The sequence below is a fragment of the Leiobunum rupestre genome, chromosome 9, assembly GCF_980474605.1.
Source record: "Leiobunum rupestre chromosome 9, qqLeiRupe1.1.hap1, whole genome shotgun sequence".
NCBI classification, from domain to species: Eukaryota; Metazoa; Arthropoda; class Arachnida; order Opiliones; family Sclerosomatidae; genus Leiobunum; species Leiobunum rupestre.
Window position 1 is genome coordinate 57,657,502 of NC_143392.1, and position 72,089 is coordinate 57,729,590.

Sequence of the window (72,089 nt, forward strand, 5' to 3'; positions counted from 1 at the left end):
ATATTGCCCGTCTTCGAGTTGACATTGTTTTAATAATGAAGCATTTCTTATGCGAACTTTATTTCAATTTCCTTATTTATACGTAATTAAGTATTTTTAAGTACAAATTATCATTATCGTAATTAATTTAATTAATTTGTAGGAAAATTAGCCCGTAAAACCCGTGCATTTATTCTAGGTTAAAACACGTATTAAGTATTACCAGAAAGCATTTTGTGGATAGTGAAATTTAGTCTAAATTTAATTTTGTTTTTTCATCTGATTTTAAAGAGTGTAAAAATATTAATTATTTAATTTTGGTTAGGTGTATTCATCTAACATGGTATAAATACTTTTGGGAATTTAATTACAGTAATAAAGTATGGTAAATATTTGAATAATTTTCATATCAATAAACGTTTAGGTGATTCAAACTTAATCCTCTATGTAAAGATGTCTTATTTATTCAAAAGCTCAAAGGGTGAGTAGACTGAAATTATTGTTTTATCAGGATTAGTAGTTTACGAGCTATACAGTTGTAAGGTAGTTCAGCCAGAACAGGTCTGGAGACCCGTCATTTAAGTACTATTGATAAATGTGTTTACTTATATAAAGTAAGTTTTAAATTTATTTAGATTTGAAATAGAATATATATTCAAATTAGTTGAGTTATTTGCTATTTTCATTAACAGTGTCTGTGTTCTGTACCCTGTTCTATTTATATTGCCTTGTTTCTATAATTTACACGTTGTCTTGGTGAATTTAAATTTCACTTTGCCTTTCTGGCTATATATTACACGTTGCCTTTGAGGATTAGAATTATAGGTTGCCTTGATGGCTATAAAATACACGCTACCTTGGTAAATTTAAATTACACGTGGTTGGTTTTTGATTTAAAAAGCTTAGCAGAGTGGAAAAACTCTTGATACATGATTAAGATAAAAGTAAACGATTAAAAGCTCTTTACAAATCATGATATGCTACCCGTAAAGCCTATCTTTGAATCAAGGAAAAACATAGAAGCATAATACACCATCTCATAAAAGTCTGTTTTTGATAGAAAGTTTTACGAAAATTACCATATATTTCACTTGCTCACAAAAACTAGTAATACACCCATATCTAGTTATCTAAATTCTAATGGAAAATTAAAACTAAATTTGATATAAGTTAATCATTTCGGAATGTAAAGTAAAATATTTAAAATAATATTCTATATATTAAATTACATTCAATAATATTAAAATGTCTGTTCAAAATATATTTAAAAATAAAGCCTATTTATTTTCTAGCAAAGAAAAGGGACATCTATTAAAAAAATGCTTTAATCAAAGCAGTTGAAATTTTGATTTAAGGGGGAGTAGTTGGGATCTATGAAAGCACAGATGTTGGAAATGTTTTAGAATTAAAGAGTTATTTTTTGGAATTTCTTTAAAAAACCAAATATATTTCAAAAAATAATTTACATCGATTTCCTTACCTTTAATATATTTTAAAACTCTTTCCTTAAATTTGAGAATGAAACTGTAACAGTAAACTGATAAAATTTTAAATTGTTACGGATAAAGTGTAAATTTACAGCATTTAAATTGCTGAAACTCATTATAGATACTAAACTAGTAAAAACCATAAATAAAAAGATTTGCATTAAATTAACTCAAGAATGTTATTAAAGTTAACACAAAATTTGGGTGCAGCTATAGCCTCTATTTTCATAATAAACGATGGTATTCTCTACCAATAGAGAGAGCCTACAAGTGCAAGTGTGTTTTGTCCTTCGGCTTAGAAAAAATAAAACCTTCATTTTCTTTTATTAAAGAGACTTTCATGAGACCCTCTAGTCAATTTAAGATACTTAATTCAGTTGCCGTTCATTGGGAAGCCAAAGTAACGATTAAATGACTTATTTTAATTCGACTGGGCTTTTCTAGAAAGACCCTTTAATAATTCAAACAGGCTACTCCACACATTATATCAGGCCTTTCTAGAAAGAAATGTGCCAATTTTAATGTAACTCTTATGTCACCATTTTTTAATACCAGCGCGGACTTGCCTAGTCAGGAGCTTCTGTTTTTCATTATGTACGCCAAATTTAAAAACTGAGGTAAAATTATACTTTAAACGATAAGTTTAAAAATAATAAGTGCTGACTAGGATAGATAGAATTTGGTACATGTCTATTTTATAAAGTCATTAAATTTATTACGAGAATTGGCTTACACTGAGCGTTGGAAACTCCTTTAACTGTTTACTTTCTTATGTATTTATAAATAATTTTAATTTAACATATAAAACAGCATATTAATTAAGGTTAGAGCTTCTTGGTAGTAGTAGTTTGAAATACAAAACTGCAGGATCTATTAACGACAGCATAGGAGACGTCTATATAGGGCCTTAACATTTGATATCTAAACTTTTCCTCTTGTAATAATTTCATTTAATGAAAAATCCCGTTTTACGCGTATTTGAAATTGAAATTCCTTTTTTTCCTCGCTCCTAATACTAATTTATAAAGATATTGAGCTTAACTCTGAAAATGAATACACATGTGAATATTTTGCAAAAACATTTAATCAAAGTCGCATATGGATATTTAGATCGTGACTTTCATTGCTATCAATATTACCTGAATTTTAGGAACGTATTAAAATATTTTTAAATATGTGACTCAATATAAAATTTCTGTAAACCATACCTGAAAAGCTTGAAATTCCCCTTCTTCTCCTGCGAAGAACACTTTTCCCTCATTTTCCCTCGCTTTTCCCGTTTGTCTTCTTAAATTGCATTATTCCCATTTAACGTTTTTGTAGGTTGAAAAATTACAGGAAAAGGAAAATACCCCGCATGTGGAAGCACTGCGTCAATATCATTAAAAATCAATGCCAGGTATAAGATTTTCAATAATAGCTCATTCTATGAAATATGAGATGTCTCGTGATTACGTTAGATTCAGATAAAGTTACACATCGCGCGCATATTTTTGTTTTTGTTGAGCTCTCGCCAAAACGCAAGGGACCCTCTACACGGAAATAGTATGAAGCGCGCTCGAAAAAATAACACTTTTTAGACATGTATGAGTATTCATTATTTTATAGAAAGAGCCATTGAAAAATATAGTGCCTTATAAGGCAAAAAAAAACTCAGCTCGTAGAATGTGTCTTTTACTTTCATTTTTTTTACTCCCACAGCCCTATTTAATATCCATTATAATATTCATAATTCAGAACTAAACACGCGTACTCCTTTACAATTTAAATTTTTTTCAGTTTACTGGTACATTTTGAAGGCTCAAATTTAAGGAAAGGGTATTAAAAAATATTAAAGGTGAGGAAAATCAATGGATATTATTTTAGAAATAAATTTTGTTTTTTAACATTATTCCAAAAATTAGCTCTTTAATTTTAAAACATTTTCAATATATGTGCGTTCCCCCTTCAATCAACCTTTCAACTGCTTTGATAAAAGCAAATATTATTTAATATTTATAATATTAAATTGGTAATTTTTCTGGTCTGCTTTAAATTCCATACTTGTTTAGTTCTTAAGAAGGTCCTAAATTAATTAAAGTTTGGTTTATGCAGAAATAGTATGACATTTTGTACCACGTGCCAAAGAGAGGAAATTGACGTTCCGTTGATTTGGACTGGTTACATTTAGATAATTTTTTTTCAAAGTATACGAAGTTAACTTTATCACATGCTAATTTCTTATTCAAAAGGGGATATACTTTTACTTTACTGCTTAAGATAAGTGATGAATTTGATTCATGCTTTTAGGTTTTCTATGTCTCGATTGCATTTCTACCACATACCTGATTAAATCGGGTTTTTTAATGTTTATTCGGGAAAATCGATAGTTGGGTGCCAATTACCAAATAAATATTTTCTAATAAACGGGAAAATAACCATTGCCAACCATTGTATGAAAATAGCGACATTAGCAATGACCCAAACTCGGAAAAAAGAGAATAAATCGTCCGTTGATATTGGATTCCACAAAAGCCTATTGGGTTTTTTCTTGGTTTTCTCAACACATATTAATCCAGCTTTGTAACGGTATTTTCTTTCCAAGTATTGAAACATTCCAGTTGCCAAAAAATCTGAAGACCTGTTTACAAAATAATATTTTATATCATAAGCACTAAACTTTTGGTTATTAGACAGCGATGCGATACTTCTAATTTCGATAACATTTAAAGCACCTGTTTAATGGTTCATCCATATATGAGTTGCGAATTGTTAAATTGCTGTTCATCTAAAACTTTTAGAGAACCTAAGTTAGGGCTGGTTATTAATCTGCCGTTTTACAGGGTGTATCGAATAACAATGTTCGTATCTTATATTCGTTTTTAAGATGCTAATTAATAAAAAATACAAGTAAAATTGAGTCCTCAAAAGTTTATTTTCAAAGATATTAATTTTTAATATACCCTTAATGCAGACACTAAGCTTTCAAACTAACGAACGCATTCTCTCTTTGAACCAAGTTGTTTGTGTTATATCACGTGAATAATGTTTCAGCTCTTAATCAAGCTCCTTCTATCAGGTATTATGATATTAGTCCGTGCCTTATTTTCGAGTGTTAATTAAAATTATAAACATTTGAAGCTGAGATCACAACCTCGATCTTTCATAAAATGAAAATTTGATTTCTACGTTTGAATTAACTCTAGAAAAATATTTCAACCGAAAAACAGGTTAAACATCTTATTGTTAATAAATTAATCATGCAAATCTTCCGTATTCCAATTTAGTTTGATCGTTAATATATTTTTGGTAAATATTTTAGATTAGCTCATTTGTTCTGTCATTAAGACTTTGGATTTCAAGGGAACTCGGAACTACTTTTCAGGAAATAAAACTTAAAATAATAGCATTAATTTCAATTTTTATTTTTTATAGGTTGGAGAAAATAGATTTTTACTGAATCCTTTTATGGTAATTACTTTTACTATTGAACATCCATGGGAACTAGAAATGAGTATTACACAGAAAAAGTGTGTTTGGGTTTTGAACACATTTAAATGTTTTATACATAAACACGACTAGAATTTGAACGCTTGAAAATGTTTCGAAGACTAAAATGTGTTCTATTGTGAACACATAGAAATTCTCCTAGTGTTATTCCCTTCGAAATAGATGAAAAGTTTTATTCTAAAAACAAAACCTGAACACTTTTTCTGTTAACATGTTAATTCGAGAACATGATCTTTGGTTTCGTGTTCTATAGCGATAAAATCTACATTCGGCTTTACCGTGATTTCCGGCCTCTTATCTAGAAACTTTCAGAATTCGCGGCAAAAATTCGCGCCTTTGTCGTAAAGTTTGGTAAGCTTTAGTTTATTTACTGAGTTGTTTAAACTTACAAATAGTTTTAGAAACTATTGTACTAAATTTATGCAGAATAAATGTTTAAATTATTACTATTTCCCGCCAAGGCCAAATTTTCACTTACAAGTGTTAGTGACTACTTTATCAAAGTGTAGAAAACACTGATCTAATAGTTTAAGCTATGTTAATTGAAAAAAACAGTTTTCTGGTTTTCAGACCATCCAAGAGCTACGTTTTGTAACTAGTCTTTTAATACTTTTTAAATACTCAATTTAAAGGGTTTTTACAACAGTATAAAGGTCCGCAGATTTTCAATATGTTCACAAGCTGAACATTTCCAGTAACTCATGTACAAAACCTGAACACATTACATTTAGAACACTTTTTAACCATGAACACATGACATAATTGTTGAAGATAAAAAGCGTTATCGGCTTTTCTCGTTTAGTTTTTTTAATAGGTTAAAAAATGTTTATTGTAAATAAGATATATTTTTAATCACTAATCTTATCTTACTATTTTTTAACCTTAAGTGTATATATATTCGCTTACAGCGTTTATTATTGCGGTCACTCCTAGTATGTCGTTCATCTTGTAAAGTACTCATTCTTAATAAACGTTTGTTTTTTTTTAATCACTACGTTATGATTTCTCACTAGTTTCATTAGTTAGTTAGTGTAGTGTAGCTTTGCTGATTAACATTGGATTTAAAACTCCAATAGGTTATGGGCCCAGCACGCTCCCACTGCGCCACTACTATGCTGATGATCTAGTATGCTGTATCCCGGTTTCAGTTACCATCACCGTAATCCGTATCCTGTCAACAGTTCCCGTTAGTAACCATGGATAGTCTTTTTCGTCAAGACGTCGAGAAACTATCAGGTCCGGAGAATTGGAGGAGTTAGAAAAAACAAATCGTCGACATTCTAACCGTACGAGACGTATACGAGATCCTTACTGGCGAATGGCTTGAACCAACGGAACCATTAACAGTAGCAGAGAGATCTGAATACACTTCAAACAAGAAAAAATACCGAGTGGCATTCAGTACAGTCCGGGGTATCATCTGGTCAACCTTATCCAAAAAGGTCCAAAACATGATCACAAATTGCGAGACACCAAAGGACATGTGGGACAAGCTGCTCGAAATCTTCGAGCAGAAGTCTTCAAATCGTCTCCGAAAGCTTCTGGCGCAGCTCATGCGATCTACGAAGTCACCAGACGTCGACATGGCCACCCACATTGCCCAGATGTGTTCTCTCTGGACAGATATCTTGTCAACGGCACAGACAGAGAAGAACGTAACATTCGACGACTGCATACTGATTGCCTGCATCTTCGAGTCTCTACCTCAGGATGAGTATCGAGAATTCGGTATGCTCTGGGACACGCTGCCAACCGAAAAACAGACGGTTGCGGAGTTGGAACGTTTATTGATTGGCCGTGCAACTCGAGAAGGTGACTCTTTCAGAGATTCATCTGGTCTGATGGCGAAACGCAATGCCGGAGGTCATCGCAGTCACTCATCAAACGAGACGAAAGGCATGGGACGTAAGCCAAAATGCACCAATTGCCGAAAGTTTGGTCACATAGCAGAAGACTGCCGAGGACAAAGGAAAACTCCTAGAAGGACGAGTGTTGACGAAAGTAATCGCACCAGCATTGGGGGTCTGATCGCAGCAAACGGTCTCGTTGCTTGCTCATCGTCTGAAGCAGCATGGTACTTTGACTCGGGTGCTACACAGCATATCACGAACGACGCCACAAAGTTCCTTAACTTCCGCAAGTTCGCTACTCCAGCGACTCTTCAGATTGGAAACAAGACGCAGATGACAGCGGATGGTGAAGGAGACATAAGGATTCAGTTCCGGATCGGAAAGAAACTCTATCAAGAGGTAGTCCACAATGTCTGGCACATCCATGACTTTGCCTGCAATGTTTTCTCGCTGAAGAGCGCAATGAAGAGAAACAAGAATCTGGAGTTCAAGGTCACAGCAAATTCTTGCGGTCTCTATGAAGTTGTCGGAGGCAAAAGGAACCTTTGTGTACCTGGCAAGGTCGAGATTCTGTATCGTCTGGATATCAAAGTCATGCAGCCATCATGCTCCGCTCACATCGCAGCAGATCCGAGAAATGACCGGAAAGCAGATCTCCAAGTCTGGCATGAACGCATGGGTCATCAGGATAAACGGCATGTAGCAGCGACGTTACGGACACTCGGATACGAAGTTCTAAATCAGACGTCTGACAAGCTCTGTGAAGGGTGCATCTACGGCAAGATGACTAGGCATAGTTTCGGCACTCGTTTGGAGAAGGCTACGAAACCAGGTGAAAGGATCCATTCAGATCTCTTGGGACCATCACCAACACCGTCCATGAAAGGGAAGAAATACTACCTCCTATTAAAGACGAGTATTCCAGTGTTCGAGCCGTATATTTCCTAACGAAGAAATCCGAAGTAGTCAATTGTTTCAAAGATTTCCTTGCCTTTTGCCGAACCCGCAATCACACAGTACAAGAGCTGGTCACGGATAATGGGACTGAATATGTCAACGAAGAGTTCCGTCAATGGACGTCTCAAGAAGGGTTACATCACCGCAAGTCCATGCCATACACGCCGGAACAGAACGGGGTCGCTGAACGAGAAAATCGTACGATTATGGAGTCTGTAAGGGCCATGTTGCATTCCAGATCGGACTTACCACCGAAACTCTGGGCTGAAGCGGTGAACACGGCCGTCTATATCCTGAACCGAACAGCACCTACATGCATGCTGGGAAGACGCCGTTTGAGTTATGGACGGGGAAGACAAACCCATCGATCCAGCATTTGCGTGTCTTTGGCACTGAGTGCTTTGTCCACATACCCAAAGAGAAGCGAAGGAAGCTGTCTCGGAAGGCGTATAAAGGTTTCCTGGTTGGCTATGAAGACAATGCAGACGGATATCGAGTTTATGTTCCAGAGCTGGACGACGTACTAAGATCTCGAGATGTCAAATTCAATCCCGAGACGTGCGTTCCTGATTCCTGGATTCCTGTCTCTGGGGAGTCCTCCAGCCAGGGCGAGCAATTGACCGACGATTTCGTTTGCGAAAACCAGCCAACCAGAGCCACCAACTCATCAAAAGACGGACCAACCAGAACCACTAATGTAACATCGGGCATGCCAACCAGAGCTGCCGACTACTCAAACGACGAGACAACCAAATCCGTCGAAGCGTCGGAAGACGTGGCTACCGGACATAATGAGGCAACAGTGTCTCTTTCTGACAATGTCCGGGACAATCAACCTGAGAAGAGCGGTCCAGTCCTTAGAGATCGTTCAACACTAAGGAAAGTCCAACCATGTCAGAGCTGCCAGCTAGCAAATAAAGCATTCCTCATCTGCGACATGTTACCACAAACGGCACGAGAAGCACGTTCAAGCAACGAATCCGCCGAGTGGGAGAAAGCGATGGTAGATGAACTTTCGGCAATGAAAAGACACGACGTCTACGAAATTGTTGATCCTCCACCTGGTCGCAAGATAATCGGAAATCGTTAGGTCTTTCGTACAAAGAATGATGAAGATGGGACGATCGTCAAGCTTGTCGCAAAAGGCTTTACGCAACGAGAGGGAATCGACTTCAATGAGAATTTCGCTCCAGTTGCCCGATTCGAGACACTACGAATCTTTCTCAACCTAGTTGCCCAGAAAAATCTCAACCTCAGGCAATTCGACGTAAAGACCGCATTCCTTCATGGGAAGCTATCCGAAGAAATTTATCTGCGTCAACCTGAAGGTTTCGACAATAGTAGTGGACAAGTCTGGAAGTTAAAGAAAAGTCTCTACGGTCTTAAACAGTCTCCACGATGTTGAAATGAACGAATTGACAAATCGCTTCAGAACCATGGCTTCAAGAGTGCTGATGGAGATCACTGTCTATATATTTACTCAACCAATGACGTTATGTATGTCCCGAGTGAAGAACAGCTGGCCGACATTTTCACTAAGCCACTACCTAAAGAAATATTCACCCGCCACCGTCAGAATCTCAGTTTACGGCAGTACGAGAAAGTCGTCAACGAGGGCGAGTGTTGAAGATAAAAAGCGTTATCGGCTTTTCTCGTTTAGTTTTTTTAATAGGTTAAAAAATGTTTATTGTAAATAAGATATATTTTTAATCACTAATCTTATCTTACTATTTTTTAACCTTAAGTGTATATATATTCGCTTACAGCGTTTATTATTGCGGTCACTCCTAATATGTCGTTCATCTTGTAAAGTACTCATTCTTAATAAACGTTTGTTTTTTTTTAAATCACTACGTTATGATTTCTCACTAGTTTCATTAGTTAGTTAGTGTAGTGTAGCTTTGCTGATTAACATTGGATTTAAAACTCCAATAATAATAAACACGTTCAAAATCCGAACATATATCCACTTGAACACGTTCAAAACTGATCATATTTCAAATTGACCACGTTCTAGATTTTGAACATGAGCAGAAAAGTGATGCATGATTATAAAACAGATTTAATGTTTCCGGTGGAAGCTGTTTATTAGCGGCAAATCCAGCAAATCTTGTGCTTAAGACATGGCCCTTGTGCAATTTCAAACTTGGAATTATTTTCCAACAATGTATGCCAAACACAGTATCATGAAGGAACCAAACGGATGGAAACTTGTTAAACACACCAACGAACCCCAACCTTCTCCTTGCGATGTAAACTTGGAACCGTGTTAAAAAATTTCTGTAGTAGGTGGGACGTGTCTGAAATATCATTTTGTTATTTTCTTTGCTAAGAAAACAATTAACACATTTTGAATTGGTTACTTTTTTAATAAAGCGTATTACACTTATTATTTAGGTTCACGGATTGTGTTTACGCAATAGAGCAATAAATATAGTTCGGTTGTAGCAAATAACCAAACAATTATCTAAATTTATATTTAAAAACTAATGGAGATATCGTTAAAATTCCAATATTTTCATTGATATAAAAATTAATTCCTTCACTGGTAAACAAAAGGTTTTATTTCAATAAATTTAACAAATGATGGAAACACATTTTATGTAATATTAGATTGTTTCTTAAATACCGGTAACAAAATGTTTAAAAAAAACTTTTTACTTTTAGATTTAAATGATTTATTCACTTTTTACGTTAACTAGTAAGCCAGCGATGAAATAATAATTTATAAATAAAATTTACCTTATTTATAATATTTATAAGATTTGTCAAAAAAGTGTAGTAAATGTTTTGTAATGTTATTCGTGTTAGTCAGCAGGCTGATTCCCTTCAGTGCTAAAACACCTCTCCTCCATATTTAAGTATTTAACGCCGATCATAAGTTGGTTATATAAAATAAAGAAGTGTAATTTACTAAAAATGTATTATCTTTAAACAAAAAGTATTGTTATTAGAGTATTTACTTATTTAAAAAAAGATGCTATAGAATAAAAATAAAACGATTGCAGTATAAAATGATCATTCTTATTTAAAATCATCTTGCAATAATTTTGTTTTATGAAACATCTAACAGAACTAAAATCCAATTTGTTTCGATGAAAAGTGAATTCTTACCATCATTAAGTTGTGAATTTCAGACTTGTTATCGGCAATGGGTATAACGTGTGCATAGCGTATGGCGTCATCGAGAGTGTCTATATTGCAATGTTCCGTCAGGACAAACGAAGTGCTAAGATTAGCCTTGTAAATTTCCACCACCAAAAACGGTAGAAATGAACAAAAAATGGCAAAGAATTTAAAATCTATGGCTGCAATGAACTTCCAACCCAATCCTACAAACGAAGAAAATAAAATTTAATGCTAAAATTGAATACTTTTGTTGAATTAAACAAATTTTATAAAGTTGGACTGTGAATGGTTTGCCAATTCGCTTCGTAGCAAAAGTCAAAGGCCGTTGCTACTTACCCCCAATTTTTGGTGGTAAATAGATACAGGCTATTAACCACCGAAAATCTGAGTTAATAGTTTCAGTCGCGTGAAAGTCGGGGCTAGGTAATTTCGGTGGCAAAAAGCAACCGCCGCGCGGCCAAAGCTATTTCCCACCGACACGAACCGGGCCCCGACTTTCGGTGGCAAATAGTTTCACCAATGACAACGGCTATTTTCCACCCTAAATCTTTAGTTTTTTCGTTTCGGTGGTAAAAGGTCTTCGCCGCGCGTACCGTGCTATTTGCCACCGAAAGTCGGGCTTACTTTTTAATAATAAATACAGAAATCAACCTCCATTAAAAGATTATTATTAATTTCAGTTTATTATATACATATGGGTTTTTCATTTTGTGGCTTCTAGGAGCGTCGGGTTATATGGAAATTAACGTAGGGGTCGTCTCCAAAGAAAAACATGCTTCATACTATTTTTAAATATAAACAAACAGGGACTTTGTTTCTATAATACGCGAGATTTTTTAATGTTTATCATTCGAAATTGTCCATAATTCGGGGGCTGTTCATATAGACCAAAAGGTTACAATATATTTTTGATTAAATTATCTATATCAGCTTAATTTATTTTGAAATAAATGTTTTGAAGGTGGAACTTCTCCATTTTCTTATGTAGTCAAGTTGGGGTAATCTTTAAAGATTTAGTTGTCGCTGTTGGTAGTATCTGTTATCCTTTAGAAAGGATTTGATCGAAATCTTACCAATTAATGGTCAAAAATTAACCGATCACTTCTTGATTAAAATTCGATGAACTTTGGTTAATATTATAATCTGTTCATCACGGTTTGGCCCGTCGAATTAAAAAAAAACACACATTTTGCGTACGAGTATTTATCTAGAAATGTAGGGGTTGTAGATATGTATTATTTTTAGTCAATTATAAATAAATTAACATTATGCATTTTAGCTTATTCAATTGTATCTTGAGTTACCAGATTTGGGCGCTTAACTCGGTGATCAATTAGGGATCGTCTATAAAGATTTCTTACTGTGTACTTGTATTCGTAATATTAACTTTCCGAGCTTACGTAAGTGAGTAGTTAACCCCCCTATTCCTGGATACGCGAGGGGGGCGCAGCGTGCTTTCCCCCACGCGTCCCCAGCTGCGTGACGGGGGGGAATGAAGCGGGGAATTGCGATTCCGCCCCCCCTCGGGCGCGTGTCATGCGTGCACTCGTGCGTAACGAGCACAGGTGTTAATTAATTAGCCTAGTTAGTCGACCTGTTCAAGGTCAATTAAAAAAGGGTGAATATTAATGAGCGTGGTATTGTTTTACCGTTAGGGGTCATTGACCTGTTAGATAGTAACATGTGTTTAGGATCATCAAGTAGTTATATGTTTGAATATTAATTTTTGGCGGGAAAGTGTAAGCGTCGATCAACAAGTGGTTAAACTCTTTAGGTTTATTAATGTACACTTATGTTTGACATGATTTTGGCGGGGAAACGGGTAAAGTTTGTACCTTTAAAATAAACCGTTAGGGTATTTGACCTGGTAGCTATATGGTTGAATTGTTAAAGTTTTGGCGGGGAAACGGGTAAAGTTTGTACCTTTAAAATAAACCGTTAGGGTATTTGACCTGGTAGCTATATGGTTGAACTGTTAAAGTTTTGGCGGGGATTTAACATGCGTTTATGATGATGTAAGCGCGAAAATGAACAAGTGGAGGGGAGTAAAGTTTGTATTTACTAGTATAAACGTTTGCATGGTTTAATTACCTGACAACGGTTAGGAAGCGTCTTTGGGATTATGGACCCGAACAAGTGATCTCTTTTAGTGGATGTTATATGGTTGAGCTTTTAGCATTTTGGCGAGAAAATTATTTAACATGTTCTGAAGACGGTTAGGAAGCGTCTTAAGTAATCTTAAGAAGTAAATATTAACGAGTTTTATAAGCTGTGTTTTAACGTTAGGAAGCGCGGTAAAAATGATTCACTTTTAATGACTGAACATAACGGGATAAAGCTTGTATCGTGTTATAACCTGTCATTCGTGGTCATCTTTATAGTGTCCCACCAGGGGTGTCTCATTGGGTAACAAGTTGTCCCTATATGGTTCGTTAATGATTATAGCCGCGTCACGTGATCATTTTATATACGGTAATTGAAATGGGTCTTCCATAAAGATTGCTGGTGAAAGTTTAACATTTGTCAATGCTTCACCACTAGACTGGTATCTTTGGATTCGGGTAGAAGTTTCAAATATAAGTCACCCCTAATACGGGCCCCTTTTTAACGGTTTTTAGGTTATTAATCTTTATGCACATAAAAAGTATAGACTCTTAAACGCGCCTTCCCGAAGCGCGGTAAAAATGATTCATATTTACAACACATAACGGGGTAAAGCTTTTAGGCTGGTTTTAGCGGTTGTTATATGCACTCTTAGTAATTTTGGTTGGAAATTCATGTGTTTTGGCCGCCATCTTTAATTATTCATATTCAAACGGGTTCTGTGTATTGAAAAGTGTGGCTATCTTTGTTATTTTTTACGAAATTTGCCATATTTACTTTAGATCAAGCTTGTTTTTAAACAAGTTGTCCCTAAACGATTTTTATATATATTAACCTAAAACGTCGAATTTAAAGTCGCTAGGCCTAAGGTAGTGCCTTGGGTGTAAGCTGATAAATATTATGACAATGCATCATGTATTAATTTTATATTACCGTTAATGAGGACGCGCGAGAAACATTGTGCATTACGTGGTAAAGTTTTATTGTTAAGCCTGGCCATCGTAAATAATAAGCCTAAAATTTATGAAATGTAAACTGTGTATTCAAGGTTATATTGGGGTGAAGAAATGAGGGAGTTTTTTATTGGATATTTCAAGTTTTTAACATAGTCAATACGTTAATGACAGTAAAGATAGTATATCCTGTCGTCCGTTAGGAAGGGTCTTTGGGGTCATCTCACGTAAACATGTGTTGAAAAGGGTAAATTACATAATGCCAAAAGACATTTCAAGAACAAGTTTCCCTATATGGTTCGATCAAAAAGCCGCGTCACGTGATCATCTGATTTATGGTTAATGAAAAGGGGTCTTCCATAAATAAAATCATTATAATCATGCAATGCATTTTTTAGGTATAAACGTCGCTATCTATGGATATTTTCATTCGGATACATGATTACCTGATATGAAAACTGTACAAGTTTCAATTTTGGTTTAGTTGTCCCAAACAGGGGAAACCATTTTCATGTAAAGTTAATCTAACAATGCCTCACGTACATAAATCGTTTACGTATACATTGTTTTATATTACGGTACCACCGGTCTGGTCTAATAAGAAATCGAACATGTTTTGTTCGCGAAAGATAAGGAGAATGAGATTAAGAAACTATCATTTTTAATATTACCACTTCTATAATGAACTAAGGTAGTGCTTTGGGGTCCATACCGTTACTTAAACAAGTCGCTCCTATATGAACTTTTAAACGGTTATTCGTGTTAAACGTGTACATTGCATAAAACATTTACGACAACATATAACCAGTCGAACATGTCTGCGATTATTTATAATTTTGCGTTAGTTTATCAATAATATCGTGTATATAAATTATAGTAATAAGAACTATACTTGTATTGAGCCGTTATAAATGTCGTAAAAATCTTTAATATTTAAATCTATCGTTAACTAGCTGTATATTATTCCGTGTTTACCAAGCGGCACGAGGAATATTTACGTAGCGGTTTAATAGACTTTAACATGTACGGTCCGTTAATTTTCGTAAGTGGTAGCGAAATTATGGAAGGGGCCACTACGTGAAAGAACGCTCATTCAATTTGTGAACCTTTAAAATGAGTTTAAAGGTAAAATAGTGGTAGCAGATATGGGCTTATAGTAATATTTACAGATTCTATTTAGATTTTAGAGTGGCATTGCCATTTCTCACCACCAGGGGTAAATTGAACTCTTATAAACGTTCGTTGTTTATTAAAGGACATTATAGTATTGCCATTTCTCACCACTAGGGGTAAATTGAACTCTTATAAACGTAACAAATAACGAACGTTACTTAATTCGTTGACCGAGGGTATTAAAGAGCATTATAGTTTCAACACCAGGGGTAAATTAAGAACTTAGTGGCAGCACACACTACCCTGATTGTAACGACTGCATTATTAATGTAAGCAATGTTTAAATACTTGACCAACGAATGTTCCTGTATGTTAGTTTAATGTTGATATTTCGGTTAATATTGCAGTAAAAAGCTAAGCCTAACAAATACGTTGTCGTCAAAACTCGGACCAAAGCTATAACTTGTTTTTCTGTTATAATCTCCCGCGTATTAACTTGGTAATAATAATGGTTAAACGTATTTTATAGCGTCATATGAAATAACTTACTAGCAGGTGTTTTTGGTAACGAGTTTAGGGTGAACCCTACGAAACAAGAATTACATATTTCATTTTACGGAACAAAATTGGACGACAGTTGGATAATGAGTGATAAGGAAAATAACGAACCGTGTACGGAACTATTAAAAAGTATAAATATATTGAAACAACAGAGACGAAAACTTCAAGCGGAATATATAGCAGCGAGAATAGAACTTGAAAGTGTCCTTCCTACGATACGAAAGGAGCATTCGTACGAGTCTTTAAAAATGTTTTCGGAACAAGAAAGATTATTAAGTTTTAAAAACTGGGTTAAATATGGAACCGAAGAGTTGGCCGCCTGGGGATTTTACTCGCTCAAGAACGACTCGAGTGTTAAATGCCCTTTTTGTGGAATGGTGGTTGAGGAATGGAAAGATGAAGACATACCGTTAATAGTTCATTGTCGTTCAATTCCTTTGTGTCCATTTATTCGAGGATGCCAAGTTGGAAATGTAACAATATTACAAAAGTCGTAAACATATTTTAATTTCAAAGTGTAACGAAAAATATTATAATAAAGTATCAATGTAAAAAAATATGTATCCTAGTTTTTTATTACCGCCTTTACATTAAATTTTAAGTGTTAAACTGTAAGTGTTCTAAAAAATCATAGTTAGTTTACTTTAATTAAAAAGTATTTTATACGGTCCCCTTAAAATGTTATTAAAAAATAACAATGAATTCAATAGAAAGAACGTTTATTCACAATTTCTTTACAACGGTTTTAATATTAGGAATTTGATTAGTTTTACAATATTCTTGGAAATAAATCAAAGCATCCATTTGCTTTTCAGTCGGCAATTTGAATTCGGCTGGCAGGTTAGATGTAGTTGACTCGGTTGATTCCATTGTGGCACCGCGCTTTTTACATGCCACAATAAGTTCGTTAAGATAATCGATAATTTTATTATCTGACATTTCCTCTTGCTCGGTATAATGGAGAGATTCACTCTCATCACAATCACACGCCAGATCCGATTCTTCTTTTATTTTATTACAAGATAAATGAGTCATTAAATGATGTTTGAAACCTCTCACGGACTGGTATCGTTCCTCACATATCCAGCATTTCTTTGGTACTCTAAGCAGAGACATCTTTCTCTTTCCCATAGCGGCTGGCTTATGAAAACCACAACGCATCTATGAAAATTATTTCACGACTTGTTTATATCACGTGATCTGTTGAAAAAAAGTTGAAAGCTGAAGGAAGCCTACAGAATTGAAAAAACTGAAACTAAATCTCCAAATGGTTTTCCAATGGAGTCACGAAATGCTTTTGGAAATACTGGGTACTTAAAGGCGACGAATTAGGTACATTCATAGCGACGGCGATAGTAAAATATCCAAGTGTGATCCCGAGTTTGGTAATTGCTAGGATGCTTGGATAACGCCGCCATCTTTAGTTACGTTAGCTTAATAAAATTTACCACCTGCACATTAAAACCGTTACGAAAATTAAACCAAAATGGTTTGCAACGAAATAGAAACAGCTGCTAGAGTTTCCAACGCGTCCCGCTAGGGGTTATAAAATGTCAGAGTAGTTACATTTACACTTTCAGTTACGTTAGCTTAATAAAATTAACCACCTGCACATTATTCTTAAAACCAACGCGTCCCCCTAGGGGGTTTTAGGTAGTATATATATCCTTAAGTCGCCCGAATCTCGGAATCCTGACCCTAGTGAGCCTTCCCGGAGTAACAAAAATGTAAGTTTCTATAGGTGTTTTTTTTATTGTTACAAATACTTAGTTTTTTCTTCTAGGGAATCGTTTGTAGCCGTACACATTCTTTTTGCCATGATTTGGCCTAAAAATAAATATACGTCATCAAAACGATTTTTAGTAAAAGAGGTAATTTTTTTAAGTTTTATATAGTAATTAGTATAGTATTTATTGTAATAGTTAGTGTAGGGAGCTAAATTAATGGCTTCAAAAGTCGTTTGATGACTTCGGCCTATGGTGGTGCCTTGGGTAATAGCCTAGTTGATTATTATTATTATTATATTTAAAGTTCCATATAAATCTTACAGATTGGATACAAAACTTCGGATGGTCGCGAAGACCTCATTGTTTTTCGAACACCGGCTGCTCAAAATTATTCGGGGGATACAAACCGCAAAATGAACGCGATTAGCAATCATGTCAATAAGCTTCCCAGGGCTCAGGGACAATACGATATTGAGGCCATCGATCGCCATGTTTTAAATATAACGCGACTGGCCGAATACGTTATTGTCAAAGAAAGGCAAACGAAAGAGTACCTGGGAAACTTTATCGACTTAGATCGAATAATTGTGGCCACGAGATTCGAGTGTCCTAATTTCCCCGAATTAGAGCTAGAGCCGGGAGAATTTCACCACCATTTTAACAACGACCATACGAGGTATAAATCAATGACCACCATCTTTTGTCGGGGAAAATATATAGTATTTCTTATTTTACAGAAATGTGTGCGCCTATGAAAAGGCGAGGCAAGTGGCCGCATATGTAAAAAGTATAGAGGGTAATCCCCTAGAAATATATCCCGAGAAACAGGACGACCCGACCGAATCGCCACCAGCCACATCTCCGAAAAACCCGGAACCCTAATACGGGCCCCTTTTTAACGGTTTTTAGGTTATTAATCTTTATGCACATAAAAAGTATAGACTCTTAAACGCGCCTTCCCGAAGCGCGGTAAAAATGATTCATATTTACAACACATAACGGGGTAAAGCTTTTAGGCTGGTTTTAGCGGTTGTTATATGCACTCTTAGTAATTTTGGTTGGAAATTCATGTGTTTTGGCCGCCATCTTTAATTATTCATATTCAAACGGGTTCTGTGTATTGAAAAGTGTGGCTATCTTTGTTATTTTTTACGAAATTTGCCATATTTACTTTAGATCAAGCTTGTTTTTAAACAAGTTGTCCCTAAACGATTTTTATATATATTAACCTAAAACGTCGAATTTAAAGTCGCTAGGCCTAAGGTAGTGCCTTGGGTGTAAGCTGATAAATATTATGACAATGCATCATGTATTAATTTTATATTACCGTTAATGAGGACGCGCGAGAAACATTGTGCATTACGTGGTAAAGTTTTATTGTTAAGCCTGGCCATCGTAAATAATAAGCCTAAAATTTATGAAATGTAAACTGTGTATTCAAGGTTATATTGGGGTGAAGAAATGAGGGAGTTTTTTATTGGATATTTCAAGTTTTTAACATAGTCAATACGTTAATGACAGTAAAGATAGTATATCCTGTCGTCCGTTAGGAAGGGTCTTTGGGGTCATCTCACGTAAACATGTGTTGAAAAGGGTAAATTACATAATGCCAAAAGACATTTCAAGAACAAGTTTCCCTATATGGTTCGATCAAAAAGCCGCGTCACGTGATCATCTGATTTATGGTTAATGAAAAGGGGTCTTCCATAAATAAAATCATTATAATCATGCAATGCATTTATTAGGTATAAACGTCGCTATCTATGGATATTTTCATTCGGATACATGATTACCTGATATGAAAACTGTACAAGTTTCAATTTTGGTTTAGTTGTCCCAAACAGGGGAAACCATTTTCATGTAAAGTTAATCTAACAATGCCTCACGTACATAAATCGTTTACGTATACATTGTTTTATATTACGGTACCACCGGTCTGGTCTAATAAGAAATCGAACATGTTTTGTTCGCGAAAGATAAGGAGAATGAGATTAAGAAACTATCATTTTTAATATTACCACTTCTATAATGAACTAAGGTAGTGCTTTGGGGTCCATACCGTTACTTAAACAAGTCGCTCCTATATGAACTTTTAAACGGTTATTCGTGTTAAACGTGTACATTGCATAAAACATTTACGACAACATATAACCAGTCGAACATGTCTGCGATTATTTATAATTTTGCGTTAGTTTATCAATAATATCGTGTATATAAATTATAGTAATAAGAACTATACTTGTATTGAGCCGTTATAAATGTCGTAAAAATCTTTAATATTTAAATCTATCGTTAACTAGCTGTATATTATTCCGTGTTTACCAAGCGGCACGAGGAATATTTACGTAGCGGTTTAATAGACTTTAACATGTACGGTCCGTTAATTTTCGTAAGTGGTAGCGAAATTATGGAAGGGGCCACTACGTGAAAGAACGCTCATTCAATTTGTGAACCTTTAAAATGAGTTTAAAGGTAAAATAGTGGTAGCAGATATGGGCTTATAGTAATATTTACAGATTCTATTTAGATTTTAGAGTGGCATTGCCATTTCTCACCACCAGGGGTAAATTGAACTCTTATAAACGTTCGTTGTTTATTAAAGGACATTATAGTATTGCCATTTCTCACCACTAGGGGTAAATTGAACTCTTATAAACGTAACAAATAACGAACGTTACTTAATTCGTTGACCGAGGGTATTAAAGAGCATTATAGTTTCAACACCAGGGGTAAATTAAGAACTTAGTGGCAGCACACACTACCCTGATTGTAACGACTGCATTATTAATGTAAGCAATGTTTAAATACTTGACCAACGAATGTTCCTGTATGTTAGTTTAATGTTGATATTTCGGTTAATATTGCAGTAAAAAGCTAAGCCTAACAAATACGTTGTCGTCAAAACTCGGACCAAAGCTATAACTTGTTTTTCTGTTATAATCTCCCGCGTATTAACTTGGTAATAATAATGGTTAAACGTATTTTATAGCGTCATATGAAATAACTTACTAGCAGGTGTTTTTGGTAACGAGTTTAGGGTGAACCCTACGAAACAAGAATTACATATTTCATTTTACGGAACAAAATTGGACGACAGTTGGATAATGAGTGATAAGGAAAATAACGAACCGTGTACGGAACTATTAAAAAGTATAAATATATTGAAACAACAGAGACGAAAACTTCAAGCGGAATATATAGCAGCGAGAATAGAACTTGAAAGTGTCCTTCCTACGATACGAAAGGAGCATTCGTACGAGTCTTTAAAAATGTTTTCGGAACAAGAAAGATTATTAAGTTTTAAAAACTGGGTTAAATATGGAACCGAAGAGTTGGCCGCCTGGGGATTTTACTCGCTCAAGAACGACTCGAGTGTTAAATGCCCTTTTTGTGGAATGGTGGTTGAGGAATGGAAAGATGAAGACATACCGTTAATAGTTCATTGTCGTTCAATTCCTTTGTGTCCATTTATTCGAGGATGCCAAGTTGGAAATGTAACAATATTACAAAAGTCGTAAACATATTTTAATTTCAAAGTGTAACGAAAAATATTATAATAAAGTATCAATGTAAAAAAATATGTATCCTAGTTTTTTATTACCGCCTTTACATTAAATTTTAAGTGTTAAACTGTAAGTGTTCTAAAAAATCATAGTTAGTTTACTTTAATTAAAAAGTATTTTATACGGTCCCCTTAAAATGTTATTAAAAAATAACAATGAATTCAATAGAAAGAACGTTTATTCACAATTTCTTTACAACGGTTTTAATATTAGGAATTTGATTAGTTTTACAATATTCTTGGAAATAAATCAAAGCATCCATTTGCTTTTCAGTCGGCAATTTGAATTCGGCTGGCAGGTTAGATGTAGTTGACTCGGTTGATTCCATTGTGGCACCGCGCTTTTTACATGCCACAATAAGTTCGTTAAGATAATCGATAATTTTATTATCTGACATTTCCTCTTGCTCGGTATAATGGAGAGATTCACTCTCATCACAATCACACGCCAGATCCGATTCTTCTTTTATTTTATTACAAGATAAATGAGTCATTAAATGATGTTTGAAACCTCTCACGGACTGGTATCGTTCCTCACATATCCAGCATTTCTTTGGTACTCTAAGCAGAGACATCTTTCTCTTTCCCATAGCGGCTGGCTTATGAAAACCACAACGCATCTATGAAAATTATTTCACGACTTGTTTATATCACGTGATCTGTTGAAAAAAAGTTGAAAGCTGAAGGAAGCCTACAGAATTGAAAAAACTGAAACTAAATCTCCAAATGGTTTTCCAATGGAGTCACGAAATGCTTTTGGAAATACTGGGTACTTAAAGGCGACGAATTAGGTACATTCATAGCGACGGCGATAGTAAAATATCCAAGTGTGATCCCGAGTTTGGTAATTGCTAGGATGCTTGGATAACGCCGCCATCTTTAGTTACGTTAGCTTAATAAAATTTACCACCTGCACATTAAAACCGTTACGAAAATTAAACCAAAATGGTTTGCAACGAAATAGAAACAGCTGCTAGAGTTTCCAACGCGTCCCGCTAGGGGTTATAAAATGTCAGAGTAGTTACATTTACACTTTCAGTTACGTTAGCTTAATAAAATTAACCACCTGCACATTATTCTTAAAACCAACGCGTCCCCCTAGGGGGTTTTAGGTAGTATATATATCCTTAAGTCGCCCGAATCTCGGAATCCTGACCCTAGTGAGCCTTCCCGGAGTAACAAAAATGTAAGTTTCTATAGGTGTTTTTTTTATTGTTACAAATACTTAGTTTTTTCTTCTAGGGAATCGTTTGTAGCCGTACACATTCTTTTTGCCATGATTTGGCCTAAAAATAAATATACGTCATCAAAACGATTTTTAGTAAAAGAGGTAATTTTTTTAAGTTTTATATAGTAATTAGTATAGTATTTATTGTAATAGTTAGTGTAGGGAGCTAAATTAATGGCTTCAAAAGTCGTTTGATGACTTCGGCCTATGGTGGTGCCTTGGGTAATAGCCTAGTTGATTATTATTATTATTATATTTAAAGTTCCATATAAATCTTACAGATTGGATACAAAACTTCGGATGGTCGCGAAGACCTCATTGTTTTTCGAACACCGGCTGCTCAAAATTATTCGGGGGATACAAACCGCAAAATGAACGCGATTAGCAATCATGTCAATAAGCTTCCCAGGGCTCAGGGACAATACGATATTGAGGCCATCGATCGCCATGTTTTAAATATAACGCGACTGGCCGAATACGTTATTGTCAAAGAAAGGCAAACGAAAGAGTACCTGGGAAACTTTATCGACTTAGATCGAATAATTGTGGCCACGAGATTCGAGTGTCCTAATTTCCCCGAATTAGAGCTAGAGCCGGGAGAATTTCACCACCATTTTAACAACGACCATACGAGGTATAAATCAATGACCACCATCTTTTGTCGGGGGAAATATATAGTATTTCTTATTTTACAGAAATGTGTGCGCCTATGAAAAGGCGAGGCAAGTGGCCGCATATGTAAAAAGTATAGAGGGTAATCCCCTAGAAATATATCCCGAGAAACAGGACGACCCGACCGAATCGCCACCAGCCACATCTCCGAAAAACCCGGAACCCTAATACGGGCCCCTTTTTAACGGTTTTTAGGTTATTAATCTTTATGCACATAAAAAGTATAGACTCTTAAACGCGCCTTCCCGAAGCGCGGTAAAAATGATTCATATTTACAACACATAACGGGGTAAAGCTTTTAGGCTGGTTTTAGCGGTTGTTATATGCACTCTTAGTAATTTTGGTTGGAAATTCATGTGTTTTGGCCGCCATCTTTAATTATTCATATTCAAACGGGTTCTGTGTATTGAAAAGTGTGGCTATCTTTGTTATTTTTTACGAAATTTGCCATATTTACTTTAGATCAAGCTTGTTTTTAAACAAGTTGTCCCTAAACGATTTTTATATATATTAACCTAAAACGTCGAATTTAAAGTCGCTAGGCCTAAGGTAGTGCCTTGGGTGTAAGCTGATAAATATTATGACAATGCATCATGTATTAATTTTATATTACCGTTAATGAGGACGCGCGAGAAACATTGTGCATTACGTGGTAAAGTTTTATTGTTAAGCCTGGCCATCGTAAATAATAAGCCTAAAATTTATGAAATGTAAACTGTGTATTCAAGGTTATATTGGGGTGAAGAAATGAGGGAGTTTTTTATTGGATATTTCAAGTTTTTAACATAGTCAATACGTTAATGACAGTAAAGATAGTATATCCTGTCGTCCGTTAGGAAGGGTCTTTGGGGTCATCTCACTTAAACATGTGTTGAAAAGGGTAAATTACATAATGCCAAAAGACATTTCAAGAACAAGTTTCCCTATATGGTTCGATCAAAAAGCCGCGTCACGTGATCATCTGATTTATGGTTAATGAAAAGGGGTCTTCCATAAATAAAATCATTATAATCATGCAATGCATTTATTAGGTATAAACGTCGCTATCTATGGATATTTTCATTCGGATACATGATTACCTGATATGAAAACTGTACAAGTTTCAATTTTGGTTTAGTTGTCCCAAACAGGGGAAACCATTTTCATGTAAAGTTAATCTAACAATGCCTCACGTACATAAATCGTTTACGTATACATTGTTTTATATAACGGTACCACCGGTCTGGTCTAATAAGAAATCGAACATGTTTTGTTCGCGAAAGATAAGGAGAATGAGATTAAGAAACTATCATTTTTAATATTACCACTTCTATAATGAACTAAGGTAGTGCTTTGGGGTCCATACCGTTACTTAAACAAGTCGCTCCTATATGAACTTTTAAACGGTTATTCGTGTTAAACGTGTACATTGCATAAAACATTTACGACAACATATGACCAGTCGAACATGTCTGCGATTATTTATAATTTTGCGTTAGTTTATCAATAATATCGTGAATATAAATTATAGTAATAAGAACTATACTTGTATTGAGCCGTTATAAATGTCGTAAAAATCTTTAATATTTAAATCTATCGTTAACTAGCTGTATATTATTCCGTGTTTACCAAGCGGCACGAGGAATATTTACGTAGCGGTTTAATAGACTTTAACATGTACGGTCCGTTAATTTTCGTAAGTGGTAGCGAAATTATGGAAGGGGCCACTACGTGAAAGAACGCTCATTCAATTTGTGAACCTTTAAAATGAGTTTAAAGGTAAAATAGTGGTAGCAGATATGGGCTTATAGTAATATTTACAGATTCTATTTAGATTTTAGAGTGGCATTGCCATTTCTCACCACCAGGGGTAAATTGAACTCTTATAAACGTTCGTTGTTTATTAAAGGACATTATAGTATTGCCATTTCTCACCACTAGGGGTAAATTGAACTCTTATAAACGTAACAAATAACGAACGTTACTTAATTCGTTGACCGAGGGTATTAAAGAGCATTATAGTTTCAACACCAGGGGTAAATTAAGAACTTAGTGGCAGCACACACTACCCTGATTGTAACGACTGCATTATTAATGTAAGCAATGTTTAAATACTTGACCAACGAATGTTCCTGTATGTTAGTTTAATGTTGATATTTCGGTTAATATTGCAGTAAAAAGCTAAGCCTAACAAATACGTTGTCGTCAAAACTCGGACCAAAGCTATAACTTGTTTTTCTGTTATAATCTCCCGCGTATTAACTTGGTAATAATAATGGTTAAACGTATTTTATAGCGTCATATGAAATAACTTACTAGCAGGTGTTTTTGGTAACGAGTTTAGGGTGAACCCTACGAAACAAGAATTACATATTTCATTTTACGGAACAAAATTGGACGACAGTTGGATAATGAGTGATAAGGAAAATAACGAACCGTGTACGGAACTATTAAAAAGTATAAATATATTGAAACAACAGAGACGAAAACTTCAAGCGGAATATATAGCAGCGAGAATAGAACTTGAAAGTGTCCTTCCTACGATACGAAAGGAGCATTCGTACGAGTCTTTAAAAATGTTTTCGGAACAAGAAAGATTATTAAGTTTTAAAAACTGGGTTAAATATGGAACCGAAGAGTTGGCCGCCTGGGGATTTTACTCGCTCAAGAACGACTCGAGTGTTAAATGCCCTTTTTGTGGAATGGTGGTTGAGGAATGGAAAGATGAAGACATACCGTTAATAGTTCATTGTCGTTCAATTCCTTTGTGTCCATTTATTCGAGGATGCCAAGTTGGAAATGTAACAATATTACAAAAGTCGTAAACATATTTTAATTTCAAAGTGTAACGAAAAATATTATAATAAAGTATCAATGTAAAAAAATATGTATCCTAGTTTTTTATTACCGCCTTTACATTAAATTTTAAGTGTTAAACTGTAAGTGTTCTAAAAAATCATAGTTAGTTTACTTTAATTAAAAAGTATTTTATACGGTCCCCTTAAAATGTTATTAAAAAATAACAATGAATTCAATAGAAAGAACGTTTATTCACAATTTCTTTACAACGGTTTTAATATTAGGAATTTGATTAGTTTTACAATATTCTTGGAAATAAATCAAAGCATCCATTTGCTTTTCAGTCGGCAATTTGAATTCGGCTGGCAGGTTAGATGTAGTTGACTCGGTTGATTCCATTGTGGCACCGCGCTTTTTACATGCCACAATAAGTTCGTTAAGATAATCGATAATTTTATTATCTGACATTTCCTCTTGCTCGGTATAATGGAGAGATTCACTCTCATCACAATCACACGCCAGATCCGATTCTTCTTTTATTTTATTACAAGATAAATGAGTCATTAAATGATGTTTGAAACCTCTCACGGACTGGTATCGTTCCTCACATATCCAGCATTTCTTTGGTACTCTAAGCAGAGACATCTTTCTCTTTCCCATAGCGGCTGGCTTATGAAAACCACAACGCATCTATGAAAATTATTTCACGACTTGTTTATATCACGTGATCTGTTGAAAAAAAGTTGAAAGCTGAAGGAAGCCTACAGAATTGAAAAAACTGAAACTAAATCTCCAAATGGTTTTCCAATGGAGTCACGAAATGCTTTTGGAAATACTGGGTACTTAAAGGCGACGAATTAGGTACATTCATAGCGACGGCGATAGTAAAATATCCAAGTGTGATCCCGAGTTTGGTAATTGCTAGGATGCTTGGATAACGCCGCCATCTTTAGTTACGTTAGCTTAATAAAATTTACCACCTGCACATTAAAACCGTTACGAAAATTAAACCAAAATGGTTTGCAACGAAATAGAAACAGCTGCTAGAGTTTCCAACGCGTCCCGCTAGGGGTTATAAAATGTCAGAGTAGTTACATTTACACTTTCAGTTACGTTAGCTTAATAAAATTAACCACCTGCACATTATTCTTAAAACCAACGCGTCCCCCTAGGGGGTTTTAGGTAGTATATATATCCTTAAGTCGCCCGAATCTCGGAATCCTGACCCTAGTGAGCCTTCCCGGAGTAACAAAAATGTAAGTTTCTATAGGTGTTTTTTTTATTGTTACAAATACTTAGTTTTTTCTTCTAGGGAATCGTTTGTAGCCGTACACATTCTTTTTGCCATGATTTGGCCTAAAAATAAATATACGTCATCAAAACGATTTTTAGTAAAAGAGGTAATTTTTTTAAGTTTTATATAGTAATTAGTATAGTATTTATTGTAATAGTTAGTGTAGGGAGCTAAATTAATGGCTTCAAAAGTCGTTTGATGACTTCGGCCTATGGTGGTGCCTTGGGTAATAGCCTAGTTGATTATTATTATTATTATATTTAAAGTTCCATATAAATCTTACAGATTGGATACAAAACTTCGGATGGTCGCGAAGACCTCATTGTTTTTCGAACACCGGCTGCTCAAAATTATTCGGGGGATACAAACCGCAAAATGAACGCGATTAGCAATCATGTCAATAAGCTTCCCAGGGCTCAGGGACAATACGATATTGAGGCCATCGATCGCCATGTTTTAAATATAACGCGACTGGCCGAATACGTTATTGTCAAAGAAAGGCAAACGAAAGAGTACCTGGGAAACTTTATCGACTTAGATCGAATAATTGTGGCCACGAGATTCGAGTGTCCTAATTTCCCCGAATTAGAGCTAGAGCCGGGAGAATTTCACCACCATTTTAACAACGACCATACGAGGTATAAATCAATGACCACCATCTTTTGTCGGGGAAAATATATAGTATTTCTTATTTTACAGAAATGTGTGCGCCTATGAAAAGGCGAGGCAAGTGGCCGCATATGTAAAAAGTATAGAGGGTAATCCCCTAGAAATATATCCCGAGAAACAGGACGACCCGACCGAATCGCCACCAGCCACATCTCCGAAAAACCCGGAACCCTAATACGGGCCCCTTTTTAACGGTTTTTAGGTTATTAATCTTTATGCACATAAAAAGTATAGACTCTTAAACGCGCCTTCCCGAAGCGCGGTAAAAATGATTCATATTTACAACACATAACGGGGTAAAGCTTTTAGGCTGGTTTTAGCGGTTGTTATATGCACTCTTAGTAATTTTGGTTGGAAATTCATGTGTTTTGGCCGCCATCTTTAATTATTCATATTCAAACGGGTTCTGTGTATTGAAAAGTGTGGCTATCTTTGTTATTTTTTACGAAATTTGCCATATTTACTTTAGATCAAGCTTGTTTTTAAACAAGTTGTCCCTAAACGATTTTTATATATATTAACCTAAAACGTCGAATTTAAAGTCGCTAGGCCTAAGGTAGTGCCTTGGGTGTAAGCTGATAAATATTATGACAATGCATCATGTATTAATTTTATATTACCGTTAATGAGGACGCGCGAGAAACATTGTGCATTACGTGGTAAAGTTTTATTGTTAAGCCTGGCCATCGTAAATAATAAGCCTAAAATTTATGAAATGTAAACTGTGTATTCAAGGTTATATTGGGGTGAAGAAATGAGGGAGTTTTTTATTGGATATTTCAAGTTTTTAACATAGTCAATACGTTAATGACAGTAAAGATAGTATATCCTGTCGTCCGTTAGGAAGGGTCTTTGGGGTCATCTCACGTAAACATGTGTTGAAAAGGGTAAATTACATAATGCCAAAAGACATTTCAAGAACAAGTTTCCCTATATGGTTCGATCAAAAAGCCGCGTCACGTGATCATCTGATTTATGGTTAATGAAAAGGGGTCTTCCATAAATAAAATCATTATAATCATGCAATGCATTTATTAGGTATAAACGTCGCTATCTATGGATATTTTCATTCGGATACATGATTACCTGATATGAAAACTGTACAAGTTTCAATTTTGGTTTAGTTGTCCCAAACAGGGGAAACCATTTTCATGTAAAGTTAATCTAACAATGCCTCACGTACATAAATCGTTTACGTATACATTGTTTTATATTACGGTACCACCGGTCTGGTCTAATAAGAAATCGAACATGTTTTGTTCGCGAAGAGAGAGAGAGAGAGAGAGAGAGAGAGAGAGAGAGAGAGAGAGAGAGAGAGAGAGAGAGAGAGAGAGAGAGAGAGAGAGAGAGAGAGAGAGAGAGAGAGAGAGAGAGAGAGAGAGAGAGAGAGAGAGAGAGAGAGAGAGAGAGAGAGAGAGAGAGAGAGAGAGAGAGAGAGAGAGAGAGAGAGAGAGAGAGAGAGAGTCGAAGTATGAGAGAGAAAGTTTTTTTTTGCCGAGGAAGCTAAACCGCGAGCTATTAAAACATTCCTGCACGTTTTATACAAGGACTAAATGTTACAGTTGAATTGATTCGATTATTCATACAATGTCCTTTAAAAAGGGTACGTTAAAGCTTTTTTTAAACTTTAATTTTATTTAACACGTATTTTATTTTAGTTTCTCTGACGTTATCTTCACCCACTCAATTGGTAGTGACCGTATCAATATTTAACAAAGAGCCAGGTATTTATATTTCTAATGGAGCCCAAAGTACGGACATTTCCTTAGAAACATGGGACGCCCTTACAAAAGAATGGTCTTCAGTCATTGAAAATCTAAACTCAACAACAATAAAAAAGATTTATCTGCCAATTCCGACCGTCGAACCTTATTCCGATTGTACTTTTGAACACAATTCCGAAGTTTCTTGTTCGGGAGGAAGATTTTCATGGAATTTAATGCCGTTTACTCAAAAATATTTGGAATACGAAATAAACTTATCAGCCAGTCTATCACTTAGTAGAGCGCAAGTTCTGGCTTTAAATGATATTAAAGTGTTTATAGATGAACAGTTGAGTCTGTTAAAACAAAGCGCACCGGTTATAGACCTAATGTTTAGTGTTTTGGTCGACAATTTTTCAAAATTTCAAGCGGTTTATAAACCATTACAGAAGCGACAAATTCCCTGTGTCTTTATAGAAATTTACGCCGCCTTTCGTATTTCTCAGGACACACCAAGTGGAAAAAGATTTTTTGGAACAATTTATAGGTTATTGTCCATTTGACGTAAGGGATTTGATTGATCATTGTTTAAATGATGTAATATATTTGAAAAACATTTTATAAATAAATTTTTTATTAGTAAATGTGTTCTTTGTTATTATACCATACGAAAAATTAGTTTACACTAGCAAATTATATACACGAGGAACCATGATAATAATAGTTTCAGTATATTTTCAAAAAAGCCTCCTCAGGACAGGCGCTACTAGCGACGATGCGTAACGTACGAAAATAGCTTATTTTAATTGTACATCATTTAAAATTTCCTTACCAACGCGTTCAGAATAGTCTTTTCGTATATCAGTTTTAATATGATGAAAACGAGGGGAAAGACACTCGCTCACAAAGTTTTATTGATTTAACGTCTACATTTTAATACTCATTGTTTCTGGTTGAAAATTATAAAATGCTACAAAGTGGTCTAGATTTTTTCCGATCTAGAGTTTCAATGACATGATTAATTAAGCTATAGACCAGAGCCTTCTCGTTAGTGCTTGAATAGGGCGCTTGATTTGAATCATACTCGTATGGTATATTACCGCAGTTCTGGTTTAAAACGAATTTACATCTCGGGTAATATTTAGCGTGCTCTTCCATCGGAATATCGTTCTTGTCCCAAACCAATAGCTCTCCAGAACAACAGAAGCATTTGACACAATCTTTGTTGTACGTGTAGAAGAGACCTGCTTGTGCTAAATCTCTCACGTCTATGTAATCAATCGGGAAATCCTTAAACGACTGTAATCTTAGAAATTCAGATCGCATAGGTCCTAAATTCCAAAAATCGTTCGTTTCGCGTAGCACGGGAATGTTATCCGTAGTTTCATCCTGAACAAATTTGCAATTCGGGAACCGTTGGATGTGAATTAGTAAAGGTACATTCCCCTCTTTCCAATCGTTAACCAAACCATCACAACAGAAACACATGACAATATTTTTATTCCCAACGTAAAAAAAGCCGGCGTTTGCCAACTCGTTTACATTTAAAAAGGTTGCCGAAAAATTTGAGTTGAAACTCTCTATTCTTTTTCTTTCAAAGTGCATTTTTACGTATTTAAAGCTGGTTAAAAATTTAGCTCGCGTAAAATGTAACCGGCGTCACGTAGCGGCCACTGTCGTCACCTAGCGGTAAAATGTAACCGGCGTCACCTAGCGGTAACTTAAAAACCGCTATCTAGTGGTTATGGTTTTCAAAACACCTGGCACAAGAAAAAAAAACAAATATATAGTTAAACAGACGAGCGTTATTAAAGGGTACTCTTCGAAGAAAGGCATTTCTTCCAATATGTTAAACTTTATTTAAACTTATCATGTATAGTTCAATAATACCGCCTCTCAAACGGTACCAAATAGTCCAAAATTGCCCTTTCAGCCGCCACACTCAATACCGAAAACACCTGCTAGTAAGTTATTTCATATGACGCTATAAAATACGTTTAACCATTATTATTACCAAGTTAATACGCGGGAGATTATAACAGAAAAACAAGTTATAGCTTTGGTCCGAGTTTTGACGACAACGTATTTGTTAGGCTTAGCTTTTTACTGCAATATTAACCGAAATATCAACATTAAACTAACATACAGGAACATTCGTTGGTCAAGTATTTAAACATTGCTTACATTAATAATGCAGTCGTTACAATCAGGGTAGTGTGTGCTGCCACTAAGTTCTTAATTTACCCCTGGTGGTGAAACTATAATGCTCTTTAATACCCTCGGTCAACGAATTAAGTAACGTTCGTTATTTGTTACGTTTATAAGAGTTCAATTTACCCCTAGTGGTGAGAAATGGCAATACTATAATGTCCTTTAATAAACAACGAACGTTTATAAGAGTTCAATTTACCCCTGGTGGTGAGAAATGGCAATGCCACTCTAAAATCTAAATAGAATCTGTAAATATTACTATAAGCCCATATCTGCTACCACTATTTTACCTTTAAACTCATTTTAAAGGTTCACAAATTGAATGAGCGTTCTTTCACGTAGTGGCCCCTTCCATAATTTCGCTACCACTTACGAAAATTAACGGACCGTACATGTTAAAGTCTATTAAACCGCTACGTAAATATTCCTCGTGCCGCTTGGTAAACACGGAATAATATACAGCTAGTTAACGATAGATTTAAATATTAAAGATTTTTACGACATTTATAACGGCTCAATACAAGTATAGTTCTTATTACTATAATTTATATACACGATATTATTGATAAACTAACGCAAAATTATAAATAATCGCAGACATGTTCGACTGGTTATATGTTGTCGTAAATGTTTTATGCAATGTACACGTTTAACACGAATAACCGTTTAAAAGTTCATATAGGAGCGACTTGTTTAAGTAACGGTATGGACCCCAAAGCACTACCTTAGTTCATTATAGAAGTGGTAATATTAAAAATGATAGTTTCTTAATCTCATTCTCCTTATCTTTCGCGAACAAAACATGTTCGATTTCTTATTAGACCAGACCGGTGGTACCGTAATATAAAACAATGTATACGTAAACGATTTATGTACGTGAGGCATTGTTAGATTAACTTTACATGAAAATGGTTTCCCCTGTTTGGGACAACTAAACCAAAATTGAAACTTGTACAGTTTTCATATCAGGTAATCATGTATCCGAATGAAAATATCCATAGATAGCGACGTTTATACCTAAAAAATGCATTGCATGATTATAATGATTTTATTTATGGAAGACCCCTTTTCATTAACCATAAATCAGATGATCACGTGACGCGGCTTTTTGATCGAACCATATAGGGAAACTTGTTCTTGAAATGTCTTTTGGCATTATGTAATTTACCCTTTTCAACACATGTTTACGTGAGATGACCCCAAAGACCCTTCCTAACGGACGACAGGATATACTATCTTTACTGTCATTAACGTATTGACTATGTTAAAAACTTGAAATATCCAATAAAAAACTCCCTCATTTCTTCACCCCAATATAACCTTGAATACACAGTTTACATTTCATAAATTTTAGGCTTATTATTTACGATGGCCAGGCTTAACAATAAAACTTTACCACGTAATGCACAATGTTTCTCGCGCGTCCTCATTAACGGTAATATAAAATTAATACATGATGCATTGTCATAATATTTATCAGCTTACACCCAAGGCACTACCTTAGGCCTAGCGACTTTAAATTCGACGTTTTAGGTTAATATATATAAAAATCGTTTAGGGACAACTTGTTTAAAAACAAGCTTGATCTAAAGTAAATATGGCAAATTTCGTAAAAAATAACAAAGATAGCCACACTTTTCAATACACAGAACCCGTTTGAATATGAATAATTAAAGATGGCGGCCAAAACACATGAATTTCCAACCAAAATTACTAAGAGTGCATATAACAACCGCTAAAACCAGCCTAAAAGCTTTACCCCGTTATGTGTTGTAAATATGAATCATTTTTACCGCGCTTCGGGAAGGCGCGTTTAAGAGTCTATACTTTTTATGTGCATAAAGATTAATAACCTAAAAACCGTTAAAAAGGGGCCCGTATTAGGGGTGACTTATATTTGAAACTTCTACCCGAATCCAAAGATACCAGTCTAGTGGTGAAGCATTGACAAATGTTAAACTTTCACCAGCAATCTTTATGGAAGACCCATTTCAATTACCGTATATAAAATGATCACGTGACGCGGCTATAATCATTAACGAACCATATAGGGACAACTTGTTACCCAATGAGACACCCCTGGTGGGACACTATAAAGATGACCACGAATGACAGGTTATAACACGATACAAGCTTTATCCCGTTATGTTCAGTCATTAAAAGTGAATCATTTTTACCGCGCTTCCTAACGTTAAAACACAGCTTATAAAACTCGTTAATATTTACTTCTTAAGATTACTTAAGACGCTTCCTAACCGTCTTCAGAACATGTTAAATAATTTTCTCGCCAAAATGCTAAAAGCTCAACCATATAACATCCACTAAAAGAGATCACTTGTTCGGGTCCATAATCCCAAAGACGCTTCCTAACCGTTGTCAGGTAATTAAACCATGCAAACGTTTATACTAGTAAATACAAACTTTACTCCCCTCCACTTGTTCATTTTCGCGCTTACATCATCATAAACGCATGCTAAATCCCCGCCAAAACTTTAACAGTTCAACCATATAGCTACCAGGTCAAATACCCTAACGGTTTATTTTAAAGGTACAAACTTTACCCGTTTCCCCGCCAAAACTTTAACAGTTCAACCATATAGCTACCAGGTCAAATACCCTAACGGTTTATTTTAAAGGTACAAACTTTACCCGTTTCCCCGCCAAAATCATGTCAAACATAAGTGTACATTAATAAACCTAAAGAGTTTAACCACTTGTTGATCGACGCTTACACTTTCCCGCCAAAAATTAATATTCAAACATATAACTACTTGATGATCCTAAACACATGTTACTATCTAACAGGTCAATGACCCCTAACGGTAAAACAATACCACGCTCATTAATATTCACCCTTTTTTAATTGACCTTGAACAGGTCGACTAACTAGGCTAATTAATTAACACCTGTGCTCGTTACGCACGAGTGCACGCGTGACACGCGCCCGAGGGGGGGCGGAATCGCGATACCCCGCTTCATTCCCCCCCGTCACGCAGCTGGGGACGCGTGGGGGAAAGCACGCTGCGCCCCCCTCGCGTATCCAGGAATAGGGGGGTTAACTACTTAAGTGTTTATTAGGATTTTTTGGGGTTGCGGTCTGTTTTTACGATACACAGGGGTTTCCATACAAACCGAAGAGGTAAAAAGTACCGATTTTAACATTATTTTATTTAATATTAGGCCTGTTGGTTATTTTAGGTAAAATTTTCATCATGTCTTCATCAGTCGACTTAAATAAATTTTTGCTTACGGGTATTTATCTCAGTGGCGGATTTACCATAAGGCTGAAAAGGCTGGAGCCTAGGGCGGCAAATTTCGGGACCGAATTTTTTTAGCCGTTTTACAGAAATCTTTTTGATTTCTGTAAGACAGTTTTCTGATATCTAAATAAGTCTACAAGACATTTTCAGTTGACTTTTCCCTCTTTAATTTCATTGTACATTCAACGTACCGCAAACTTCTATAAGTTCTATGGTTAAACACCCAGTTCCTTGCCCCCAACCATTAATCGGCCTCTGCGTCTCTGCCCATACTTTGTATGAGTGAGAAGAGAGCAAAATTGCGGCAAATATATTTTAACTCTTTCCACTACCGGGACTTCCCCGCACTTATACAAGTCCGACTACTAGTGAGGGGTGGCGAAATAGGGTACGCAGGGTACGCAACTGTGTCCGGGCTCGAGGGTTTTTGGGGGCGCAAAAATTTATAGGACTATTAGGTAAGCAATTTTTTTTAGTTGGCGCAGTGGCGGCGTTTGGAAGTTGCCTTAATTTTATTTAAAAAATATAAAAATTTATCTGATGCACGTTAAAAAATTAAGTTACGGAGTAAAATATAAATAATAAATAAATTAAATAATAAATATAAATGCATCTGTATTAGTATTATCCAAGATTCCAAATACGAATTTTGTTTCCTGAGTCCGGCGGCAACTCAAGTAGTAATGACCGTGCTACTCACTGACGTTTAAATTTGTAAGTTTTTTATTTTCTGTATTTTTTATTACTGCATTAATTTTTTGATACATATGGGTTCACCAAGTTTATTCAATATTCAGCCTGAATTAACCTTCGAAATCGAAAATTTTACATAATCGAAACGCCCGAAAGTAAAACAAAACCTTTTTGTTTCCCTCAAACTTCCATATTTTCTATGATGTAGTAGTGTGCACGACCACGCAAGAAGACATAAAAATTTGATTAGGTAATTCTAATGTACCGTTATATATTATATTTTAATTCCACTAATTCGAAGTTGTCACCTCGCAGCAAGAGGAGCCGGGTTCGATCCCAGCTTGTGGCACTGCCTGAAAATCCGGAACCACTCCTTCTGCGTAGAGTTTAAAAGTTCTCTCCCCACTGGTTAAAGGGGTTTTACGCCGAAATCTTCGGCTTCCCCTTTCCATCAAAACTTGCGGATTAACGGGAATATTAAGTGTAAGGCAATAAAAAATATACATATACAGGGTCTTTTTTTTGCTCGGAAAAGTGTTTTTTTTCAAAAACTATTTATAGTACCGATTTCAAATTTGGAAGGTCAATTCTCTATACCGGGGGACATCAGTTTGAGAAATTTGAGCGTTTTCGGTAATGTTTTTCACCAATTTTGAAAAATTATTTTTCGACCACTAGGTGCGAGATAAAAAATTTCTAATATAAAGTTGTAGGCCGTCATCGAAAACCCTTAAAAATTGTTCACTCGACGAAAAACAATTTATTTATCAGTGAAAATTCGAGCTTGAAAAATTTACAAGTTGGTGAAGCCAAATTACGATTGTTTGAAACGATAATTGAAACCGAATTACCTAATCCAGTTGAAACTTTGGTTAAAAAAACGACCGGATTTAAAAAACACGAGGCTATAGGTCAATCCTAAACATGCATTGGGTATTTAAAGGAAAACTTTGGGAGATTATTATCAGTGTTTGATAATATTTCGAACAATGCCTCGTTATTCAGTAGCTGAGCGTACCGAGATAGTTGCCATTTACTATGGAGAAGCAGCGCAAAACCTTAGAAGAGTGACTGAAATCTTCGCAGAAAGACATCCAAATGGAGCACCATCTGTAAATACAGTAAGACGAGCAATTCACGATTTCAATCAATTTGGTCACTTGCAACCTAGGTTTCGCGGATTGGGTCAACCGGATTTAGACTTCGAGAACAATGTACTCGCGTACTTTGTGGCATATCCTCGTCACAGTTGCGCTAACGCCGCTGCTGATTTGGGTTGTACTGCAAATCGTGTGTGGAAAATTCTTCGTAAGAATCGCTATCACCCATACAGAGCTACGCTCCACCAAGGACTAATTGACGGAGACCATCAAAGACGTTATGAATTTAGCAACTGGTTACTAAATGCTGTCCAAGAAGATAGACAATTTTTGCGCCATGTTTTGTTCTCCGACGAAGCGTCATTTTCTAGAGATGGGCCCTTTAATCATCAAAACAGCCATCTTTGGTCTGACATCAACCCACATTGGGGTTTTGAATATCATCACCAGGTTCAATTTGAACGGGTCAATGTTTGGGTTGGACTTGTTGGAAACCGTTTGATTGGTCCCTTTTTCCTGCCGACGAACCTCAACGGCCAAAGGTATTTACATTTTCTACAGAACGAACTGAGTGACGCAATCGACGACCTTCCATTGGCTGAAAGACGTCAGTTGTGGTTTCAGCAAGATGGCGCCCCTCCGCATTTTTCCCGGCAAGTAACTGAGCACCTCAACAACGAGTTTCCTGAAAGGTGGATAGGGAGAAATGGTCCAGTGCATTGGCCAGCAAGGTCACCTGACCTAACACCGCTGGATTATTTTCTCTGGGGATTCGTTAAAGCAAAGGTATACGCCACGCCCATTGAAACTAGGGAGGAACTCATTAGACGAATAATCAGTGCTTGCCGAGACGTCACACCAGAAATGGTAGAGAAAGCGTTTGAGAACTTAATTGTCCGCGCACAAACCTGTGTTGCAGCCAATGGTGATATTATTGAAAATGTTTTGCAAAAATTTATGTGAATAAAATATCTGCATTTAAAAACCAAACGTGTACATTTTTTCAAGTGTGAAAACTCTACTACGTTTGTATTAGACTTGTTCCCTTTTCAATTATCGTTTCAAACAATCGTAATTTGGCTTCACCAACTTGTAAATGTTTCAAGCTCGAATTTTCACTGATAAATAAGTTGTTTTTCGTCGAGTGAACAATTTTTAAGGGTTTTCGATGACGGCCTACAACTTTATAATAGAAATTTTTTATCTCGCACCTAGTGGTCGAAAAATAATTTTTCAAAATTGGTGAAAAACATTACCGAAAACGCTCAAATTTCTCAAACTGATGTCCCCCGGTATAGAGAATTGACCTTCCAAATTTGAAATCGGTACTATAAATAGTTTTTGAAAAAAAACACTTTTCCGAGCAAAAAAAAGACCCTGTATATATTGTAAAAAAATAATATAGGAACTGACAATTGTAAAGTTAAGGGCGGCAAAATGTGAACAGCCTACTCTTGGGAAATGTGTAAATCCACCACTGATTTATCTAGAAATGTAGGGGTTGTTCATATATAACAAAATGTTATACATATATATTTCAAATAATTTTGAATTAATAAACGTTACTTATTTTAGCTTACTCAAATTTTTGTTAACATAATGATCAATTAGGGGTCGCCTATAAATATTTCTTACTTTGTATTTGTATCACCTTTCAAATGTTATATTTACGAGCTGACGTAAGCATTTATTTGGTTTTGGCGCATGGTCGTTTTATTTAACGATTCATACACTGGTCATGCATACAGACAGAAAAAGATAATGTACTTATTTTAATATTATTTTCTTTTACGGTTTGCCTGTTGGCAAAAGTGGGCCAATCGTACTTCGCTTTCTTCTCTTAGTTTTGTACTTCAAATAACTCCAAATTTTAAATACAAATCATTAAACTAAGCTTACGATTGACTAACATAACATGAATTAGTATATATTAAACAAGCTTAAAAACTTGCGAAGAGTCAGAAGTTTGAGCAGAATATTAGAGAGGTTAAGCAAAGCTCTCTAGAAGTTTCAACGTCGGAGCTACCTAGACGTTCAAGAAGAAAGATTATACAAAATCCGTTATGCTCGCCTTCATTTCGAGGAATAACAAAAAAGAACACATTTCCGATACAATTTTAACACAGTAAAGCACGACGAAAACTGAAAGGTGTTTGAACAGGATTAAAATAGAGACGCGAAATGACAAGAGTAAATGTAGCTCGAGTAGCCGACGAAAAATTACAGGCACTTTTTTATTACACGTCTTTTCTACCTTTTCCCCATTTTTGGGGACCTAGTTTAGTAAGCCTCTGCGCCCCTTAAATATTGTTCATGACGGGTCCCAGCCCACCCGGCATTACCCGGGCACACGCCTATGGACTAAAATGTGCTTAACAGTATTTCAGTATTGTATAAATACAAAATGTTTGTTTCGTTGTTTCAGTGCCGTAACTAGGCATTGGCGTGATTACTCATGATTTCAAAAATATGTTAATCGATTTCAGTAAATGGATACAACTGATTACTCGAGTAACTACCACCTGGGGCTTGCGCCCTTGTAGCTAAAAGTATAGGATATAGTTGCTGGCAAAGTTCACTGCCATAGTGGCCCCCTTAAGCCATTTTTGGCGTGTTATATCTGGGCCGCTGAATTTGAGCTTTCACGCTGGACAGCCCTGTGTTACATTTATAACTTTTTCATTAAATACCTAAAATGCACAGTGTTCCAAAAGCCCAATTTTTTGTCCAAAATTCCAGAGAGTGCATATAATAAATATTTTTTTTACATATTTCGTTTATTAAGAATACCCGGATTTGTCATATCTAAATATATTTTCCTGTGACCCCTAGCGGCCAAGTTAGCTTCCTATTGCATCTAGGACCATTTTGACTTATACATTGGATAGATTAAGCTATTCATATCACGCAGAATTTTTTGGATGGCGATGTCCCGCATATTAATAAAGATCAGAACGAAATCCATCGCAAAATGCGCAAAATCAGCCACCTTGGACTGGATTTTTCTCCAAAGCATGCTAGCTAATTGCGTAGATCTTTTCACTGTGGGTTGACAAGAAGTCATATTACGTAAGTTTGGAAACCATTGATCTATGATAAAACAATTTCTTTAATAAAGCAAAAATCTAGCAGATTTGGGTGGTTTTTGGGCTAGATAAATAAAATGTTTAGACAAATTTCGAAAGTTAAATTTTGTCAAAATAGTATTTACAGGAAATGTGAAACATTTCCAAGTCTTCGATGCAAATTTTTAAATAACGTATCGAAGACCAGCAAATCTAAAAAATATTCGGTTTTTAATCTCAAATGTAAGATGCGCAAGGTTTTACTTTCAACACTTCTAAGCCTAAAAATGCCAATTTTCAAATGCGTTTTTCACGTTTTTTTTATTCAATGTTGCGTTATGAAATTTTATTAGGAAACCTCAGATTCGGATTCAGCACCCCAAAAACATATATAATTTTCCGGGTAAAAACACAATATGGGTGGACTATTTCTAGACGGAAGGAAATATTTAAGGTATAGGTTTTTTCCTTTTATTGATGGAGCCGCTACTTGTGTTATGAAATGCCCCTCACTTATACACGTGATTTGCCACCGAGGACGGAGTGCCGGCCCTATAGTCATGGAACATCTGAGCCTCACTGACCCCGACTCGCTCTTAAACTAATATTTTTCGCGACCCCGTAGGATTTATCCAACTCACCCCATGGCCTTCCGCACCTGATTCTTACCCTTTTATAAAAGACTAATCTTTTTTACCAGCTTTCACCCGTCGAGAGTTTCGCGTAATGGAAACATGTCGGTACTGACTCCTTTTGGGGCCCTTGGCTAGTGAATGAAGAAGGGGCCCCTTAAGGGTCGTTAAAAATAACAAACGATTTAGATTTAAAAAACTTACCTACATTATATCTAAAAAACCTCACTATCACATCACTTCACATCTCAAACCTATCATCACCTCGCAATATCACTTTCACACCTATCATCTGTACCTCACCTATATATAATGGTTGGGTGGCGGAGTGGTTAGCACTTTCGCCTTGCAGCAAGAGGAGCCGGGTTCGATCCCAGTTTGTGGCACTGAGTGAAAACCAGGAACAACTCCTTCTGCGTTGAGTTTGCAAGTTCTCTCCCCACTGGTTTAAGGGGCTTTTCCCCGAGCTCTTCGGTCCCCCTTCCATTAAAACTTGTTGAGGTTAACGGTAATAGTTAGTGTAGGGAGCTGTTGGCTCGATCACGTGGCATTCAGGGCTTACCACCACCCTCCTTCGCATTGTAACCCGGCCCTCTTAATTAAAGGCTTCAAATGTCGCTTGATGACTTAGGCCTTTAGTATTAGCCTAGCTGATTATTATATTACCTATCACTTATTACCTCACCTCATTTCACCTCACTGTCTCACACGTATAACCTATAACCTGATACTTATTACATCACACCTCACCTCTCAATCAATATAACCTATTACCTCAAACCTATCCCATCACACCACCCCTATCACCCCACACTTTACCTCACCTCTCGCACATCACCTAACCTCACACCTATCACCTTACCTCACCTATTACCTTACCTTACCTACCAGAACCTTACCTCACACCTATCACATTGTCTCACACATCACCTTACCTCACCTATTACCTTACCTCACCTATCCCCTTACTTCACATATTACCTTACCTATCACCTATCACCTATCACTTACTAATCTGTCACCTTACCTCATATAACACTTCACCTTACCTATAACCTCACACCTATCACCTATCACATATCTCACACCAATTACCTTACACCTCTTAGATATCACTTCAACTATCATATCAAACCTATCACTTCACCAGACTTAATAGGAAGAGTGGACTTTTCTATCTTTGGCTAGTGCAAAACGCCCATTGACACCTGTAAAACCGGTTTCAAAATGAAAATTTAAAATAAGAAAGTAGTTCTACTTTATTTTTAACTCTATCTTTCTTGCTTTAAACATCCAATGAAACGTTATTTGATATTGATAATCCCTGAATGAACAAATTGGAAAATAAGACGCCTCTCAAAAGCTAGAAGATGGCCGCTTCCCATACTTACTTTTGCTATTACCTGTACCTCATTTATTACCTTTAACCAATCACCGTACCTATCATCTATCACCTATCACCTTACCTAACCTAAGCAATACTTTAGTAGCAAGGAAGTCACTTGGGGGCACAGAAGGAGACAGCAAGGTCATAAGAGTGACGTTGAGTTAGGAAAAAAAGTCAAGAACGTGGTGAAAATATCAGCATGCTACCTAGCAGCGTTAAAAAGTTTTTAAAGGGACAGACATACATACATAAATACATACCGGACAAACTGAGAAATATATTATAGATATTGTTACTTGATTATCAAAATTGAGCAACAGGCAGATTTTTAAAGAAAATAATGATCAAATAGGTTCATTTTACCTTTTCTGTTTGTATGGAAAACCCCTGTGTGTATCGTGAAATAAGACGGCAATCCGAACAAAGCCAAGTAAACGCTTAAGAAAGCTCGGAAAAATAATGATTCGGATACAAGTACAAAGTAAGAAATCTTTATAGACGATCCCTAATTGATCACCGAGTTAAGCGCCCAAATCTGATAGTTCAAGATACACTCGAATAAGCTAAAATGAATAATGTTAATTAATTGAGAATTGATCAAAAAATACATATAGGAACATTTCTAGATTAATCGGTTGAATTTTTGATTATCAATTGGACAGATTTAGATCAAACCGTTTCTTGTGGATAACAGATACTAACAACAGCGACAACCAAATCTTTACGGCAGCTAGTATTGCGGTAACTATTTTGAAGCCGGTTTCTAGAGCTTTTTCCCCATTGTCATCTCCTCGGTGGTGTACGTTTCGTTGCGGACTTCTCCCGGTTGTTTTATCTCTATTTCCTCCATACTCATTGCTAGTAGCCACAAAATGAAAAACCCATACATATATAATAAACTGAAATTAATAATAATCGTTTTATGGAAGCCGATTTCTATATTTATTATTAAAAAGTAAGCCCGACTTTCGGTGGCAAATAGCACGGTACGCGCGGCGAAGACCTTTTACTACCGAAACGAAATAACTTGAGATTTAGGGTGGAAAATAGCCGTTGTCATTGGTGAGACTATTTGCCACCGAAAGTCGTGGCTCGTTTCGTGTTGGTGGGAAATAGCTTTGGCCGCGCGGCTACGCTATTTGCCACCGAAAATCAGACACCCCCGTGGGTATACAGAGATGGGCAAAAGTAGGTTCGCTCTCCGCTCTCGGGCTCTCTCTCTAGTGCGAGAGTGCCAGATTGAAGTGTGACATTTTCGTTCCCCTCTTGCACTTACGATTGTAAGCTCTGTGCGAAGAGCGTATCAGTCCCTCTCTCGTCGAACCGCACTTCTAAAAGTGCGATGCTCTCGTCCCTTTCGTTTCCGCTCTTTTCATTTCCGTGGCGCGCTTCGAATGGGCGAGAATTTTCACCCTTTAATGACTGAGAAATCAGAAATTCTATTTATTAAAAACGTCGAAAAATTAATAATTGGGAAATTTTTTAAAAGCAGTTAACTCTTGTGTTATTAATTGTACGAGCTTCATGATATGAAATATAGTCAACGAAGTCATACTTAACAACATACGCTTCGTATTGTGGTGTGCCCAATTTGTGTTTTATTTTAAGCTTATTTATTTTTATTGTAAGATAACTTCCTTATCTATATAATGTAAGATTTTTTAAATATAAGCTTATTTCAGAGTTAGCAAGTAAGCCTATTTCAATGTTTTCCTCCGAGATATTTTAATACTACGATAAATATTTAAATTCATTATAACACTTAAGTGGCTATTTTAGAAATTGTGGTTTTTCGACGCATTTTACTGGTCTCTCAATAATTAATATATCTACTTTCCTGCCACACACACAATTACCCTGGTGGTAGGCCAACGTGTTCTGCGGTTGGCCTACCTCGAGGGTATTTGTGTGGCAAAGTAAGTTTGAAAGTAAATTTAAAACCCGGGCCTTTAAGTTAATGAGCTTCATTGTATCGGTTATTTATTTCCGTAAAAGTAATACACTTATTATCCGTTATCACTTTTATCTATCAATGATATTTGTTCATAACTACTCTGGTAAAAGTGGTAAAAGTGACAAAAGTAAGTAAAGGCGTCAGTTTCATGACATTTAACGCCAAGAGCGTATTGAAAGGGGGGGGGGTTGGCTTGGGGTTTCAAAAAAATTATCAGAACCGTCGCCAGTGTTTTACAAATGAGAAAGGGGGAACTCGGCCTTTGGGATGAGTTTTTCTTTATCCCGATATTTGCGGAATCTTTAGTATTGACGCCCATATATTTCATAAGTTTATTTAAATGTTTATCGTCCTTAGTTTTAAACGTAAACTTATTTAAACTCATAAGGTTTCCTAGTAATAATTATCTTACGTAAGCTTACGTAAGATTATTTAAAATTTCCTTGTCCTAAGTTTTAAATGTAAGCTGATTGAAATGTCGCTTGCAAGTTTTAAACGTAAGCTTATTTAAATGTTCCTCGTCCTAAGTTCTATACGTAAGCTGATTTAAATGTCTCTTGCAAGTTTTAAACGTAAGCCTATTTAAATGTTCCTCGTCCTAAGATTTAAACGTAAGAATATTTAATTTTTTCTTACAAGTTTTAAATGTAACCTTATTTAAATGTTTCTCTTTCTAAGTGTATCTATCAAAAAACCGAATTATAAAGCAGTCCCTTGGAAAGTTTTCAGGGTCAGATAATCGTTCGTTATCTCTAGGGTCCGCCGTGACGTAAAACGACGAATAACCAGGGTATTTTGTTTTTACCTCTCCGAGGGGACAAAGTCCCTTAGGAGGGGTTATACAACCACCGTGTCTGTCTGTGGGTCTGTGGGTCTGTGGGTCTGTCAGGCCTGCGAACGCGTTCGCATTTTCGGTGCAAAGGGTAATCACTGCGTACGCAGTTTCTCGAAGGGTTGGCAAAACTACCGTGTAACGGTGAGCGTTAGCGGATTCATTTGCGTTTTGGTTTGGATGGTGTTTTTTCGCTCACCGTCGTGACGGTTTGGTGTTTTACGTTTTTGGAGTGTTTATACGTAGGTTGTGAGTGTTGAATTTGTTGTATTTGTGCTCTGATGGTTGTGCATGTTGAGTCTGTTGTGTTTATATGGGAGTTTTCTCTCCAACTTCTTCTTAATGACTTTGGGACGGACCGAGTGCTGAGTGTAATGCTACCTCTCAACATCCAATGGCAGGGTTTCCACCAGTTGTACACGGTATTCGTCTTAGTATCAATTTGCGATCGCATCGGGCGGGATTTGAACCCGAGACCTCCTGCTTGACAGGCGGACGTTCTACCACAGAACCACCGACACTTGTTACGCCTTATTGAAAATTAGACCTTCAGCTTTATCGGAAGCGTATTTAATAGAGTACGAAATTTTGGTTTAATTGAAATAGAATTGAAATTGAAATTATTGCATCGAAGAAATTCTAATTTAGCGTTTCTCTATTGATTAAAAACAAATGCGCCACCCAGGTTTCGAACCCAGACCATTCGGCTTGGCAGTCGAGCGCTCTACCACAGAAACACCGATAGCTAATTAGGTTCACTGAAATTACGACACGCATCGTAAGCATAATAGGTAATAAAGTCTTTTTTATTAATGAATTTATGAAGGCCTAATCTGGTTTTTTTAAAGGTTAAATCTTGTTTTAGCGCAGTCAGCCGAGATAAGAGGGTTAAAGGGTAGACCCTGTGGGTGGTCCACTTTGTTAGTTTTTTTGTTATTTATTTACGGGTATTTTTAACGACCTATATATAGTTGTGTTAATTCAAAGGAGATAATTTAACGTTAATTGCTTTAAGAGCTGGCGGTTAGTCAAGTGGCTCTCTGTGCTTTGTTGATGGTAAGGTTTTTGCTTCTTGTAAATATATTTGGTGTTGATATTTGGATATCTACGATTTCTAACGCAGTCAATGATTTCCTGGGCGTGCGAGTCATTATATGATATTGGAAATTGGACGGCATTGGTCTTTTTCATGCGGTATGTGTCACAACGTCAACTGGAAGTCTACGAGCGTTGAAATAAAATGAGCGTTAAAGATGCGGCAAGTATTTCGTAAGCGAGAAAAATACAAATACCATCTGTAGATATTTATTTCATTAAAATTTGCTTAGTATTATATTCAACTGATAAACTTGTACTGTAAAAAGGGTTAAATTCAATTGCGCATTGTTTTAGTAAGTCTAACTCGCTGTTGTAACTACTTAATTTAAAATATTCTGAATAAATTAAACTCGATTGTTTCGTCTCAATTATTTAAATTAAAATTAAAATTTTATACCGGGCAGGGTTTGAACCGAGAATACGTTTTTCGTAAATAACTCTGAATTGCGGAGATATCTTTGGGGGTCGTGTCGAGAAATTAATACCACTAGGGACCATTCTTCCGAGGAGAGGTATATTTTGGCTTGCCAACTTGTTAGTTTGACGCAATGAACGGTTCTTAGTTCAGTGCCATCTTTGATATAGTTTTTTAGGACGTCGTTGGTAAGCGAGGTAGGAAGGCGAGAGATAAATAGAGCTTTTTTGGGCGGCTTTTTTAAAACTCTAGGAACCGTTTCAATAGCATCTGAGTTTTTTGTACCTGTCAATACGTTCATCTTGTTTGGTTTATATGTGCCCTTTTCGCATTGGGTGATTTGGCATAAGACCTAATATTTTGAGGTTGTTTCAATTTAGCGGAGAACGAAGGTTTACCTGTCTTCTAAGTTCTTTTTGACCAGAATAAACCCTTCTTCGTCGGTTCGTGAGTTGCCTTCGGCAGCTATTAAATCCGCGCTAGGTTCGGCGAAAGCGTTATGTTCATCTAGTTTACCAAAGGTTGCCCTTAATATACCACTCCGAGAGGTTTCGAGGCCTGCTTGTAACTTGAGATTGTGACGTGATAGGTCATTTATTTGTGTCATGAGGGTGTTGTTTTGCTTTATACACTCATTTATATCAGACTTTAACCCCTGTAGTATAGTTGGTAATGACATCAAGGTAGAGTACATTATGTCTTATATGCCTCCTGTTGAGCGTGTATGTCAAAAAGAGTTTAATGAGTTTATTAAGTCAAAGAAATTGGGACAAGTATCTGCTTGGCTAGAAAAGCTGTCACGTGTCTCCTCTTCTAGGTCAGAATCGGTGCTTAGGGCCAAAGCTTGAATGTCTTTTAAAAGTAACCTACTTTTTCCGGGCCTATTAACGAGCGAATTATCACTCTTGCATACGATAGCAGACGTTGGTCAAAATTTTCGCCGCGCTTCAGAGTGCTACTAGTGGCGCCTCTAACGGCTGGTCAAAGGCTTGAAGAACGATAAAAACAATTTCGCCAAGAAGGTGACAATATTATTACATTGCATGGCTCTCAATTAAACCGTTATATATCAACCAGAGATCGGCATTCTAGTATACAAAAACTTGGGTATTAGCCTAGCTGATTATTATTATTATTAACCTAGCGCATTGCCGATCTTTGAAGCCCAGAGCCCCTGACCTATGATATCAAGTTTAACTATGTTAAATTGGTCTCTTTAAAATTTAATTTAACAACACTCTATAGTACAAACGTTTTTACTATAGAGTGTTTTTAAAATTAAAGCCCGCAACCTTCTGAATGCCAGAAGCCCACGGTCTGTAATCCCCACGCCCAAGCCGCGAAGAAATATTTCGTATAATTTGGCAAGTTATATACGATAATTTTATTTAACTAAAAGTTGGTTTTAACCAATAAAATTACGTAAATATAATTTTTGTACTTAATTTGCATCTACATTTCGATAGAGAGTAGGTTATTTAATTATCGCAGCGGCGGCGGCGTAGGCCTCTCTAACATTTCATTGCCACATATGTGAGGCAAAGAAATAAAAAACCGGGAAAAGTGTTCTCCCGATTTCGAGGCGCCTGGGTAATATCGAAAAAAGAAAGGACTAAACGAGAGTATTTGAACAAATATTTTCCGTGTGGACCCACTGTTCGTAGGCGACATTTGGTCGCTTTCTGGATACGGGAAAATGAGGCATTTTATTATCAAATCCATTCTGAAATGAAATGACCGCCGATTTTTACCATAATCACCTATAATTAATTCTTCTACTATTTCTGAAATAAAAACAGGTAATCTTATTTCAATTGTGGGAGCTATTGTTATTTCTGATCTATGGAAATAGCCCGTAATGTCTTTAGAAATACACCTACCCTGAGGATTCCAGATTTCGGTACTTTATCTGATACATAGTGGATCGTTTAGTAAGGTAATTATGAGCGCGGTCCAACAGGGTTTATCTTGATTATTATGAAAGTTATGAAAAATGCTTATTACTTATCTATTAGTTTATTTTGTAATCAAGTTAATTTAAAATAAGGCATGCTATTCAAAAATAATATAAACATTTTTCACTAACTATAACCATAAGTAACATAATAAATACATGCTTTTTTATCATTGAAGTCTAATATTCCGCCTATCTATCTGAAACCAGATATGTCGGCTAAGGCGGAAGTCTCGCGTACCTTAGACCACATAAGTTTCATTGTAAATCTAATTGTCATATTTAACCTTATTATGTTACTTATGTTATAGCACAAGACTAAAGCCTCGAAAATTATCACCCCTTTTTTACCGTTAATGAGATTTACGTAAAATTAAGCGAAAAATTACATATTTCACCTATTTTTTTATGTTTATTTATTTTTATTTAATTATTTATTTATTTATTTTTATTTTTTATGTTTATTTATTTTTATTTAATTATTTATTTATTTATTTATTTAGTTATTTATTTATTTATTTATTTATTTATTTATTTATTCATTTATTTATTTATTTATTTATTTATTTATTTAGAAGTAAAATAGGTACAATAAACCACAGAACGGGCTTGTACAAGATAAAATTAATCACGAACCAAATTACTTATACAAGATGAAATTAATCACTGAAATAAAATACTTCATTTAATAATTTACCGAATTATGAGTTTCCTTGGTTTATTCTAAACCTAAGCAAAGGAAATTTCTGATTTCTCAGCCATTAAAGGGTGAAAATTCGCGCCCATTCGAAGCGCGCCACGGAAATGAAAAGAGCGGAATCGAGAGGGACGAGAGCGTCGCACTTTTATAAGTGCGGTTCGACGAAAGAAAGGAAAAATACGCTCTTCTCGTAGAGCCCACAATTGCAAGTGCGAGAGGGGAACGAAAGTGCCACCCTTTTTTGGCGCTCTTCCTCCGGGGGGAGAGCGCGTAGAGAGAGAGCGTCGAAAGAGGGGAAAATACGCTCTTCGCACAGAGCGATTCACGTGAGAGCGAGAGAGAAAGAGCGACCGATTTTTCGCTCTTTCGGTTTTCGCACTGAGCGTCGCCCATCTCTGTGGGTATATGGATTGACATTTTCTGCATTTCTAAGTATTTCAATTACCTTGTTGTTTAATTGGGTTATTATTATATTTTTATTTCGTATTTCTCTGAATACAATGTTTACTAGTGTGGGTATTTAGATAGACTTTTCCTTGATTCTTAAGTATTTAAATTAACTTCTTACTTAATGGGGTAATTATTATATATTTTTCTATTGGCTATTTATCTTGTTCGTTGATAATGTGGGGTATAATTCATGTCTACGATTTTTTATTTGCATTGATTTCTATCGGGTTCGTTGGGTTGTCGTCATAGGCCACGCAATTTTTATTAGTGCTTTCACTTATAATTGTGGTTTTCGCTTTAACTTCAAATTTGGCTTTTCCATATAAATTTGATTGCTTAAGACCAATAATACAATGGGCTGGTTTTGCTCTGTGAAATAGTTTCTTGCACGTATATTTTACCTTTCGCGGATGTTCGAATAATTTTAAATTTGTATTTTCTATTTTTTATTGTGTTTATTTGGTAATTTAATAACGTTTTGGGTCTAAAGTTGGTTTTTTGTTCTATTGATATTGGAAATTTGTTTATTACAATAACATTTGTAATTTTTATAATTCAAATTAAATATAATCTGCTAGTCGGGATAGAACCGGGATTATTTTCTGGGGGCCGCTTTTGATGGCGGAATATCATTGAGTACCGTGTTCAGTAGTTAGGGCAAATTCTTCCGAGGAGAGGTAGATTTAGGCAAGCTTGCCAACTTTTTCAACAGTTAATGGCTTATCCGCGATGTTCTTTATTAAATTGCAATTTATATAACGAAATATAAGTTTTAAGTAAATAAAAAGGAAATTAATCATTACTATTAATACAATCATGCTAAAACGAAAACTCATAAAGGGTTTAGTTACATTCAATTACCTACCTGATTTAATTTTAGATCCTGAGCAAATATACTTCTTTAAATCTCTCAAAAAGACATAAATATCCTGAAAATTTATTATTAGCAATGATATTATTAGACAAATCCATACCTGTAAATAACACAAATGAAAAATTAGTGAAATTGTTGTGGGGTTTTTCAAAGGCACGTAAAATTAGCAAACAAAAATATTATTTAAATTGTAGTAATTAAGGGATTTCTGTAATTTAGCTCAATTTTAATGATGTACGTTTTGTGACGCAACTTGAGTTTATCAGCTAGCTAAAAGCGCTTTAAGAAAATGAACAATACCATATCATCTGTTTTCGTCGTTAAATTAAATTCGAGCTTCTAATTTTCTTAACGATTTTAAAACGAAAATCTATCGTAACTTTGTGGGGGCTGAAACGGAATATATAACCAGTCACCCGAAACTTTTGCGATCAAAAGAGTAGGTAAAAATATAAATTTATTTGAATAATGTTTTGTAAAGTTTTAAAAGAGAGCACATACTAGAGTTGCATCGGACAAAATGAGTCTTAAAACGTCCCCGTAACCTTAAAGTGTAGGTTTTCTGCAATATTTCAGTCGTCTCTAATGGTTTTCCGTGCACTATTTGCGCTTGGATTTATTTAATTTAACATCGATTTACTTGGTGTATATTTAATAAAAAAATTGTAACGACCTATCATCCCCAAATTAGTACAAATAATATATTGATGATGCTCAATGCGGACCAACTTTCACTTACGGTGATTGAGAACACGTTAAAAAGGTGGTCCAAAGAATTGTGCCTCTGAACGCAATCACGTGAAAGTGGCCAATATTCTTCGCTTTCTTTGGGGGGCATCAGGCTACAATTTTCGAATCTCGGATTAGTACGAAAACCTCTCAAAAAAGGAAAGTCGTACAGTCGAGATCGGAAATCGATATCTACATACTTGAAAACGATAAATATATTAAAAGATTAATGAAAAATCCTTCCTTTCCGAAAATTTCTTATTTAATTATATTCCCCCAAAATGCGCGACAGTTAGAAAAAGAGACATAACAGTTTGGGATATAAAAGTTAAACTTTAACGACAGCCCCATAATATCGTTAATCAATCAGAATTCACGTCAATGCCAATAAATGTGAGACAAAATTTCCAATTAAAAAATATCGACGTGAGTTTCAGATACCTCATAGTGAAAGAAGCGAGGGAAAATAAACAGCAGTCATCCAAATAAAAGTTTTTAATTTTGAACAGTCTCTTGAAATAGAATGTCTAAGTGAAGCAACGTCACACTATTTTTATTAAAAGTGACTAGTTAGATAATAAGATACGTTATAATATAAACGGGGGGCTATATTAAAGATCTAAAAATCAACAAAATGAGTTATTAACAAGACTAAATTACGTCGGTTATCAAATCCCACGCGACAGTAGAGTGAGGTCGCTATATCGCTTAACTTATATGTATAGGCGCCAAAGCAGGAAATTGCATTCGAATCTATTTTAAATAATTGTCCCACTTTTACTCATTACTTAACAATTAAGTGTATTATGGATAGTAACACTAGGAAGAATAAATTAACAATAGCCCCAAAGTTTTTTAAAATAACCTTTAAACTCTGATCAGTTCACAACGGCGTTAATGCCAAGTAATGAGACAATCTTACTTGAAAATCCAATATTAATAAAAAAATTCCTGATGTGACCATTTAGATTTAAAGTAATATATAATATAAAATAATTAATTAGTTTTGGGTATTTAGAATGAACTGGATGGTGTTAACGGCATGTGTTCGACTGTGAATCTGTCGAAAAGCTCGCGACCCAACTTCGCAATTTAATGGTTAATTTTTTTTATATCTTTTAAGCGATTCTTTATTGTGTTATGGAAGCCATTATGTTTAATGCGTTTCCATATTTAATAATTGAAAAACTGACAGATTAATGCTCATAATTAAATAAACGATATATTTTATTTGTTGAAACATTTCGTCGCAATGCGAGCACTTTAAGGGTAAAGTAATTTGAGCACCATGATTTTAATACATTCAATTGAGATCGAATGACATCTTAATGGGACGAAATTGGAAAACGTTAAATTTTCAAATTAATAAATTTTAACACTTAAATGTCGTAATTACATTGCATTATTTGACATTTAAGTTGCACTTCTCCGTAATGGCTCCACATTCCATTGTTAGTTGTTGTTGTTGTTAGAAAACGATTGTGGAGCTTGTCGTTAAGGTTGCCCTCTCTTTATTAACTATGCAAACGAAATAGTAGCGTCACATCATAAATAAAATTATTAGGCCTACGGCTAAAGTCTTGAAAATGAGAACCTATATGTGGGAAGAAAATCCCCAAAAATTAGATTGCTTTCATTAATGCGATTAACTTTAATAAGCGATTAATTCCAATCAAGTTAAAATTAGTAATAATTGAAATAAATTTAAAACATGTTTACTTACTCGAGGATATGTCGTATGTGGAGAAAATAAATAAGTTATGCTAAAAATGATTAGAAAAAAAGATTGAGACAAAGTTGCAATTCAAGACATGCACTTATTACTTAATTTATGACCTAGAAGGAAAACGATTAAGATATCTGACAATTTTACCGAAATTATTTTCTGAACCGAAACTTCAAAATCGCCGATTTAACATTTTTCCGAGTCTCGTGTGATCTTTTGCACAAATTTACTTACTAACACCTTAAAATATGTTTAAATAAACCTTTTACTGATTTTGAGCTTTAAATAATTTTATGAAACAAGAATTTTTAATTTAGATATTTAACTTATGAATTTGAATTTGGAAATTAGATATTTAATAATTTTATTTCGATATTCTATGTATGAATTTTGATATTTTATGTATTAATTTTCATATTTTATGAATGAAGTTTGATATTTTATGAATAAAGTTTGAAGTTTTATATATGAATTTTAATATTTTAAGAATTAACTTTGATATTTTATGTATGAATTTTCAATTTAAATATTTAATATTGCAATTTTGATATTTTGTATGAAAATGGTTGAATTTTGAAATTTTATTGTGAATTTTGAATTTTCAATTCATAATTTGAATGCTTTAATTTTAATATTTGATGTACGAGATTTGAATTTAGATATTTTATGTATGAATTTAGAATTTTCAATTCATGTATTTAATGCTTTAATTTTGATATTTGATGTACAAATTTTTAATTCAGATATTTGATGTAAGAGTTTGGAATTTAGATATTCGATGTATGAGTTATGAATATAGATATTTCATAATTTAATTTTGAATTCAGAAATTTAATATTTAAATTCTGAATTTAGAAATTTAATATTTTACTCTTGAATTTAGAAATTTAATATTTTAATCTTGAATTTAGACATTTAATATTTTAATCTTGAATTTAGAAATTTCACATTTAAATTTAGAAATTTAATATTTTAATTGTGAATTTAAAAATTTTAATTTTTTATTTTCGTTTTCAAATTTAAATTTCAAAATATGATAATCAGCTAGGCTTATAACCAAGGCACCACCTTAGGCCTAAGTCATCATGCGACTTTTGATAAACTGTGAAACTGAATTTGGAACTTAGATTTTTAAATTATGACTTTTGAACTGCGAATATAGTCATTTGAATTTCCCACTGTTGACTTGGAATTGAAATTTTCAGTAAAGTATCTTTCGGTATAGTAGATTATAGTAAGAAAAGGATAGTACATCCTGACGATAATTACTGGATCTATTTTTTAAAGGCTGTTTAATATATTAGTTCAGGATTTAAGTTCAGGTTTTAATAGTACTTTCAAGAAATTTGATGAAGATTGGTCCCGGTCTAGCCCGTGTAGATAAATTCTACTTCCAACCAAAAATATAAGAAATGATCAGACCAAAATAATAGCAAAAGAACACATTTTACACTTTAGATACATTTGGTATTGAACCAATTAAATCAAAGCGAGTATATTACCTATTTATTTGGGTTATTATACACTAATTTTGCCCACAAAGGTATCCATATTTATAGTTATTTTCTTCCCTACGCATTAAACATTAAAATTTTAAAATTTATTATTATTATTATTTTATTGTTTGTTGCAGATTACTGCAGAAATAAATAATACATAATAATAATAATAATAAATTTTAAAATTTTAATGTCAAATGTGTAGGGAAGAAAATAAATATAAATATGGATACCTTTGTGGTTAAAATTGGAGGAGCAGTGGACTATGATTTGAAAGGCGAAATGACGTCATTCTGTTGCTCACAGGAATATTTTTTAATACTTTCAATGAATTTGACATATTAATCAACAATAAAAATAATATATGTCCCTTTAAGGCTGCACATTTAACAAGCTCTAAACTGTTTTTTTTTTCAGTTCGAAGAACTGTTTTTGTTATAATGTATGTAAGGTTTAATATATTACGTGTAAAACAGTATGGTAAAGCTTTCCACCAAAAACGTACTAGGGGTAAACTTTCTTATCTGCGCCCGTTGGAAGTTCGTCGTCAATATTTTTAAGACATTGTTTTATGTATCAAAAAAGTCCGAACGCGACTAACTGATATTCTTTGATATTATATATTATATATTATATATTATATATTATATATTATATATTATATATTATATATTATATATTATATATTTTATTTTATATATTATATATTATATATTATATATTATATTTTATATATTATATGTTATCAATAATGTATTTATTTATACTCAGGGAGATTGAATATGCCGAGGTCAATTTAAGCATTTCTCCAATTCCACCCGTAGGGGCCCCCGGTATGCTCCTCCGCTTTAGTAAATCAAATAATACTCTAATCTCATTGGTTCTTAAAAATTAAGCTTTTCGACGCGATTAACGCTGTTACGAGGACGCAAAAAATATGACCGCCTCTTCTCCCCCTCTTAGCGTGACGGGGTTAGGGGCGCAACGTGTCCGTCGATAGTCTCGACATATTCATTTTCCCTGAGTATAAATAAATACATTCTTGATGTCATATATTATATATTATATATTATACATTATACATTATACATTATGCATTATGCATTATGCATTATGCATTATGCATTATGCATTATGCATTATGCATTATGCATTATCCATTATCCATTATCCATTATCCATTATTCATTATTCATTATTCATTATTCATTATTCATTATTCATTATTCATTATTCATTATTCATTATTCATTATTCATTATTCATTATCCATTATCCATTATCCATTATCCATTATCCATTATCCATTATCCATTATCCATTATCCATTATCCATTATCCATTATATATTATATATTATAAACAGTTATTATTATTCACTCGGTCGAATGATTTGATTTGGTACAAGGAAACTATAGCAAGAGGACCGTTGTTTTGTTCGAAATATTGTACTGTATCGCGCACTAAAGAAAGGTTTGAGCTAATAGTGAGGCCTGGAATGCTTGAATTTCGTCTTAAAATATTAATTACAGCCAAGAAGGAGCTTTCGACCAAGTTGAAAGATAGAATCTAACCAATCACACGAAAACGTACTTCAATTATCGGCCAAAAATGTGTGTAAAATTCGTTCGACGGGGTATCTCGGCTGGGCTACTAGCACTTCGGCAGTTTTTTAATAACTTTATAGAATTATTTCTTGATAAGGTCAGCTTCGCATATCTTCCGCTCTTCTTCGTTAAGTTTTGGTAAAATTTCGTGATAAATATTGCTTTGGTCAACCGGTTTGTGCAACAAAAATGTTTTTGGTAATAGCTTAGGTCTTTGAGAATAACATCTTTCGTGTTTTCTGTTTGTGCCATCTTGCTTGTTGACGCTAGTAATTTTATTTATTTCTTTGAAACTTTTATCCAAAAGGAGACGCCCCGATGGTAGTTTTTATGTTATATATTTTGAGATGTTCGAAAGAATATGACGTTCTTTGGCTGCTATCAAAGTCGACGTGACAAGATAAATAAGCCGATCCGCCGTTAGTTTGGTAACCCAAACCTAGTTGATTGTTTTGTAGCGACTCTGAAATCCATGAAGTATCTTCCCTTGAATGCTTGAGTTATTAGGCTTGATTGGGAATTATTCCATCTTGTCAGCTAGCTTTCGGATTCTCGTGATGTAGCTAGCCATCGGTTCCTCCAGACTTTTCAACACGGGCTTGAAACATTCAAAGTGAAGTTTCATTGCTTCTTGCTCGGTCTTCGGCTTATATACGTTATGCAGCGACAGCTACATATCTCGAGCATTCGTTTGTCGTCGAATAAGAGGAAATCCACTGGAATCTACCATCTTAGCGATGATGACTTAAGTCGACCTATTCTCCTTTTCCCAAGCAGCCATCTTCTTAGTATGATCGGATTTTTCAGCAGCACTTGCTGTCGTAGCTAAAGGCGTCGGAATTTTTATATCGCCAGATCCGATTTCATACGCTCCAGGTTTGTCAATTAGTAGTATCTCGACTACAAACTTCTAAATAGTCCAATTCGAAGACCCTTGAAGCATTTGGAATCCAGCAATGTCTTGTTTTGCCATCTCAAGCTGTCAGATATATGTATTTAATGACAGATTGGCAACTTGACCGGCGACCCGAGATACACTTGCAACCAGGAATAACAGAGACAGAATAATCACATTACCAAGCTATACCCTAACGGGAACCACGACGCTCTGCTACTATGTTGAGGCAGTGGCGTCGCCAGTATTTCCGTTTTGGGGGCGCTTAAGCGCCTGTTCAAGGGCTCCCATACAGGTCGACTTAGCAAACCGATGACTTTTTTAGAAATAATTTTTATCAAGAAAACTTCGGTCAAATTCAGATAACGTTTGTAAAGTTAAAGCTTCTCTGTCCTCTCCTCTTTCACTCTCCCGAAAACAACCACCTAAATTAAAGGTATATAACGAAACGTTTTAAGAAAATAAATAATTTTATTTCCGAAATTGTAATAGAAACCCTTTTATGAGTTTCAATTTCGGGAATTTTAGGAGGCGCTTCAGAAAATTTTCAGGTGGCTCAAGCGCTACCTAAAACAGCCTATGGCTCAAGCGCTACCTAAAACAGCCTATGGCTCAAGCGCTATCTAAAACAGCCTAGCAACGCCACTGTGTTGAGGAATCAACTAGAAACTACCTGACATAAGTATTAGCTATTCTAACTAAAGACGACTGTCTTAAACGAGAACATCAAGCATCTGCGAGTTTATTCAATATTGTAAATAGTTTATATACAATGAATACATTTTAGAGCAAACAAATGATAGATAAGGAGAACTACGTTTAAACGAGACGTTAAAATGTGTTTTCTTTTTTAACTAAGTATACCTTCTGCTGTTTTGATTTGTAGTTGTTCTGTTTTTCTGGTATAATTTCTTTATCAATTTCCAGACTGGACTTATCTTCGAATAGCTTGGTCTGAATCTGAGTTATTTCGTTGGACATTTTCTTTTCTATTCGATTAGATTAGATTCGAGTAGATTTGATTATATACGATTATTTGCGATTATATACGATTATTTGCGATTATATACGATTATTTGCGATTATATACGATTCGATTCTATTATACGATTCAATGCGATTAGATTCGAATATAAACGATTATATTCGATTATATACGATTCGATTGGATTCCTTTATATTCGATAAAATACGATTCGATTCGATTAGATTCGATTAATTTGATTCTATTCGATTCGATTAAATTCGATTAAATTTGATTCTATTCGATTCGATTAGATTCGAGTAGATTCGATTAAATTTGATTCTATTCGATTCGATTAGATTCGAGTAGATTTGATTATATACGATTATTGGCGATTATATACGATTCGATTCAATTATACGATTCGATTCAATTAGATTGGATTATATTCAATCATATTTAATTATATTCATTTATTTTTAATCATATTGAATTATATTCAATTATATTCAACTATATTCAATTTTATTCAACTATATTCAATCATATTCAATTATTTTGAGATATATTACATTATATTTCATTATTTTATAGTCCAGGGAAAATGGGATTGATCCTTTTCTCTAATATCTAATTTGATATTTCTAACAGTACCAGTTTGACACCCATTTATGAAACGGACGTGACCTTAACTTAAAAACATTTTCATAAAAGAAAAGATAAGTTTTACTTTATCTTATAGCAGTGGCGGCTTAACAAGGGTTGAAGGATAATTTCGGCTAAAGACATGCCGATGCACCGAGGTTCAAACTCTTTTCTCGTGACAATTGCCTTCAGCTCGAGTATCTAGAACCTGTTATGCGAAAAGATATCTCAACGAGTTCTTTATCTTTATAAGTCTCTTTAATTATGAAGATGTCGATTTTAGGATTTTAACTGAGTATTTTTATTAAAAAAACCATTTTCGTACTACTTTTTATTTTTGCCACTACACCATACAATTAAATAATGCCAAAAACACTTCAATAAAAGACTATATATTAATTCAAATGTTTTTTGTTGGGATTGCTAGTGCAAACGTGTAAGAATTAAACCTATAACTTTCTAAAGTGGTATTAAAATTGTAAAGTCTATGGCCGTTTTATGGTTAAAATCATTTTACAGGTTTTTTAAAAATGATATTTACAAAATTAAAAAATATCAATTTCCAGTAGTTACGACGGTTGTAATAATATTAAATATTTTCAACCTTTGACCTTTTTTCAATGAATTAATTTCTATACTTTCTAGAGATACGCTTGATACACAGAACAAGAAATAATCGTCATATATTAAATTCGGATTGATAGTTTTTGTGATACAACAGCTACAAATTTTGAGCCATTTAATAATAGGGGACGAATGATCTAACCCTTAAAATGTATGTTATAATTTGTTTTAGAAACGACACTTTATTATTTTAAATCTTCTAAATATACAAATGATAGAACTTGTTTTTTCAAGATCTCAAAATAAATATAAATAACATAATAAACTGTTATGATCAGCACGACACTTTACTTTGCAGAACCATACCGTCTCAAGTTTTAAATTGCGAAATAAAAATAAAATAATTCAAGTTTCGATATAAACCCATTAGCGCAGTGCTTATTAGTGCAGCTCCCATTGGCGCAATTCCCATTTGCGCAGTATCCCAAATGCTCAGTTTCCTTAAAACGCAGCTTGCTAAAGCGGTTTTCTATGGCCAGTTTCGTATAAGAGAGCAGAGAGACAAGCACTTTTCAGATTTTTATCCCATATTATATTTCCAAAAATTAACTATATATAAACCTCAAAACCTCTATTTATAAATGGTTTTTTATAAACCCTATTTCGACTATACTTTATTTTTGTAATATATTACAAAACATCAAAACCTCATTTAAATATGGTGTTTTGTAAACCCTACCTCAATAAATTTCTTGAAAGCAAAAACGGGCAAACGTGAAGATTTCACCACTACCATAAGTGGTATTACTCTAAGTACCCAAGACGCGCTGTTCTCTGGGACGTGTTCTCCCCTTTTCGTGACGTCAGCACGAGGTGGTTCAGGGGGCCGTTGCGAGCGCGAAAAATCCTCGAGAGAATCGAAGAGAGAAAGATTTTAATTTTATTTCTGCTAGTGGCGCCCACTAGTGTGCCAAACGGGAATTAACGGGGCGGAGGGTCAGGCGGGGTTAGGCCGTTTCCCTTGTATAGAAGATTTTGGGGGAAAGAATATTCAAAACTAACCTCCTCTCCGCGAATCGAGCCGAGCCTCGGGAATCGAGAGGAAACTCGAGAGACATTCGTTTTTTCCTTCCCCTTCGGTTTTCTAGTAACCAACCATTCTTTAGTAAGCCTACGGCGGCAATGGTTAGCATTCATTTTAGTAGCAGGTATAGATAGTACTATTTTAAAGATAGAGAGTTTGGCACACGGACAGGCATGGCCCCGATAGAACCCGTTCGAAGTTGGGTACTTAGAGTAATACCACTTATGCCACTACCTAACCTTACCTAAACTAACCTCACCTTACCTTACCATACCTAACCTTGTAGATAAACGTATTTGTAAATACAAGCTTCTTTAGGGAGAAATTGATTCTAATGAAACTGTTGCAAGCTGCACACATGTCTTTGAACCATCATAACAAATAACGTTCATATTAGCTAAAATAGCTAAAATGACGAAAAAATACGATTAAATTGCTGTTCGACGGGTAACATTCATAAGACAATAAATATTTTCACGTAGAAAAATAAAAAATATTGGTAGTTACAGCGCAACAGGACCCTAATCGTATGTTAAGAAGGCAAATGGATGATTAAAGAGATTTAAAAAACAAAACAAAAAACATTACTTTAGTAAAAAATTCTAAAATTTGAAATAAATAAGTTTAAAAAAATCATCCACAAATTCGGAAATCTAAATCTGCTCAAATAGAAAAACGCGCTAATGGGAACTGCGCTTTTGGGAAACTGTCTGCGCTTTTAGGAAACAGCTATTTTGCGAACTGCGTTTATTCTAGAGGTCGGAGATGGTTAATTTTATTCTATGGAGAAAGCTCTCAAAATTATTCGTTAAACGTTTTGTTCAAGTAATTTATATTTCTGTATTATCCGATTATTTTTTTGATAAATTTGTAAAATTAATCGGAAAACGAGGTTTTATCGATAAAAAGCTAAATTTTACGGTAAATTTCATTGTTTACATTTTTCCCCCGAAAAAAAATCAATTTAAACATGGATAATGATTAACCATTACCGACCTCTAGTTTATAGGCATATATCAAAATTTTAACCTTTGAAATTAACAATTTCTGGCTAGTTCAAATTTAATAACTATACACTTTTTTGAAAAAGTTAGAAATCTTTTAACTCCCACTCATAAAATAATTCAGCGGTCATTATAATAGCTTTGGCAATTAGTAAATAACAGAAAATTAAAAAAATTTCAGGCAATAGGATTTTTCTTATGTTTCTTAATAAATTCAGCAACTCAGAGCCCATAATTTTAGCAAAATTATCTGTCCCATTTATCTGAATAAATAAAAGTTCACGAAGTATTAATTTGATCTTAATTAAATTTTACGACCAAAACTAAAGACACTGACTTGGTCTGTCAGAGAGGTTCTTTAACGATTAATAATTACCTGTTTATAGGCCTTAAAAATCATTCGATGACTTGCACCTAAGGTGGTGCCTTGGATATTAGCCTAGCTTATTATTTCATGGTCTTATTATTATAATTATTATTATTAACGGTTTTCAGGCATTATATAGTATTGGTGTTTAAACCTTTGGACTTTTGTTACTTTTCAAGTGCACTTTAAGGCATCTTAAGAACAATACTAACAATGCAAATAATATTGTAAAGACAGATTCCAAGCTTAAGAAATCACGCCCTTATTTTTGATTCAAGAAGTGCTTATATATGAAAGAACTTTAAAACATTTAGTCCTTACTTGCGTGATTTAAATCTGGTAAAATAGAGAAAATGATCGCAAGCACGATTGTCTCGGGAAAGTTTTTGTGCACATTTTATTTCGAACTGAAATCCATAAATCAATGTTACTGTACGGTTTCATATTTAAAATTTATTAGCTACTTGTACAAAAATACTAAATAAAATGAAAAAAAACCGATAGTTAAAAGTGCACAAGAAAAATTTTATTATTAGAAGTTAAGTTATTACGCCGTTATCAGGGTATGACCCCCTTACACAGAATTCACTATTTATAACCTCGTTTTTTATATACAAAAAATTCAAATGTCTAGTTTGTTGACACCAGGTCCGAAATCGCATTGCTTTTTTGATGTAGAATGCTTCCGAAATATCAAGTTCATTGCGGTTATTACAATGTTTTTATCTATAATAGCGTTGAAGTTATTAACCTGGATCTTTAAGATATATTTCCGCAATTCAGAGTAATTTATTAAAACTCCCGCCCAATATTAAATTTTAATAATAATAATTGAGCCGAGACAACCGATTTTGATTTATTCAGAATATTACAAATTTAGTAGCTACAACAGCGAGTTGGACGTGCTAAAACAATGCACAATTGAATTTAACCTTATTTACAGTTCAAGTTTATCAGTTACATATAAAACGAAGAAAATTTTAATGAAATTAATATTTACAAGGGAACATCGTATTTTTCTCGCTTACGAAATATTTGCCGCATCTTTAACGCTCATTTTATTTCAACACTCGCCCTTAATGAAGATACCGCAGAATTGCTATATTTGACATCTGGTTGTTACTGGAACGCTCACGACACGTTAAATAAACGTGCAAAAACTGTTTCACATTGTATTATAGGTCTTAAACCTACAAATTTATATGGAAAAACCAAATTTGAAGCTACAACCACAATTATAAGTGAAAGAACTAATAGAAACTGCATGAGCCGATTAAAATCAATGCAGATAAAAATCGTAAACATGAATTATCCCCCGCATTATCAACAAACAAGAAAAATAACTAATAGAAAAAATATAATAATTATCCTACTACGTAACAAGTCAATTAAAATATTTAGGAAACAAGAAAAAGTCAATTTATATACCCACACTTTTAAACATTGTATTCACAGATATATGTAATAAAAATTATAATAATAGCCCAATCAAACAACAAGGTATTTCAAATACTTACAAATCCAGTAAATGTCAATCCATTTACCCACGGTAATAAAAATGGTTATAAAAAAATAAAAAACCCCTTGCCGTTAACAATTCCCGGCTTATAACGCACACAAAAAACCCTAATTGAATAGTTAATGCTATACAAAAGCGCATATCTCAAAATATAAAATAACGTAGTCACATGAATGAAAATGTATCACACATTTAAAGCCGATAAAAAAACACATAAAATAAATTACGAAGTTACAAGTTAAGTAAGCAAAATAAATCAAGAAGTAACAAGCTAGCAAGCCAAAATTTACCACTCTTCGGAAGAATTGTCCATAGTGGTATTAATTTTTCGAGATGTCCCTTAAAGATAGATCTCCGCAATTCAGAGTTATTCACTAAAAACGTAATCTCAGATCATACCCGCCTAGTATATAATTTTAATTATAATTAAAATAATTGACACGAAACAACCGAGTTTAATTTATTCCGAATATTATAAATTAAGTAGTTACAACAGTGAGTATGACCTGCTAAACAACAACAAATATAACCAATAGCAAAATATAAAAGAATATTTAACCAAGGACCAAGTTAATCCAAATACTTCGAAATCAAGATTAAATAAACCCAAATATAGAGTAGAAAAAATTATGTGAAAGGAAAGACGTAAAACACCTTACCGTTAGCAATAGACAGCTTACAACGTACAATAAATGACCTTAGACGAAATAGTTAGGGCTCATTGTAAATAAAAACAAACAAACCCAATTGATGAACAGCATTAAACATTTTAATTGGTTGAGAAAAAGTGTAAAATAAATTATGAAATAATGACGACCCAGTTAAAAACCAGACCAACATTGATGTAAGTGCACGATGTATACAACTCGAAATTATTTGCATAAATAAACCATAACGCTTCAAAACTAAATACGCTAAACACACAAAAGATAAAAATATACGACTAAAAAATCAAACAAATTACAAACAACTATCTACGTGGACCACCCACGGGTTCTACCCTTTAACCATCTTATCTGCTGACTGCGCTTAAACAATATTTGACCTTTAAATTTGTAAACGTAAAAAGATTTAGACTTTTAAAACTATTCGGGGGTATTTTATTTTTTTATTTTTATTCAATGACGGTGCATGGGACAAATAGTCCTCTCACCCACAGTACAAAATAGTAAGAATACATGTTTTTTTTTTGTTTTTTTTTGGGTGTGGTGTGTTAGTAGTCATCTACAGAAATTCTATTGGAAGGAATGGTAGCGATCTTTTAATTTCTATGCATAGACGTAGCTACGTTGACAGTTCAGAGCATCAAGTCCCCGATGAGCCAAAGCCCTTGGCATCGCGTTCGGTGGTGTCAAGGGAGTGGACTTCGGATAGCGACATGTCTTCTGGCATAAGCGTGCAGATTAGTTGAGCAATAGCTTGGTTTGATGTTATCTGAATAGGCTCCGTCGAGATGTTATAGAGGAGAACGGCTATGTTTCCCCTGAAGTCCGGATCTATGACCCCTGCTGCCACCTGTATGCCTTTTTCCATTAGTTCTTGTTTTCCCGAGATTCGTCCGTAGGTATGCTCAGGGAATTTAATAGTTATATCCAGTGGTATGAGGGTGTTCGAGTTGGGAGGTATAGCCGTGGCTATTGGGCTGAAGAGGTCCCATCCTGCTGCCATCGGAGATCTGCGCCGCGGCAGCACTGCGTTCAGCGAAAGCTTTTTACACTGCATCTGCGTAATGAAATATTATTGTCGATCTTTGTGGAATGGATATCTGTTATTTAGTCTGCAATAAAGTTTCAGAACAGCTAGAAGGGAGTTTAGGAGAAGTAAATTCCCCAGGTATATGGCGTGTCGGATGTGGTTAATGTCAAAAGGGGTATTGATCGGCAGGCTGTGTTGTATAGCGCTGTGCAGATGGGCGAACCTCTTGCAGCTGATGACGACATGTTCAATATCTTCCGTGACCCCGCATGTCGTGCATGATGGGGATATGGTTTTGTCGTGGAGACGATGTATGAGCGGCCGTGTAGGGAAGCGGCGACATAGAAAGAGATTGACTAAGACGCAACGAGACCGATGTCCCCGGTATCTAGCGGTTGGGGGGGGGGGCGAAGAATTCCTGGCGGAGTGGTTGGAGCTTGGCTTCGGAAGTTGCGGCCCACGTAGTTGTATAATATTTGCGGAATGCGTTTTTATGAAGTCTTTGTAGTGTCGTCTTTGTGAAAGGCAGAAAAATCGCTGAATCGTAGGCCGCAGTGGTCGCTGCTTGTTTAGCTAACGAATCCGCTTCCTCGTTTCCATCAATCCGGCAATGGGACGGACACCATATCAGTGATATGTCGGGATGTGTTGTCAGCGTCTGTGTAATGCTTGTGATTAGCCAGTCAGCGGAGGAATGTGATACAATTTTTGCCAGGGCGCTTTGGGAGTCAGAGCAAACGACTACATTAGTAGTGTGTGGAGTAACTAATGCTAGTGCGTAGTGAACAGCTAGGAGTTCGAGCCGGGAGATATCGTGGCCGCTGTTTACCCTAATTGCTGTCTTGATATTAAGATCTTGACAGAATATCCCAATCCCGCCAGGTCCGTCTCTGATGGAGAGGGAGGCATCTGTGTATAATGTGGTCTTGCTTGGATTCTGTGTCCACCGGTCCAGATTGAAGTGAAATTCTTGGTACATCTGTGCATTAGAGAGGTCTGATTTGGTCCCGATGAGCCATTTTGACAGAATTCTGTGGGTATGGTCTATGTTGGACGTATTTTCTCTTGAATGTATAGCAGTCTGTTGGGTAGAGGCTGTCTGTGTATTGATGGAAGTCTGGGTAGAAGGACTTCCTTTATGTCGTAGTTCGCGTCGACTGATAATAGACGCGCTAAATATAGGGCTTCCTTTTCTCGAAATCTGTCCTGAAGAGGCAAGATGCCACAACAGCTGTGGAGAGCAGCTATTGGGGTGGATGGTGGAACACCTAGAATAGTTCGCAGGGCTGCGTTTTGTACTGCCTGCATTCGGTGAATATTTTTGTTGCTTGTAGATGAGTATAAGAGCGACCCGTAGTCTAATTTTGGGCGAATAAATTGAAGGTATATGGCCGCCAGTGCCTTGTGAGACGCTCCCCAGGTCTTTCCAGCAATGGCTTTTAGGAGGTTAAGCCGCTTTTGGCATTGTATAACGGTTTGCTCCACATGTTTGTTCCATGAAAGTCTCTCGTCGAAAATAATGCCGAGGTATCTGCAATAGGATACTTCATGTATGGTGGTCCCATCAATATGTAGTTGGAAATCATTGTCTGTTCTTCTTTTCCGAGTAATTATGAGGTAGGTACATTTCGAGTATTGCAGATGTAGTTCCCATTTGTCCATATATAACGCTATCATATTCAGTGCCATCTGAATTTCACGTTGGAGGTGAGTTAGGCTGGAGCTAGTCGACCAGATCGCTATGTCATCTGCATGCAGACCTTTTGAAGTATTATGTGGAAGATCGCGGCATATGCCATCAATGGCATAGTTGAACAGCAATGGGCTTAGCGGATTTCCCTGTGGGAGTCCCATGTTAAAGGCTTCCGGGTGGGAGAGTGTTCCATTGAGGAAGACTTGAACTTTCCGGACGGAGAGCAAGTTTTTGATCCAGTTGAATATGTGGCCGGTATATCCGTGGCTTTCAAGCAGACTACATAGCTTTTCGGTGGATATACTGCCGAAAGCATCCTTGAGGTCTAGAAATACTATTGCCATGAATTTGTTTTGTACTGAGGGCAGCCTCGGCTGTGTCCTTGATACGAAGTGGGTGCTCCAAGGGTGTTCTACTTTTCCGGAAGCCAGTTTGTTCTTGGGATAGCCGGGAGTCTGATTCCAGCAGAAAACGGAATCGAGTTTCCACCATCTTGTCAAATAGCTTCTTTAAAGCGAATTGGAGGACAATTGGGCGAAACGAGCTTGGTTCCTGGGGATCCTTCCCTGGTTTGGCAAACGGCAGTAGTATTGCATCATTCCATGTATGAGGATATGTATCTGTCGACCAACATACATTACAAAATTGTAGCAACAGTCGCAGAAAGGTGTCTGGTAGATATTTCTGAATATGGTTTGTGATGTCATCCTTGCCCGGTGCGGTATCTTTCAGTGACAACCAGGCTGTTTGGAATTCGCGCCATGTAAACGAGTCGTTGAATTGCTGGTTTTGTATATTGGTAGGAGATCTTGTCGATGGGTTGTGGAATGACGGGTTGTCTGTGTAATATAGAGATGAGTAATATGAAATCAGAACCTCAGCAGTCTCCTGGGCCGATGTCGTCAGCTGTCCATTAGGGGTTTTAATCGTTGGCGTTGTAGAAACGGGTTGAGAGCCTTTCGTATACCACTTGATCTTCCTCCAGACGGCGCCTGCTTTAGTAGATGATCCTATCGTGTTGCAATAATTTTGCCAGCTTTGGGATTGTGTTCTTTTGAATAGGCGTCGCCGTCGTGCCCTTTCCCGTTTGAATATGATCTTGTTTTCCTGAGTGGGATGAGTAACAAGCTGTCTTCTAAGTTTATTTACCCTTTTCTGACTGGAGGCGATGGACTGTGACCACCACGGTGGTTTTACTTGGTGGTTCTGAGAATTCCCTGAGGTGCTTGATGGTATATGTGAGGTTGCTAGGTGGGTGATTACTTCTCGGATTCCTTCCCACGTGGTTAGAAGCCGTGGGGTAGTTCGCGCAATGTAGTCGGCCTCCTTGGTGAAATCCGCCCAATTTGCACGGTTGTAGAACCACTTGCGGCGTGGCCTTGTTGGTGGCGCTTTTGGATGAGTGGTGGGTAGTTTTATCAATATCGGGAGATGGTCGCTTGTTCCAGTTAGCAGCGTCTGCCAATTTAGCGCAGCGGCAATATCTGAGCTTGCAATGGACAGGTCAATCATTGTGGAATTATTGTTGGTAGAAGTTCGCGTAAGAGACCCATCGTTTAAGAGAACCATATTGGCGTTGGCCAGTAGCCAATCCGATATAGCTTTCCCTTGACTATTTACAATCTGGTCACCCCATTGATAGTGTCTGCCGTTGAAATCGCCTAGTATGAGGAACGGAGCCTTTAGCTGTGACGACAGAAGAGTTAGCTCGCTTCGTGACGCATTACCCTTAGGATTATAGACTGAAACTAATTGCAGGTTGGCGTGCCCCCACGCTATCTGAATACCTACCAGTTCCAGGTGAGGAATATCTGGAAGCTGGAGTTTGGTTGCTTTAAAGAGGCTTGAGGTCATTAGTGCCACCCCGCCGCCTCTAGAGGCTGTTCTATCTGTCCGGAAAACATCATAAGTTTTTAGGTTGAAGTTATTGGTGTGTTTTGTATTTAGCCAAGTTTCTTGAAGGGCGACGATGACTGGAGTATAACGTTGGAGAATATCAGTTAAGGAGGATGCATTTGCCTTAAGGCTGCGGATGTTCCATTGGAGGACGGAGTTGCTTCTATGGTGTTGACTATTGGTCCGTGGGGACATTGCCTGCCATCGATGCCGCTACTATATCTGTGTTTTGCTTGAGAATTTCTTTGGTGAGAGAGGTTTTCAAAAACCGGCTTGTGCTTTGGATAATAGCTTCTGTCAGCTTGTCGAGGTTGGCATTGGGTAAAAATTGATAGAGTACGTCGGTAAGGATGTGTAACATTTTTGCAATAAATTTCTCAGTTATGGTGTCTGTGTGAGGTGAAGCGGTATAATTTGGGCTGGAATGCCACTGGCTTGGCTGTTTGTGAGAAATGGAAGAGTCTCTCATGTGGGTAGGCTCCAATTCTGGGAAATTAGACGCATTGTAATTATATGTGGATTTACGTAATTGTGTGTTGAATGTTTTGCTTGCTTCCCTTTTAGTTGAGTTGTTCATTGCCTGTATTCTCAAAATTTTGAGTTCTTTTTTTTTAGCTGGGCAGTCTTTAAATGATGCTGCATGAGGATTTTTGCAGTTAATGCATAGTGCTGGTTTCTGGCATTGATTCATTTCATCATGTTGTTTCCCACAATTGTCGCATGTTGGGGACGTGCTGGGGCATTGGATACCGAAGTGTCCAAGACGACGGCATTTGACGCATTGTATAGGCCTGCGCTCGTACTTGGCAACCTGGAAGCGGCGAAAAAATAGTTTGACAAAGTCGGGTGGTGGAGAAGAGAATTCCAGTAGCATGGTTCGACTGGTGGCACCGAGCCGTTTAACATTTGAAATCAGGTACCCACTATCTATGAGATCTTGGAATATGTCTTCGTTGGCCAAGTTGATATCTACATTATATATAATCCCTTTATTCGCCGCTGAAGTTGGCGTACCTGTTCTCTTGACCGATATTTGAAATTTTCCCAGTCGAGTGAGCTTGTTAATGGCTTCCTCCTGATCTGCGTTAGATGGCTTGAGGAATAGATCTCCACTTTTTAGGATGTCTAGTTCTGCTATTTCGCCAATATCTGTTTTAATGATTTGGCTTAGTTCTCTGAGACTGACGTCGTGGAACGTTTTCCTAGGTGTGGCAGGTTGGTTAGAGTTTGATTGTTGAGTTGGTTGTATGGAAATAATAAAGGTTTGAGGTTTTAAGGGCTGAGGCCCGTTTACTTGCATGTCTTCTTCCATATCATCAAGGTCAGCGGCGTCTGCTATGTCTTTCTGACCTTTTTGTCGTTTAAATTTAGGAGAGTGGCCTGAAAACCGGGAGTCATGTGCCATGACAGTAGGGATAGGGATAGGGAAGAAAGAAAGAAAAGGGAATATAAGGAACTAGGAAGAGAGAGGGGTACAAGCAAGAAAGAAGGGGGAAAGAAAAAAATACCTTTGGCTGCGACTAAAAAAACCGGAGCAAAATAAATAGTGGCCGACCCTTTCGAAAATTTTCAAGTCCGATTCATTCGGGGGTATTCTGCAGACTTTCCTAGGAAAGTTGTGACACGCCTTCTTTCTTTCAACTTTCTTCTTGAGATTTCATTGGGCGCGAAATCACATGTCGCATTACGTCCACAGGGACCGTACAAATTCGACCCCTTCGCTCCGATTGGTTGTCGTTACGTCATAGAATGACACCACGTGATTGTGAGGCAATAATCGCCATCTATTCGACTCCGAAGGACCAAGTTCAGTTTAGTTCCGCAGCCAGATTCAGTGGGCCCGTGGTTAAGAGTTCTCATAGGCTGAAGTGGTCGTGACGTATGCCTATTGTAATTGGCTACAGAAAATTAAAAGGGGGAAAGATTTCCCCCGGGAATTTGCCGTTATCTCTGACGCAATTCCGGGGAAAAGAACTTTTAGCTTGGAGGCGCCTTCTATCTTTGAGCGCGAAAACTAACATCATGAAATTTCGAACGGAAGTGAGTTTATCAAAAGGTCACGGTCAACCGGAAAGAGTGCTGAAGGTCACTTTAAATTTCAAAATGGCGTGTGAAGCTGTGGAAAAGGTCCCCCGAACGTGTGTGCTAGTGTCGTGTATAATTTGTAAAAATGTCGATAAAAATTATATGTAAACCGTAATTTACACGATCTGGAAGTTGAAAAATTAGGTATGGAGTGCAAATTTTTACGAAGAAGGTATATTTGAAGGTTTCAGGTTACTGGAAGTCGTGCATTGGTGTAGGCCTGTAACCCTTGCCTTATTTTAAACAAATTAAGATCCTTTTTTGCAAGCCGAAGAGGTTTCATCTGCAAAAGTAAGTAACTTGTTATAACGTATAATTCTTAGACTAATTAAGTACTTTTAGATATCATTCGTGACAATGTACAGCGATTCGATTCCAAAAATATGTATGAACATTTTCATGTTGAAAAGTATTTTTATTTTAACATTTGTAATAATGGTACTAAAATGTAGAAGGTAGCTTGATGGTTTGGGTTTCATACAATGGCCTCATCTCATTCGCTATGGAAGAAGGAAGAGGAAGAGTTTTTAGAAGTAATGGTAAAAAAGTTCATCGTCTAATAATAATAATTACACATTTTGAGACTTCTTTCTTGCAGAGTTACAAACTGCCAGAACAACAATTGACTTTTTGCGTGTCAATATCAAATCCTCCGCAGTAAATATTAACAAATATGTATAAGAGAGGCGACTTATTCAGCATTTTCTTTGGTGCACAATGTTTTAGAAAATAACCAATTTTTTTTATGTTAGGAGTTGATAGGCTACTGATATCGTTATTTTTGTCGAGAATTGGTTCAAGTCTTCGATACGGATATTTTTAAACTTATTTTATCAAAAACAAGGCAGATGGCGCCACTTAACTTGATATCGGAAAAAATCACTTAAATATTGGTTATAATAGTATTGTAAATTTTTAAAATCAGTATAGGTTAAATTACGATATCGGCTAACATTTATTTCTGTAATATTGCGGACAATTAAATTAATTGAACCCTTAATACTATGTTGAGTTGAAATATAACTAATTTACATAAATGTTGGTAGCATTTGGTTCTGTTGGTAGAAAATTCTTAATTCTGCAAATTGTTTGAAAAACCAATGTTTTGGCAATTAGGCTTAAAAAATTCACAATATTGCATAAGTATGTATTTTGGTAACGCAGCCCGGTGTATCTCTTGTAAAACGTTCGCATATGAATAGGTAGTGTCATACTTAAATAAATCTTATAGACGTAGGATATTATCAATTAAGTCACTGAAGAGAAAGCATATTTATGAAAAGGTAATTAAGTTGATGTTAAATATATCCCAATTTATCTGACCCCGATAAAAACCTTTCCCGCTGTTAAATCGGTAGCATTAAAGTTTTTCAGTTTATTACTGATATTTTACGATGAATAACGTTAGAAGCTGAACATTGCTTGAAAAAAACGTAACTCTTGGTTCATACAAACTTTCTAGGAAACTACGCCATCTACCCCGTATTTGAAAAAATAAAATAAAACTAAGCAAAATCTTATCAGTTAAGAGTCAAAAAATACACTTCATATATTTTTAAAATACTAATTGACATTTTAGATCTTCGTTGATTAATAGCAATATATATTATTTTTAAAGGAAATTCTTATAAAAATAATTCCAAATAATGACTATGTAAATAAACAGAGTTCAGCTGGTCATTTCTTTTATCTTAATGCTTTATAATCACATTCTGGACGAATTGCGAAAATTCAAACAATACTTAATACTATTTTACCAATTGAACAAGCCATAAGAATCTCCAGTTAATTGAGCCTCACCATCCATAAAATATGACTGGGAGCTATTGACACTCCTTACTCTAAAGATCCTTTCGGTTAATTAAATTGTAGTGTCAATGGAGATTGAAACATTTATATCAATTGTAGCCCCAAGGAATTCCATTCCAATAACCTTGACATGGTTGCAACAGTTGAACGACTCGTAGATACTTTTAGAGCTCTGAACTGGCAAGTTTGCACCTTTACTTGCTTTATTGCTACAAACAAGAAAAAGGTTGTCCTTTACCGTCATTTGTTAAAATAGGTATCTTCAAAGGAGAATGAGAAGTGGTCACTCTTTGAAAATGGTGAGACCAACAGGACTGTAAGAAGAAAATTGGTTACTTTTTCACATAGAGTTACGAAAAAGATGGACATCATACTTAAGCTCGTTGTATAACGTGACATTTTCTGTCTCGAAGCGTGTCAAGTTTTGAT

The 72,089-nt window shown here is 35.5% G+C and overlaps 1 protein-coding gene and 5 long non-coding RNA genes across 6 annotated transcripts in view; 4 read left to right on the plus strand and 2 right to left on the minus strand.

Moving 5' to 3' along the window:
- Positions 1-17,080: 17,080 nt before the first annotated feature.
- On the plus strand, positions 17,081-17,768 carry LOC149931592 (uncharacterized). The gene is made up of 3 exons (XR_016474091.1): positions 17,081-17,348; positions 17,405-17,492; positions 17,672-17,768. It is a non-coding gene; the product is annotated as an uncharacterized LOC149931592 (long non-coding RNA).
- A 4,059-nt stretch (positions 17,769-21,827) lies between these two features.
- Positions 21,828-22,516, plus strand: LOC149931593 (uncharacterized). The gene is made up of 3 exons (XR_016474089.1): positions 21,828-22,096; positions 22,153-22,240; positions 22,420-22,516. It is a non-coding gene; the product is annotated as an uncharacterized LOC149931593 (long non-coding RNA).
- Positions 22,517-26,576: 4,060 nt separating this feature from the next.
- LOC149931594 (uncharacterized) lies at positions 26,577-27,264 on the plus strand. Its single transcript, XR_016474090.1, has 3 exons — positions 26,577-26,844; positions 26,901-26,988; positions 27,168-27,264. It is a non-coding gene; the product is annotated as an uncharacterized LOC149931594 (long non-coding RNA).
- Positions 27,265-30,214: 2,950 nt separating this feature from the next.
- Positions 30,215-30,742, minus strand: LOC149931595 (baculoviral IAP repeat-containing protein 7-B-like). Its single transcript, XM_090158004.1, has one exon. It carries the CDS (start codon positions 30,740-30,742, stop codon positions 30,215-30,217), a length of 528 nt encoding a protein of 175 aa, XP_090014130.1.
- Positions 30,743-69,864: 39,122 nt separating this feature from the next.
- On the plus strand, positions 69,865-70,352 carry LOC149931596 (uncharacterized). The gene is made up of 3 exons (XR_016474142.1): positions 69,865-70,142; positions 70,194-70,236; positions 70,304-70,352. It is a non-coding gene; the product is annotated as an uncharacterized LOC149931596 (long non-coding RNA).
- Positions 70,353-71,882: 1,530 nt separating this feature from the next.
- The window catches only part of LOC149931597 (uncharacterized), a 598-nt gene continuing 391 nt past the window's right edge, over positions 71,883-72,089 (minus strand). The window contains exons 3-4 of the long non-coding RNA XR_016474116.1: positions 72,035-72,089; positions 71,883-71,974 (exon numbers count right to left, since the gene is read on the minus strand). The exon at positions 72,035-72,089 is cut by the window's right edge and continues 49 nt beyond it. This is a non-coding gene — a long non-coding RNA (uncharacterized LOC149931597). The remainder of the gene's footprint in view (positions 71,975-72,034) is intronic.

Coding starts and splice junctions, on each gene's coding strand:
- LOC149931595 (XM_090158004.1), bottom strand. CDS start 30,742: ATGTGTTTCTGTTGTGATGGTTTGGTTAACGATTGGAAAGAGGGGAAT.